The 72089-nt window shown below is 37.8% G+C and overlaps 1 protein-coding gene and 1 long non-coding RNA gene across 4 annotated transcripts; one reads left to right on the top strand and one right to left on the bottom strand.

Annotated features, from left to right (window-relative positions):
- The first annotated feature begins 46673 nt into the window (after positions 1-46673).
- Positions 46674-64378, top strand: LOC100888607. Of its 3 annotated transcripts, XM_030977939.1 has the most exons (14): positions 46674-46798; positions 47208-47260; positions 50066-50233; positions 50824-51105; positions 52036-52209; positions 53338-53643; positions 54005-54172; positions 55444-55749; positions 56110-56277; positions 57600-57905; positions 59765-59932; positions 61221-61502; positions 62325-62498; positions 63042-64378. In XM_030977939.1, the coding sequence occupies exons 2-14, from the start codon at positions 47212-47214 to the stop codon at positions 63422-63424; spliced, it is 2934 nt and encodes a 977-aa protein (XP_030833799.1). In that variant the 5' UTR covers positions 46674-46798; positions 47208-47211; the 3' UTR covers positions 63425-64378. The 3 variants fall into 3 exon arrangements, with proteins under 3 accessions (XP_030833799.1, XP_030833800.1, XP_030833801.1); XM_030977940.1 differs by lacking the exons at positions 50824-51105; positions 52036-52209; XM_030977941.1 differs by lacking the exons at positions 53338-53643; positions 54005-54172.
- A 2056-nt stretch (positions 64379-66434) lies between these two features.
- LOC115921016 lies at positions 66435-68558 on the bottom strand. The gene is made up of 2 exons (XR_004062678.1): positions 68264-68558; positions 66435-67816 (listed from the first exon to the last, which is right to left on the bottom strand). It is a non-coding gene; the product is annotated as an uncharacterized LOC115921016 (long non-coding RNA).
- Between the last annotated feature and the right edge of the window lie 3531 nt (positions 68559-72089).

Here is a 72089-nt window from a genome sequence, read left to right as displayed (position 1 = left end):
GAGAAATAGCTGAAATGTCTGAGCCAATCAGTCATGCTACATGTGTGTGTAGTCCCATATTGTCATTACTGTTTCCACCTGCATGTGATCTTCCGAGAGATTGTCTTAATTTTTTTTTTTGGGGGGGGGGGGGGGGGGGGGGGGGGGATCGATCTCGAAACTATACACCTATCATGCATTATATAATCAACCTCCCCAACCTTTCCAGTTGAGAGATACGTGAGTTAGTCGACAGTTGCCACACAACATAACCGAAGTCAAGAAGACGGAGTATTAGGATAATTATGAATCACTAAAAGTTAGGACCTATCTACAACATTTCTTTAATGTCTCAAAGAGTTGACTATTTTACCTGATTTAATACACAGGTCCTCGAATTGGATATCCCACTTCGGGTTTTCATCTACAGTAACGACTAAGTATTCTAAACTTTTTACCTGTGTGAGGAGGTGATCAATCTTTTTTACATAATTTTAAAGCTGGACATTTTTTAAACATTGAGTTTGTGCCGAGTAACATAGTTTATCTTTTTATACATTCATGCTCATCTAAGCTATTATCATTATGCGGTTATACTTCGTCTAGTAGACACCACATACCGCGAGGATAGCCACAAACAACACGAATACAATGTACATCACATACTTGATAATACCACATGGAATTAATTATTGTCTTACGGATCATACTCATAGACAATAATGAAGATACGGTGTGTCTATTTACTAGACAACAAATTATGTCAACGCTACTTTGTTTTCAGGAGCTTGTAATTCAATTCAACGTTTTTAGGATTTAAAACAGAAAGTCTTGTTTCGTTGTTTTACTTGTGTAAACAATAAGTGAAAATAAAAACTGTATAGATGTATTTAATATACATATGTATATAAACATATTATGGTGTTAATAATTTTACTCGATAAAGAAGAGTGGAAAGATAACAAAAACAAGGTTTAAGCGAAAGTGAGAGTGAAATCTATGTTAAAATCAAAACGAAAAGATTGGTTCAACTTTGTGCGACCTACACTTTCAGTCCTGCGTTCGAGCAATCGTTACTCCACCACGCACACGTCATACATACCCACACGACACAATTCACCCAAACAATTCCCCCAAACACTTCAATACTTCAATAGTGTAACATTAAGGCTCGTTCAAATTTGACGCGGTAAACCGCAGCAAAAAATAACCAAAACATGCCGCGGTTATTACATGTCAATACATTGCAGCTGCGCACAACAATGGTCATGTGCGTAGTTATTGAGCTCCGCGCTATGAGATACAGACATATGACGCGAATTGCAATTGACGTCATCCATACATTTAAAAAAAAAACGTCGGGGTTCTGCTACGTCATATCTTAACAAGGCGGTGCGACACATTTAATAGATTATCCTTTTTATGTTAAGACGAAATAGCACTCTAGCTAAAGTAACCTACATAAAACGTAAAGCAATAAATAATGAATGAGCAATCAAAATGTGGCAAATTTGTACAAAGAATTGAATCAAATGTAATTAACAGTAACAGTAAATTTGCTATAAGCTGGATAAAAAACATGTCAATAAAGAAGTTACGATGGATAAGCTGTGGATTCAACCGTATTATTTTCTGCCCAATGAAGATGATAGTAGGTGTAATCTGTGCTCATTGAACAAATATTTGTTGAATACAATATTAAAACCGATTGGAGGAACGTAAAGGAAAACAAAATGTCCATAGACCTACTGATGGAGTTGCCTCATGTATTTAAACACAAATATTGTGAATATAATGATGTTAATATGTTTTTCTTCATTGTATCATTGTCATATTGCTCCGGTTGTCTCATTTTCGCTCGCTGGACGTATATAGATATAGCAAACGGCAATCGGCGGATTAGACACTTGGTAGTGAATTTGTATGTGAGATTGCTTTGCTAAATATAAAATACAAGAACATTTTCCATCTTTAAACTATCATTATATTTGATAATTAAACAGTTATTAAAATAAACCTACCAAACTACATAATACAATGAAATAATTGACTTAAAGTAGGGGCGTTTAATGTGGTGCACTGTTGCACACCTCTGTAAATAATAGAATAGTCCATGGCGATCATAAATATTCATGTTTTTCCTTACCTCGGCAAAATGCTTGCCAAAACTAAATGGAAAAAATACGGTGGGGGTAGGTTGAAATGGACATAATGAACCGATCAGAACTGATCTATATTAATTCATGCTACTTATCCTTCGTGTGCTTGACCTATAATCTTACAATCGCGTGGTAAATTGCGTCCAAGGTTCGCCTTGTTACACATGTGTTATATAGCCAATGACGAGCTAGCGACCTATTTTGACCAAATTACGGTGGGTGAACTTTCAAAAGTCATGGGACATGAGGGTTCCAATGAAAGAGCTAGTGTCAACGTACGTCGGGGTGAATGTGCTTTTCGTTTAAACAAAAAATGAATTGTTAACGATTTTGGGGGTAAAAGTCCATATGCTAACATGTTAGGGACTGGACTCTGACTATAGGGGGCATTGTCAAATGAGACTAATCGGAGCTATATGTTTTGTTGTTGTTATGCTATTGTTGTTATTATAAAAATGTTTTTATTTTATCGTTATTACTATTGTTATCATAATTATTTTTGATATTATTATTGTTGTTAGATTAATATTGTTATAACTAATCTTCTCATCATTACAACTATCAAGAACAACATGCATTATACATAAAATAAGACAAATTAGGATCTCCCTATGGAGATATTACAAATATAAAAAACGGTAAAGTGTCTTTGTTTGTTGTTACACTCGACAGAATTGTACTCGCTGTGTACCAATCTAACTTTGGAAGCTGTTTTTCACCAGACGATGGATCAAGGCTTATATATTTACTCTGCTCAGAATCAAAGGGGCGTTGACATATATTTTTAAACACAAGGTTTAAGCTCTTCTGGCTCTCAACATACAATATGTTTCCATGACGACTTAAAGAGAAGGTTGAGTTCTGAGAAGAGGTAACAAATAATTTGTGAGCGTTATCATTGTTATTATGCAAGTGTGGAAGAACATCAGATTAAACATGTTCCCTGAAAAGCATGGCTCTTCAAATGCCTTCATATTATAAATATGACATGAAACATCGTACAAATCTGGGTAGGATCTTTTTCTCCATGTGTTCATGTAGTCCCATATACATCATTCTGTGTAGAGTGCTTGTAACTTTGCCAAGATTAGGCCAAATTTGTTATCATTTTGATGATTCCAGAACCTTGCAATACACACGAATACTTATATACTAGATGATCAACCTTTTCTGATAGATTTAACACCGTTTCTTTTACAATGCAATCACATGACCAGAACTCAACTTTATCTTTAAGAATAAACGATGTAACTGAATGCTTACTCAGGAAAAAACTGGAAAAGATTGAACGTCTACAAAAAACTTCAGCTTATTCGCAGAAATACGAAATACTCGATCGTTGTGGATAACATTTTCCTGTTATGCCCATATATGCATATTTAAAAGTTCAATCAACCCGTTTCGCCAACCACAAAACGATCAACATCTTTCCTAGTGGCGTACAAACATGGCAGAGGTGTCATAATAGAGTGGTATAGATACTCGGCTGGACAAGAGTAGGTCGTGGGTTCAATCCCGGGCACTGCACGTACGTCCTTATGAATAAACGAGGAAATATCTTAATTGCTTCTTTCCAACCTGGTGTTTTTTCCTTTTAGATAATGATATTCTTTGCAAACACAAAAATCGTTTGCCCTCATGGTTCCTTTTCAAACGACGCTTTAGACCATTCCTATATTTGTACTTTTCTTCACTTCTTATTTTATGACGAATTATTGCAAAACTGTTTCGTTGTTTTCTTCAAAACGCAACTGCATCTACAGTGGTCAATAACCCTTCAAGGAAGACATCTTGACCCGTATAGATTATGACACGTGACCAAAGTACGCTATATTCGATGCATGGCATTTTGTTTGCATCATGCCCGCAGAGCAATGACCAACATTTTTACGTTGCCAATTTAAACCTTTCTCCGTAACGGATCAGAAGGTTTTTCACGTTGCCAATTTAAACCTTTCTCCGTAACGGATCAGTTAAAGGTATTATAGCTTATATTCTTTAGGTTTCCTTTCTTGGCTATTAGCATTTTCTCGCGTTAGGAAAAGTAATGTCTTATGAGATGCGACACAAACTCGGTAGCAGGTGTATTGGTCATGAATTTCCAACATGAAATTAATTTCATATACAACTAACCATTGAAGTGTCATATAGTTTCAGCGTTTTGCCAATTTGAGTTCAATATGAATCCTTCATTTTTGATTCATTAACAATAATGATTTTTCCCTCTATTTGGTACATTTTCATTTAGAACGTGTATTATAAAAACGATCAAGGATCAAGGAATGTCAAAGACTTTATATACCAGTATGCTTTGAGATCCCGATAAACAGTTTGGAACAGTTTATTATATATATATATTCCTTTAACATGTCTGACATTCTTAGTTTTGCAAATAGGTTTGTAATACAATGCACATTGTATTGAACTGATACGGAAGTTTGGCACATTTTTTAGAATGCTAAACCTCCTTCTCATATTTTCTTTTTAATTCAATTGATGCCAGTTATTCCTCTCCTTCTCTTTGATATCTTTATTTCTTTTGAAGTTTTACGATAACCGGTTGCAAACAGTTATCCCATGAATAAGTGATTTTATCTTAGAATCCCCGAACCAGTGTTCGCAAAGGTTGGCCTTTGCCACGTTTCTTTCGATTGATTTATGCACAGGTGGCAACTAGAGTCAGAGCTCGTTATACTGACCAGGGACCCGTTTCACAAAGCCTTTTATCTATGACAAATGACAAAATGCAATGAAAAATCTGCTGATAACCAATCAGAAGCCAGGATTTCAGTAGCTTATAACAAAAGCTGTCATTTGTCACTGATGGCAAGTTCTGTGAAACGGTCCCCTGGAATCCCCTAAAGGTACTTTCAGTGATATCCTTCGACACGAGGGTGAATCGATCCCTCACTCGAGAGTAAAGGAACGTTTTGCTTTGCGTTTTTTCTTATCCCCATCCCCTAGTTTATCCATTTCGAAATAATTAAAAAAAAAGGGTAACGTAACAAGATTGTGAACAAATTCAATAACATATATACAACAATTTCGTTCCTTCATAACCCCCCCCCCTTTTTTTTTGTAATAAAAGGTGTTTAAAATACATGTAGTAGAAAGCTTTACTGACCGGAGATACCCTAAAGGTATATCTATATATAATTATTTATCAGTACCTCGATACGTGGAGTGCACCGCTACGTCAAACTAGATTGTCTAAGGGAACATCTTTACCCTCTACGCACTGCATTCAAATTGATGTGTACGATTTTTTTTAGCAACCATTCGGAGATTTCTTTAAACAGACGACCTTTTACTTTAAACAACGGAAATACCATAAACGGGCATTTAGAGTTAGTTTTTTTTTTGGATACAAAATGCGCCGATTCCCAGAATGCAGGGAAAATAATCTGTTTTAAGTCTTGTTATGCTTATTGTCCACTTTTCTTGATCATCATCCATTTTTTATTTCTTCAGAAGCTTCAATCATTGATCAGAAGGTGCATCTGGCGTTGTCCCTCGATATGAAGAATCGTGCTGTCAAACTACAGTAAAGATGTAACATGAACGAATATCTCTCTCCCGTCACCAAAGATGCATTGTTGACGAGAGTTTTAAAGATACCATAATTTACATTCTTTCGTTACATCTCATCTACCATATGGTTGCCACTTTATTGTTCATAGCAGAATGAAATTTACCTGCTCGAGAACAAGGAATAAAAAATTCCTCTTTAAAGGGATCCGGTAACTTTGTCTCAGATTCTGAAACAAAATTCTGGATTTAGCTCATGCTGCAATCCTAATTATAAACCTTTAGGTCAGTCAGGAACCCCCATGACTTTTACAAGCCGATCGCCTGTCTGATTATCAAGATATTTATGATTGGAATTACAAATTTTGAAAACCGTTCGCCGAACCCTTTTTATAACACTACATTCTATTGGGAAAACGAGTATAGTAAAACCGGTCACTCAAAGATTTTTACTTTTTTGAGGCACTCCTTGATCATTTTAAAGCGCGATTTTTTTAGGGCTTCAATATTACACCATATCACAGACACTGGTAACATGTACATGTAGGACCGTGTATCTCAGATTTAACATTGTTAACAGATCCCTTTAACAAGGAATAAGGAGAATGAGTGATGCCAAGTGAAGTCAAGATGCAACACGATTGTTCACATGCTTGTAGATGGTGAAAGATTCTGTAAATTGACATTTTTCTTAGAATACCGTCCTCTCTGCCTCCTTCAATGGTTGCAAACATTCGGACATTATCCAAGAGATTCATTTAGTGATTGCACGACCCGATGCTTCGTGGCAGGTTAAATTGATGCTTCAATTTATTTAAAGTTGATGACTTTGTCGCTCTTGAAGATGCAGAACGAGTCCTATCCATGGTATTAGCCCATGTTTTTTTTCCGTAAACCTAAACAAACATTTTGTTTCGAGCTAAATATACTTGCAAAAGGCAAAAGGAGAAAGAGCGAAAAACTCCTATTTTGGTTGCACTTATCGTAATTGGGAGGGGAGTCAACAATCTTGGTTTTAAATTTGTATAGTTCTCCGGTTATTATTTTCTGTTGTTTTAGCATCGAGCTGCACATACAATAACTTACATACATGTTAATTTGTTTTTTCTTATTTTCACACGAAATAGACACCGATTATGTATTTTATTTGTCTTTGTTTGATTTTCAGATTTCCAAATACATTTTGATTACATATTTTAATTATTTGTAATATTTTTGTTTTAGTTTACGGACTGTCAGGTAAAAAAGCCGTTGAGCCTAAAGAGAGATAACCCCACGGTGATAACTAAATGAAATGAAATTAAATCACAGTACCGATTTGCCAAGGATGGTAACCAAATCATTCACGTAGTTAGACAATGTTCCTCATCACGGTGACAATCTCGCTTTCTGATCTTGCCCTTTAATCCGAGGTGAACTTACCCTTTCATTAAAAAGTACACGCTGGCTCATTATTTTATACACTAGCTCCTTGCAACTTGGTTACACCAGCACCATCCCTGAGTCCCTGCAGGCTTGCTGAACTTTCTGAAGGAACCTTGAATTCCGGCGATCGATGCAAATTGGACATTTTAGTCGACACTCTTTCACTCAGACCCATTTGGCTGTCCGTTTCCTTCTGCTTCATAAAACTCGCTCACGCCCTCGATCCCACTTACCCCCAATAACCCGAGGAAGGGTAATTTCATTTCTATTCCGCCACATCGCCACCCTTAACCCCCGCCTTGCATGCATGCCTTGCCACGAAGCTTGATAAAAGTCAGTGAGTGAAACTCATACGGATGTGGTAGGGTAAGGGAAAACCCCAATTTTTCCACATGCCCAAATGACCGGTTTTTTTAACCATACGACCCAAATGCATGACACTTGCGGCTGTATTTGTTTTGGTATAGTATTTATTTTACAAATCGCAATAAAAATAAATAAAAAAAGTACATATAAATAGCCCTCTTAGCTTTCATGTTATGACTAATTTGTTTTTCCTTGGGGTCCAGACAATTGAATACAAAATAAGTTTACAATAACAAAAAAAAAATACTACTCAGGAAGTGTAGCTTCAATTGGGGTGGCTTTCCCCCGAGTTAGATGACCGAGAAGCGACGATTGCAAAATCAAAGGATAGTGGAGAAAATATAAATACGTATTAGTGGACGAAAGGACGACAAAAGTGCCACAGGATCCCCTTTCCAGACACTCCCCTTTGTGGTCACCTAACCCTCCCTCATTTCAACCTCCCCCACACCAATCGACACATATGCCCCTCTCACTTGCTTTATCACTCCTCTGCTTATGTCTTTGAACTACAATCTGTAAAGTGTCCAAATCTCTCCCTCCATGAAGGCTTAATGTGTCGGAAATTTCTGTCCTCGGTCGATTTAATTTCCCTTGTCTAATGTTACCCAACGCCATTACTACTGATCTCTTGGCAGTCTAGTTTTAGTTAAATGGAATATCAGCATGCTTGGGTGTTTCGTACATGACACCTTGACAATTGAATAACTGTAATGGAATCTTCGAAGGCAGAAATATGCTCTCAACCAACTCTAAGGACGCACAATTCTATGTTTTAATAGTCGCACCATCATCACCTAACCTAGATTTTTCTGAAGTGAAACATTTCTTCTTGGGGGGGGGGGGTGCAGCTAAATGCATTGGTATTAACAAGTATTTGACATCTGGACATTATACATTTAAAGGTAACAAAACATCCGTATAAAAACAGACTTCCCCAAACAATCAATCTCAGCACGGAACGTTCCCCTCACAATACATTTTGGCAAATTCTCCGCTCCCTGTGGAACAATTCAGACAGAGGCCATTTTTAGTACAGACCATTTAGCATTCAATTAAATCTCTATGTTCCTATATTATTGCTCTGGTGAAAATAACAAAAACATTCAAACAGAATCGAAGAAAGTATGATGACAGTGGCGTTGCGTAGAACAAGTCATTGAGGCCCCACCATCTCAAGGAGGGCTGGGGGCTGGGGGGGGGGGGGGGGGCTCCCCGATCATTTTTTTTGCATGGAATAATAATCAACAGGGCCATCAATTAGAGGACAGGTGAGGGAAGGGGTCTCCGCATCCTCTTCGTCCCTTAATCCTCCCTTTTAAACCCCTCTCCATTTTCCCCTTTACCCCGTTTAGCTATTCAACGGGGCCCTTTCCCTACCCTTTTCCCACTTAACTACATTACCCAATTATTCAGTTTATCTTTATCGAGGGCGTCTATCTATTTACTCTCTCTCTCTCTCTCTCTCTCTCTCTTCTTCAAGCTTTCTGCAACTTAACATAATCACAAACTGTTTATCGGCTTCTTCCTTTTAAAATGTTTTAAAATAAACTTCTATTTCCCGCTAATGTCGATATTCGAGGGGGGGGGGGAGGCAGCCCGTGGATAGGATGCCCGTACCCCCGTGGCTTCACCAATACAAAATAGACATTTCCGGTGAGACTAGACAATCGTTGAGTGTGTACTTGTTACTCGAGGGCTGCCCCCTATTCACTCCCTCCAGCATAACGTATCACAAACTGTTCATTGGTCTTTTCGATTTTTCTTTCTCTTTCATCCTTTTAAATTCCCTCCAACAGCAAAAAATAACATTCTATTTCCTGCTAATTTCGATATTCGAGAGGGGGGATGCCCCTTTCACCCGTGGCTATACAACTGAAAATATAGACATTTCAAGAGAACGTAGACAATTATTGTTGAGAGTGTACCCCTTACTCGAGGGCTGCTATCTATTCGCGGAATGTGATCTGAGGGGAGACCTATCTCTTACATGCCCTACTAAATTCCACTTGGTTCGGGTGAAGGAATTTTGAACATAGGAGCTGCAAAAGGTTTAATGAAAATGCTGAATTGAGCAGGATGGTTTCGGATGGAAACAGAAGTCATACAGCTCCAAGGCTGAATTTAAATGAAAAGAAGTCAACGAGATAAAGGTACGCATAGAATAAAACTCTTTTTATGTCATGTAACTATAACATACCAGAATGGAAAGTTCTAAGAAATAGTTATACGCAGACCTCTTTTTAATGAAATCGTTTGTGCAAAATAACTGCATCCGGGCTCTTAAAACTTGCCTCAAGCTTATGAAAAAAAGAAAGGAGAGAGAGAGAGAAAATAAAAAAGCAAGTTTAGTTGAACACACTCCTTTATCATTCGAAATTAGGTTTCGAAACCAATATTCGAAATGTCGATGTGGATAGACCCATGTTTTATGACTAAATGAGATAAATGTTTCCGACTTTTAAAAAAGGAATTTTAATGTCTATCAACTCTCTTTACAGGGGATTGCAGATTATTGGCATCTAGTAAAGATCTAGTAAAGTGCGTCTAACTGAAAATTTAACGGTGCCTAACTACTGTCATAAATAGGGAGTAAATAACATAAGTACTATTGAAGACCAGACGTTTAATGGCTTGTTGCACAAACGTAACCTCAAAATGCAATGTTAAAAATGAAGTCGCCGAGAGGGGTCGAATGTTTACCGCACCCGCGCACAGTTACACCAAGATATCCCCGCCTCTGATACATAGTTTGCCATCGTCAATCCCAACTGGATTAAACAATGAAGATGAACTGTCTCAACACAATTAACAAGAGCGCGTTGCTTAGCAACGGGACTGTATCAATTGCTTTCTTTACTACCGACTGAATAGTTTCCTAATACTGGCCAACGGCGCACCAGAAGACCATCATTGTGGATAACAAAAACAATCATAATAAAAAGCTTTCATGAGCTCTCGAGTTCCTCGTCATTTGTTGACGAGGGAAATAGAATGATATGTGGAAATCGGTTTCGCTATCACGAGATGTCTTGTGTTCTATAGTCGATAGTGATCCTGAACTTGAAGGCCGTCAGTGTCGGAGTTGTTTCTTGGGGGTGTTTCACAAAGATCCTCAGTCGAACTTATCTCTATAAAGTTCGACCTACGAATTATGGAGAGCCATTTGAAGCCTTAAAATAAAATATATTTAAAAGCGAAAATCAAGTATTTTGGATTTGTTATAAATACCACATCAAGAACATGAAATCTTCTAGATAATAGAAAATATGAATGATTTGAATCAATATTTTATGCCTTTTAAAACATCTTTTAAGCCGTTAAACATATCTTTTACAAAGTATTTTAATAGTTGCTAACGGCTTTCCATAACTGTTAAGTCCAACTTAGAGATAAGTTCAATTTAGGCTCTTTGTGAAACACCCCCTGGTTTGTTTTTCATGACGCGTCTCATTCAGGTTTGACTGTAATTATAAATAATGAGAATTTTGCGTACACAGGGAAACCTCATCAGCATAAATGCCATTCTTCCCAAGGGCTTTGCAATCATTATGACCTAGGCGATGGCTAGGTACACCTGGGTATAGAGAGAGGCTCATTTGGATTAATATCTTGCCAAAGAACATTAGTGCCGGGCTGAGATTTGAACCCTCAACTCTTGAATTGAAGGTCAAGTGAACGAACCACTATACCATAACATTTTTCGTCGATGATTACATTGCTAACTCAATTCGCACCCATTCTCAATATGACGCTGCCCTTTTCTTCAGAAAGGTGAACATATCCCTTTCTAAAGATGTTAATCTACAGGATTACGTTTCTTCAATAAAGTTCAGTCTTTCGCCATCTTGGAATGGTGACGAAATAGGCAATAAGGTACATGGCCAGACATATCTACCTAATATTGGACTTTTTTAATGCTAAATTACTGTTAACGCGGTTACAGCTATTTTCGGAAAATCAATCTAACGGCAACTTCAATACTCTATTTTATGTCCAATATAATTCTTATGATGGGATTAGGTAAAAATAAGTCATTTTAATGTTCGCATATTTCAATATGTGTGACGCACAAGAGTATTGACATCGCCAGCGCAAGTTGTCATGGTATAGTTGTTCATGCATTGTTTTGACTCTAAACAATGTTACTGGATTGATCGTGTTAAACACATGTATTCTGCATTTACTCTTTATGTAATATGCCAAATAAATAATCTACTTGCCACATTCTATTTACCATTGGATAGATATACTCAAGGCTTATTTTCTAAGTATTTCAAGTGCAAGATAAATCCATGCTGGTGTGATAAGGGTTTACAGGACTGCTAGTTTTGTAAAGATATTGTTTTGCGCTAAGAGATCATTGCGTCAAAAGGGTTTGTTCTTGTCAAAGTGTGGTCAGCGAGAGACGACAACGAAAACATTCAATGGGTTAAATATTGTTAAATAAGATTGTTTTCAGCGAAGTCTTCTATCCAGAGAAGAACGTATCATATTCAGATGATGGGAAAGGAATCAGGAAAGATCTATTAAAATCATCCATCCGGTTTGACCACGGAGATATAAGAAGAGATCTCCATGGTTTGACCATCATTTACCCAAAGGGGCGTAATGATCTCCATAAAGGAAATTCTATAAGGCGACCTGGTAATACAAGAGTTACAGTTTCCCGATATTATAGGGCATGGGCAAGGTCAATACATACTTGTGACCGGTGATGATGCATACTCAAATTAAATGGCTGATTTAACGATTATTATCTCCTTGTATTGACCAATAATTATATCTGCGGATTTTGTTGACATAACAATATGTTGATCCATGTCCACCAATTAATGCATATCAAATGTCATTCAGAAAAGACAATGTATGAATGAAATATGGCCTATATTAGAAATTAAGAAAATGGCGCCCAGATGACGTCACGCATCAGTAATACAACAAAATCTCTTCGTTGGGCACAATGATCATTCATGAGATTTTATCGTAACAAAGTCCATACAGAAAGATAGAATGAAGAAAAAGAAAGGATACTGACATAATCAATAATGTTCTGCCATGCTTCGCGGCAGGTCACCTAATAAATGTAATCATTGACAAAGTTGTAGATTACAGGGATTGCAAAAGTGAATGCATGCCCGCTTTAAAAACTCCGATCTTACCCGAGTTGCCGTTTTCTATGCAAGTAGAGGCAATTTAAATTTATTTTATCATTGCTTTAAAAGTCTTACTGTACATGTCATAAGTCCTATACAGCAGGTGATTGGTTTTAATATACGCCTGTTTCAAATCGCAGATCTCACGATCAATATCTTCCGGTATCCATCACTAATACCTCCTTCTTTTTCTGATATACGTCAAATTTCTCTTTCTATTTTTCATGCTGTCTATTCAACTTTCTCCCAATTCCTTCTTTAGTAAAAAATAAATCAATTATAAATGTCCTCTACAAGGGTGCAGATTACAATAATATTAATGTAGGACCGTTTTAAAATACTTGTGTTTCTGTTTACCTATAATGGTAGAGAGTATTGAAATTCATTGTACATGCCACTGGTTAGAACTGTTTTTACGCTTAGCCAGCTGGTCTTACGAGATTACTCTTCGTGAATCGATAACTAATCCCTTTTCTATCCCTGCTATTGTATGATTTCTTGGCCACTTGTTTTTTGCGAAAAAAATAGTGCTCCTGTTTTATTTGACCTACTCCTGATTTATTTGTAAGTTCAAATAGATAAAGTTTTTTTTCCAAGGTTACATTTGAACAACTGTAAATAAGATTTTCTTTTTTAAACGCCATGTCCTCTAGCACCAATTACTAATCCCCTTCAATTTTAATCCATGCTTTTGTATGGATAGTCCATTTCCCTACCAAGAATTAAGGGGTCATACCAGTATTATATTTCACTTTCTCCTGATTTATTTTGAAGTTAAAATTAATATGAGAACATGATCACCAATAATGTTTTTTTTATTCAGACTCATGTTGATGTTAAACATCCCTATTTGTTAAGTCCTTGGTTAACCAAAAGACGGGGTCATCTCAAGAATTTCGTTTGTTCTATATTTAGTTATGAAACACGTAATAATTCTTTACTTCATTTGAGGGGACTATAGAAATCCTTCTAACAAAATGTGTAGGGCAAAGGAACGATTTTATCTAAGATATTTACAAGGAAACGCATTTGCCTCAGGTCATATTGACTAATGTATAATTTATTTGAAATCATATATAGTGTAAGTATTTATTAGAATTCATGAGTTACATCATTTTCATCTGAAATGTATCGATATTAATCACATATTTGTTAGCATCGTTATTTGAACATTGTAAATAAACAAATCTGAATCTATCCTATCCTATTTAAGACACCATGGAAGATCAGTGGCATTGTTTAATATTTATTTTGACCTCCTTATAATGTTGTTATGGAAACATAAACCAAACGAGAAATAAACAAAGTAAAGAATTCACAATACAAATAATGGAAATTTAGACAAAATATCCCTTGTGGCAACCACATACCCTTGTGTTTTCCTTGCCTGACTTTCACTGACATAACCCTTTCAAAGAATACCGTGGTCGAGCCGTAACTAAAGAAATATAGGACTACCGCAAAGTATGCAATGCCTCCTCGTATTCCCTCATCAAAATTCTTCGAATATCATAACGTTGTACTTTCTAGTCCAACTGTTGTTTGTCATTTCAAGGAAAAAGAGAAATAAGAAAGGAAAAGAAATTCCCCATGGGTGGCTGAGTGCACCCTCTTGTGAGGGCTGAGTCGCCTTACGGAGTCGCCCGCCAGTTAATGACCACTGCACACTAACGTGGGCACGTACCACGTACGGCGCGCCCTGGGAGTCCGGTAATGGTCAAGAAGGAAAACAAGCGTATCGACAATGAACGTCCCACCGTAAATACCTGTCCGGCCCCAAACGCGCACGTGTAAAACATGGATTGATTGATTGATTGATTGATTCGAATTAATTCCATTTCATATATCAATTGTTTGCACAATAAAGAACATAGTTGACAAAGTAAATTCAAAATCATGAAATGAACAGGAACCTACTGGAAAGCATATCTCTCAACAGTCAGGTATAAGGTAAGTAAATGCATCAGGAATAAAGTTCCTATGGCAATAGTACATCTGGCCTGATAGACGAAGTTTGTTCATGGTGAACGAAGAAGAGCTAGAAGGCGTTCTATCTACAAGGAGGGAAAAGGCATTGATTCGAAAATAACATCCGGTCAGAAATAGCTGTCCCACCCGACACAGACACATCCAGAGCAATATGGAAAAAAGGCTAAACGCATTTCTAGGAACGGTCCAAAAGAAAAGCATATGTATGTAAAGTAAATTTCGGACATCAAATTCAGTCCGGCCTGATATATTCGTGCACATTTGCACTTTTAAAAACAAAATACATAAATGCATTTTGCAGCACAGTTAGGAAAGAAAATATATCAGAGATAAATTTCCAGTCTAAAATATCTGTCCTCCGTAATAAGCGCATGCATTTTCTTATTAGAGGCTTTATAATTTCGTAGCAGTGTGGAGAAAAACATTGTAGAGTATGTCCGATCATATCGTTTATTATGTGTACAAGGTTTTAACATTCGTTTGTCGAGTATTTACTTATTTATTTATTTATCAGCACTCATGTTGCAATACGCGTCCGAATATAAATATTTGTCCACCCTGACCCTGCCATGTTTTGGAGCGTAGTTGGCGTAAACAAGCTCATAGGTATTGCCTTTATTAGCCAAGTGAACATACCATGGATCAACAAAAGGCTTATGTGGGATCGGTTTAAGAGAGAGAGAAGAAAATCAACGTTATGTCACGTATCCAACAGCGCAGGCCTGTCGCCATTTTGATAGCTGTTGGCTCAAAGAATCATGGCGATGGAAAAAAAGATATCCGTTGTCCCACCCACCCTCCCCATTTCTCTCCCATTTCTCTCTCTCCCCTTCCACCCCTCCCTCTCTCTAGCTCTCTCTCTCACTCCCCCTTTCTCCCTCTCTCTCTCTCTTTCTACACACACACACACACACACACGCACGCTCCACCGACAGATAAATACGAATGGCCTTTGTCCAACCAACTCTCTTCCTGACTCTCCCCCTCTCTCTCTCTCTCTCTCTTTCTCTCACCCTCTCTTGCTCTCTCTTCCCCAAGCCCCATCTACCTCTCTCTACCTACACACACACACATATATAAATACGAACGGCCTATTAATAACAGAACAGACTTAAAACAAAAGTGCAGGCCTATATAATAATGATGTTAATGGCTTTATTAAGATAAATTTCAGATTTCGAAAGAAAACTATTTGTAACAGATTAACAGCTCTTTCTTTTGTTGTTTTCTTCTAGTTAACTCTTATTATGGGCAACCGCGTAACAAATTAGTTCTTATTTAGCCTAATATTAAATACCCGTATCTTCAACATTAACCATTCGTGATGCAAATAAGAGATGGCGAGGTCTGTTATTACTTGATTTACTCAATTTTAAATGAGTCCTTATTATTAAGAACGCTGTACCTTAAATTAGCCTGTACTCGTGTGAATTTCCATGATTACTCCATTGACCAATGACGGTGTGGAAAAAATATAAATCTACCACAAGGTGTTTGGACATTATAGTGGTTTGAATGATTAATCTTTGCTTTTCGGGAATTAAGCATAATGAAGATTTTAGAAGTTCTTTCTTTGCTTACTTTCCTTTTACTTTACGAAGCAAAGGAAACCGTGAAAACAAGATAAATGGTGCATCGTTTGAAAAACTTTGTTGATCCAATTAAAGAAGACGAAGATGTTGGTATAATATAAGCCCATAAATGGGTTCATATTATAACATTATTACTTTTTTAATATTTCCATAGAGTCAGATGAAACATACATGATTATTCTATAGGATAGGAGTTGCACAAAATACTGTTGTAAACGCTTACAAATTAACATTTTGAGGATTAAAGTTGCCATGGTTTCTTATAGTTGCGATAAAGCCGGAAAGATGTTAAAATGTAACGACGGGATTCAAAACCATTAAAACCGTCTTTAAACATATGACTCAGTGCATACCAGGTTTTTCTACTCGTGTGTGCAAGAGAGAAAGAGACTGAATCCATGCCAATCTACCGTCAAGGACCATGCCATATAGAAATACCCTATAGGGTGTATAACTCCTTAAACAACACTTGAATCCAACTCTCTAAATGTCTCGTCTCATCTCACATTTTTAGAATTAAGCCAGTCCAAGATAACATATTCGATGTTTGCCCGCTTGAACATGTTGATAGAGAAAGAAAGAAAGAGACGGAAAAGGGGTGTAAAACAGAACAACTGACTCTCTAAATGCATTTTAGACCTGTGCACCGGCAAGAAGTTTCTAAAATAGGACTCTTCGTAATAATTCCTTAAAGGTAAAGACCAGTTTCAGAAACGCCCCACCCCCTCTCAAAAAGAAAAGAAATGGAAGCTCTTATTACCAATCATGTGAACGAATATGTTTTGAGTAATACATGATGATATAGATTTTGCCGAGAAACCGCCTACTAATTGATATTTTTGGTAAATTATTATATCTATTTGGACCTGATAGATATCGCGCACTTGTCGCGTAGCCCCATATACAGCTTTATGTGTACAGTGCTTGCAACTTTACCAAGACTGGGCCAAATTTCTTATCAATTTGATGATTCCAAAACCTTGCAGTACACACCAACACTTAAATGCTAGATGATCAACCTTTCCTGATCGATTCCAAACCATTTCTTTCACAATGACCAGAACTCAACTTTCTCTTTAAACACTCGGCCTTGACTCCATATCATTCCGGACGTCCCATCGCTCCTCACAGTTTTTGAATTGACACCGTACCGTGTTCGTATCAAGCAATCAATACCCACTGAGAAATCATTTACCTAAGGCTGGGCAGCCACACGGGTGATGTCCTAATTACACAATTGCCTAGCATAATATAATATCACCCATCCATCCAACGCCTTAAGAGTTTAAAAACCAAAGCCAGCCAATCAATACAGGCTACTTAGTTTCAGCGTCGCCATTTGTATAATGCTTCTTCGTTCTTACCTCCCTGTCTCTCCTATGGCGCTATCAAAAGCTGCCTTCAACGTCATGCTTGTTAATGAGTGATGAAATAGTTGATATATCCTCCCTAGATCAGCTCATACTCTTTCAGAGACCGAGCTTGATGAAATGTGACTCGAGTAATTGATGTCGTATAATTGGCCCACGAGGGACGATGACACATTTTATCTTGGAGACTTGGACATTGACTTCCATAGATCAGTCTTGTGTAGATGTTGAAAGACGAGACGCATAATGATCAACTGCAAATATATGACATGGTATGCTGGGTTGTTGAACTGGGAATGTGGTGTGGCGGAGGCTGGCTACATTTTGAGTGACATTCAACATTCTTCCCAGGGGATATGAATGTTGAACAATTTATGTATTGCCACGAACTTTCCACAAACAATTTTTCGCAATGGACGTACTTTTACCTGACTCTTGATATCAGTCGCGACGATTGAATTCTAGTTACATTAATTTGTCATTCATATTATCGACTATAAGTCCTATCTTGTATCTGGTAAACAATCTGTGATTATAACGCTAATGTTATTGAACAAATATAGCCAAGGGGGAAATCATTAATAACACAACAATTACCATTGTTTTTCATACACATTGATTTATAAAAGAAATGAAAAGCAGACAAAGAAGAAGAAGAAGAAGAAGAAGAAGAAGAAGAAGAAGAAGAAGAAGAAGAAGAAAGAAAAAGAAGAGTAAAGTTTGTATTTCACCGATTAGGAGAGGGGGCGTCAGAGAGAAAGATAAATAGGTGCTGAATGATTGTGACTATATAGTTACCACATAAACCAAACAAATAATAATGTGACCACTTTTCCTGTCGGAAAAAGGTTTTGGGACCTTACAAAACCATACCCCTTGCTTTAATATACATCAATTCCATCGTGGCGTTGCGGTGTTGTTTTTTGGCGTTACGATAATGGAGGAAGACGCCATTTGTTCAATAGCACGTTTATAGTTCCACGCCCACTGCGATCGTTATCCCGACGCTGCATGTTGCACCCTTATGTTTATTTTTGGGGAGAAGATCGAAGTGCGGAGTTTTTAACTTGTCATATTCAATTTTGTCGGTTGGAAGTTGATACCTCTTTTGTTTTTATACACAAGTGTCTGTACAACTCCGTTTGGAGGCAGAGACCGCTGTCAGTGGTAATGCATAAAGCAATGTGTCGCAGTCCATATGCCCTGCACTGTTCAGTTCTATTTGATATAGCCGGCGACTTTTAGAATTAGGCTGGGCTCAAGACTTATATAATTATGGTTAAGTGTCAGATTAGAGTATGTGCATGCAGATTATTCCCCATTGACGTTGTGGCATAGAGGGTGGAGGAACAAGAATTTATATAACTATGGTTAAGTGTCAAATTAGAGTCTGAGTCTAAATACTATGCATCTCCCTTCGCGTGGCATAGAGGGTTGAGAATTGCGTGGGAGGCTGTGTGTGCGCGAGTAGGTGGGTGCGCGGTCGAGTGCGGTTGCGTTTGATATAGGCTAATACATTTACTAGATGATGTATTGTCTCCCATCGAACGAAGCCTGTGCCGACACTGCCAATGCCCTGGTCTCAACAAATCGGAAATAACATGATTTAAATGCAAACGAGATCCTAAAGTCTATAGGCAGGATTATAAAGTCATTTCTAAATCATAAAAATATAGAATAATTTATCTTCATCAGTGTTTTGTTGTACTCCATGGAAATGGACAAGGGGAGTACTATCATCCAATAATTGAAAACAAAATCATTTGAAACAAGTTCAGCAATCAGCCGACAAACTTTTGAGAAGAAGTAACATAATAATATTGATATTATTTTTTGGGAAACTACTTCTTTAGTTAAAGGCATCGTTTAACAATGTTAAAACTGAGATGCATGGCCCTGCGTGTTATCAGTGTCTGTGATATGGTGTAATATTGAAGATGCTTCCAAATGATCATAAATTGCCTCAAAAAAGTAAAATTCTTTGAGTGGCTGGTTTTACCGTACTCATTTTCCCTAAAAGAGTGTAGTGTCTTAACAAAAACCGTTAGAAAAACGAATTTTTAAATTTCGATTTATAATTATGATTGCAGCACGAGCTAAATCCAGGATTTAGTTTCAGAATCTGAGGCAATGTTACCGAGTCACTTTAAGATGATATCTTTTATTTTACAGCTATCCCCGATATTCTAAGTAAACTCGACAACCATTTTGTTTTGTTCCTTAACATAGATCGAGCAAAAGAGATTGATAAGTGATTAAAAGATGCTGCGTTTGGAGCAAAGGAGGTTGGGTTAGGGAGGCAATGATCAGCGGGGAATAATGAAATCGCTCAGACGTTACGAATCTTCAAGTGTCAATAACGCCCGAGCTCCGGTCATGCGTTTCAGTCACGTTTCGTTGCCTAACGTTGACATTCATGGAGAAATAGATAGTCTGCGATAACAAGAAATGCAGTACTGCGGGGACATGTGGGTTTTGTTTGTTAGAAAGGCAAGGATGGGGAGATTGATTAGACCTTATAAATCTACAAGTGTCACGACAGACCAAACTCCCTTTCAACAACGGTTCAATGATCTGGTCGTTGTCCTCTTCCGTGGTTAGGATAAACATGGCTTCGACGAGCCGTATCTCCCGCTGGCTATTTCGGGATATTCTCCTCTCGCTCATTAGTCATCCTCATACAAACATGGGAAGATAAACAATCAAGAGACGTTTCAATTAGCTCTCATTTACCCCGACGTCGCTTGATTGTGATGAATGAAAACAGGTATACAAGAAGAAAAACATAACATGTGTATATTAAGCATAAACATGATACGCACTTCGGTTGCTTTTTTTCGCCTCTCTGCGCGAATGCTGGTTTGCTACAAGTGTAAATTCGCACACAACAATATGAACCAATTGACGGAATTATTGCATATACAATCAAGAGACGATTCAATTTGCTCTCATTTACCCGACGTCGCTTGATTGTGATGAATGAAAACATGTTTTAACAAGAGAAAACGTACTATGTGTATACTAAGCATAAACATGATCGATACGCACTTCGGTTGCTTTATTCGCCTCTCTGCATTGTCGCTCATTTGCCACAAGTGTAAATTCACACACAACAATATGAACCAATTTCTGGTGTTGATTAGCTCCATGACGATGACAACCCGTTTAAGGCTGGTATACAAACAATACACAGCTGTGAGGGCATTGGTAAGAATTACCCATACAAGGTACCTTTGGAACAATCTGACACGCCCGAGGCGATACCCGATGATGTTTGTACTGTTTCGAAGGTATACCGAGTGTGGCTGATTTTACTAATGCCCGAAAAAAATGATGTGTATTATTTTTATTTTAAGATGATGTTTTATTTGTTTCATAAAATGATGTTTTATAACATGATTTTATTAATGTCCGGTCATTAGTATTTGCTAATGACCGGTCATTATTAAAAGTATGTGTTAGGCAAAATAAATGCCTGGTCACATGTACGTTATAAACCAATCATTTGATTAGGATCCGCTTGATCATCTAATAATATAGAATAATCTTGCACTGGAAACAGTAAAATAACCTGTTGCCCTTAGTTTGTCTATCGCGTGTGGCACACGGCGATTATTTGTATATGGCATATAAAGCTGAAAGTTTAAAATTTTCTTATTTATATCAAATTTACCAGAAGGTTATATAGGCTCGATACATTCAATATAGAAACAAAAGACAAACACATGGCGATTTCTCTTGTCATCTCATCTTGTTACTAGACAACCGTCCAACAAAGGTTTAGCAATTCGTTTTATTGTCACTAAAAATACTTGTCAAAATAATTTAAGCTGGTATAATGTCCGTAGCAGAATCGCTTCTTCGTCTTCTTGACTCAAATTAGATTTGTATATGATGACAGATCCCTTTTCAGTGACATACGTTTAAACGTCATCACCTGACAGATTTTAAATGACACGATTTGTCCCCGAACTGGAATCGACAGTGTTTTTACATCTTTCTCATGCCTCTCGGGAAATCTAAATAATGATATTCACGTATACCTCTTTAAAAAGGTTTCTTTGACCTTGAATTCACCATCATCGAGGGATAAGAAAAAATGCCCCTGAGCATTTTACATGATAATATAATCATTATCCCGATCACAGATCTTGGATGACCTTTCATGTTCACATGTTTCCAGCTGTTATTTTCAGAGGTTTGATGAAGTTCACCAACGCTCCTAAGCGAAATAAAGATAAATTCGGACTGGATAATAGGAATATTTAAGTTAAATGTCTGCCCGTGTTCTTAAAAAAGTGTCAGGACTTGCCAGATATGGAAACATGGACATTACAAATGACGTCACCCCACCTTTTTCTAATTAAAATAAGGATTTGTCGGATATTATAATTAAATCACCATGTATTGCTAGGTGCTTCTGAATAATTAAACATTACCCGAATAATGAATAAAAAGAGATACAAATAACTTTAAAATGTGTTGCTGGGTAAAAAATATCCTTCGTTTTGTATGCTGAACTTGATATTCCCACAAATAAACCGTGGGTTAAATGAGTGATGCTAAATTCACAAAGACGAAAGACCAGATGCATTAAACTATTTAAGGTGTGTAGTCTATTTTCCAGACTCGAGTCTTACATAATTGCAATGGGAAGCACCGAGCTGGATTATGGACACATCTCAATATTTATACCGAGCAAGTATTCAGTCAGCGTAACTTCAACGAAGGAAATCTATTGATAGGGCTCCTAGTATATCAAGGTTGACCAAAGAACTACAGCCAGACATGTTAGAAACTTTACAATTATCCAACAAATATGATGCATTCTAATGATACCAATAGAAACTGATCTGAATTTGTATGTCAGCTTAACCTTTCATTTGCCACCAGTGTCAACCGGCACATTCGTTCGTTTGCATCACATGCAGATACGCACAAAAAAAACTGTAGGCGCCAATTGATGGATGGCTTTGCGAAACTGCCCATTTCTGGTCTCGATTAACTCCATGACAACCTTATTAACACCAGTATTAGAATTGCACTCGAAATATATAATAATCCCGAGGCATTTGGTATATTTTTACCACGATACATTCAATTAAAGTTATGGCATATTAACAATTAATCTACGACTAGGCGTTTTATTTCTCCTTGTTCATTTTCCAAATTACCAACAAGAAATTATTTGACAACACCTTTTGTTAAATGCGGAAGGTTTCAGGTTGATTAAATTGAGTTTCGTATCCTGGGTAGGCAATCTAACTTAGGGGCACTTGCAATAGAGCAACATTTCCATATACAATGGACTTTATCTAAGTGAAACCAAGATATTTTTCAAGTCTCTTGAAAAAAATAAAGAAAAAAGGCTCGATGATGAAATACCATTCTTCCTTCTTTTTTCCGAAGGACAATAGTCCTTTGCTTTAAATTAAATTTATTCTTGAATTGGATGAACGTTTTGCCACTAATGGAAAGCAATTCGAACAATATTTCAACTTGTCGATTCTTAGAGCAAAATGCTTGGTTGAAATATCTAAAGGAAGAAGCACAAGTATTGAAACATAAATAGTTACTCCCCTGGAGTCTGTTGGAGTAAGACGTACGTAAACTATGTGGAAAATGGCACGGGTCACGCCATCTTCGCTTTAAACTGACGATATGGATGTGGCCCAACGTTTCATTATATGAAATATGCTATTCTAAAACGTAATAACTTCATTATCATTCAGCAATATCGTGATTATCTTATTTTATTACCGAGTCTTCAATCTCTCTCGTAAGTAAATTAATGTGGAAGTGATTTCAAGCCACAAACCCGTTAAAGCTCATCTCGGCGGAGGCATTACATGCATGTACACATCCAACGTACGTTTTACTACCGACATAGTGATAACTAAGGTTATTGATGACCTACTAGAATAATATATCGGTATTATCTTAAACAACTCATCCACACCGCAGCTATAAGTCCATACCGACTCCAAAAGGACGTTTTCTTGGTAATTCGGAATGTTTCTTCGGACCGGCGTCTGTCTCATTGGCGAGACTAGGGAATGTCGAGATATTGGTAAATGCTAAAAGCAGTGGGTCATATCATGACACATTGGTCGATCAAGAACAATATTGCATAATACAAATATCCCCACACTTGCCCTATAAGAATAGTAGATGAGTATTTTCATTAGAGGCTTCCTCTGAATCATCGGATCATCGCGTCGGGTCGGATGGTATGATATTTTGTGAAAAAATGCCCCTCATTCACGAAATTAAGAGGTGATGTTTTGTGACGTAAACCCCTCTAATCTACACATTGAATGGTCCAATTTCCCCTCAACACAAGGTCGCGTCATTAGCGTGGACCTTTACATTATCTTTCGTTTTAGTTTCACGAAATGCCGTGTAACGCGACTATCGGACCGGACGCGATGACTCGATGGTTCGAAGTAAGCCTTTTAGGTTACACCGTTGAGGAAAAAAATATTGCAAATGCAATAAGTATGGATTGTACTGCAAACATGACTCAATAGTTATTTCTTCACAAGGGCATTCCCCACTCTTTCCGATTGGTATCTGAGTAAATTGCAATATAAAAGTTTTAGCAAATATAACTACTTTGTTTAAGCTGACAAGTACTATCGTAATGCAAGAAATGCGATATGTGTAAGCCACCTGGTCTACGTTTATAGGATTTTATTAACAAAACACATGCACCTCTCCCTCTGAAAAAAAAAAGGTTTTCAGATAAATTAAAACTAAATCGCCTAAAGTTGAGGATAAGATACAAATCTTACCGACTCTTACCGCGATATATTGCTTTGAACGACTACGATGAAATAAATACCAAATGTTTCGAAAACAATATGTTATTCGTGTACTGGGAAGGACAGATAGGCCCGAGGGAAAGGACGTTGATATATTACATTTCTTGGTATTTTGAAAATAACATTGTAAGATTACGACGAAATACGCAGTCCGAAATTCATGGAGGGAGGGAGAGAGACAGAGACAGAGAGAGAGTGGAATACAGAAAGAGAGAGAGAGAGAGAGAGAGAGATACAGAGAGAGAGAGAGAGACAGAGAGAGAGAGAGAGAGAGAGAGAGGTGTCTTTTCATTAGTAAGTGTTCGTGGTTCATAAAATGTGTTCACGTTTTCATGGTTTCAGTCGTTGCAGTTTAATCGGACTGCAATATCAGAAACAAACAATAATCTTTTCTTCTTGTCTTTCTGTGATACTTAATATAAAAACTACTATTTGATTCTACATTAACTAGTATAATAATTAATTTTGTGTGACGTGAGTCAGAGAGTGTTTTTAAATATGAAAGTGGATATTTTTAAACTTTGCTACACTCATGTAAATATAAAGGACCCCTTTTTATCCTGTAGCTATGGCTGCTGCCTTTTAAATATTATACGTGATTTTTTTGTTTACTTTGCTGGCACTGATGTAAAAATAAACTAGCCCCCTTTTTTCTCTATATTGGCTACTGCCTCAATCAGCACAATATTCATCTGTTTACAAATTGACTTCATTCATTTTGTAGTTATCTTGTCAATTTCAATTCCTGTACTTCTTATGCTGCTATTTCTGTTACAGCCGAATGAATATCATAGTGAAATCAAGCGTTTTCATTCTAGTATTCACTTAATCTGTTTAGAGTCTCATAATTCTTTGTCATTCCTTCATGTTTCCGCTCAATACCAATTTGCATTTTCGTTTGATGTATTTGATATTAGAATATCATCTCAATGATCACGGGTAATAACCTTTTCCGGAATCAGATTATATTGGTTTTGACGGAACTAGAATACGTGTATACACAATCATATCCAATGCGACATTTACATGTGTATCATGGTTAAGAGTAATGTATATGTTTTTTTAATGATAAAGTATTCATATATTTTCTGCAATTGATGACTAAGCACCAATGTCTTTAACACACTGTCAATATTTCCTTGTGCCTACTTTGGACTGATGGAACAAATGTGTCTGTCTTTGTCTTTTCGTTTCGAAAGTTGAATTCTGCTTCATGCGTCAGTGCCATATTGCTTAAACTAATCAGACTTGTCTGAGCCTTCACAGAACATTTTTTTCAATATATAGGAATAAAAATTAAAAAAAACAACCAAAAGACGTAAACCAAACATAAATCTGCTAACTTCTTTTCTTATGATATCTACGATCTCTATATACTCTTTAGTCCTTTGCGCCATTAAACAAGCATTGATCGCCCCAGAGCATTATGGATGATTTTCCATTAAAAAAATGCGGCCTACTCTATCCAAAAAACAATCATGTTTTACAGTATTCCCTTGAGCCGTCCAAACTTAATATTTGCCTTTTAAAATAATCGGCTTTGAGCTGCTGGTTCTGACGTAATTTGGGCAATGTTGCGTGAACCCAATTAATGTTACAGGACGGAATTACTTACGAATAAATGCCTACTTTGGAGGGGTAAAGCAGTTTCTGTGCATCAAAAAATCTATTAAAAAAATATATTAAACAAATATAATTTCTCACTCTCCTCATGGGCAATACAAACTTAATATACACATTGATATAACAAAAAACATGAACATGAACGGGAACATACGATGGATCAGTGGTATCGTGACAGTGAGTACCCTAGGTGCTCACTTACATGCATAATCATGTTTTTTTTTAAATATTAACAATAAGGTGAAATAAACCATCGAACCAAACAACAGGTTTAGAAATACTGCATGTATGATAGAAATAATATTAGAATTATCGTAAAAGCATAAAAGGAATTATCTCGTTTGAGCAGCTCTTCGTCAGAAAGCTATCACAACAATCATGCAATCGTGTAAATGATACAATTTATTGGGATTCAGCGCCTTTCACGGGGCATTAAGTTAAGGGGCGGTAGTCTCACTGATGTACCGCCTACTTTGGCATAAATCTACCCCATTATTTTTCACCAGCTAAATAGTTTTCTCACTGTCTTTACAAACGTAATAATTTTAACCAAATACAGTACAGAATTTTAAAAACATTTTTTTTTTGTTCATACCTTTATCCTCATGAGCTTTGCCAAATTAATATTGAATTTTCATCAACAAAAATATCACATTAAATTCGTATATGGACAGCCTGGTCAATACAGCATGTACACAGTTTTGAAAATGTTTCAGAAGCTGACGATTTTCTACTTTCCTTAATGCAGTATGCAGGTTAAGGGTATTCGCCCAGCGAATGCACAATCCACTACCTCATAACATTATCATCATTTCCAGAATCCTCATGGGCTTAGCAAACTTAATATAGACGTTTTAAAGATAATAGCCATGTATTTCGACATGAGCAGCTTGTGCAATGTAGCAAGTGTCGCGAACATGCTACAACTAAAATGCTATCGGTTTAACGCCCTCATCAGACAATAAGTGTGCGATTTTACCATTTGGGACGCACTTTTTTCCCTAGGGTTCGTAATTCCAAAACATACACAAAATTACATACCGCGGGCTTTTCGAAGAATAAATTCCGACATTAAAATACGGTTCGTCATTCCGAAGGTAAGATTTTAACCTCCTCAAAACGTTACGATTTATCTCTTTGGCTTATGAATGACCCATGTCTGATATAGAAATATATCACCTACATTTGACTACAGTCATTCATATCCCATATTTGTTGGTGTTTGTTTTCGTAACTTAAGAATGAAAGGCGGAGAGCTAGAATTAGGGCCTCTGTTGAATACTTTTAGATATAAGGTTTTGTATGTCACATTCTTAAGAAAAGCCAAATTAATTATTCACATAGACTTAGTGAACAATTACACAAATTGGTAAGAGTATTCAAATGCAACATGACTGTTATCTTCGATGAAATACCACCCTTCGTGAATCCTATGTGCATTCGACACGAATGTTTAAAACGCCTTACCTAAAATAGCACGAAAAGCATAAAGATTCACCACCTATTTTATCGTGCGGCTTTCATTGCCAGAAAGATATCACTTATTGCAATATTCTCCTGAGATTTAAAACCTTGATTTTCGTTATCAAAGCAATTATTTTTGATCCTGACATGATTTGGGAAATCTTGCGTGTCCTAGCCGCGTCCGAGAGGAGGATGTAAAACCCTCCTGGAAGCTTTAGGATACAGTGACATCTCCCTTCTTCACGCTTGCCCTAACTTATACGAGAGAGATATCATTATTCTCCAGAGATATACAAACTTGATTTTCCTCTTCAAAACAATCGCTTTTCAAGCTATGTTTACACAGGATGGTTGGGACCTTTGTAGCAGAACGTGTATTAGAAGTTTTCAAGTACAAGCCCGGCAAGCAGTATAAACTGGCGTCAACTCGAAAAAATTACGTCCGTACTGCACACAACAGTTCCCCCTTGCGCTAGTTATCGCGCTAACCTTCAGCTCGCCTGTGGTAATAAGACTGCGAAGTTCAAAATCGACATCCTCCATATAAAGCCAAGGGACTGTAGTGTCAACCTCGCTTTTAAGTTCCCTCGTGGTTCGAATACATTTGTGTTTACGTAAGGTTTCATAAACAAGAGTGTGAACGCATGGTCCCTACCTACAAGATAACCTCGGAGTTTGAAACCAAGACCTAAATTTATATTCAACGGACTGCCATGTGAACCTCAGTGATATTACCTCCGGCTTTTTACCTAACTGTATGGAATGCGAATGCAACTCGATTACTACCACTTCCAATTGGGGATAACAACATTGGCAGGAAATCGGTTTCAACTTACATTGGGCCTTATCAAATTGTGTCTTCCCGCAATGAGCGTTTCTTTCTATTCTCTGCCAATACAAATGTTGTTGTACTTCGTATCAGAGAGTTTATTATTGACATGCAACACGATCATCTCCTTGCGCCATATCGTATTCATCATGGGGAAGATATACACAAAGGCTTCAAAAATACTTTCAAGTGCAAGATTAATCTATACCGGTATCTAAACGGCTGTCATGAAAAAGGGTAGCTTTGATCACCATTGTGCTACAAAAAGCAACCCTTACGTCGATTGGTGCCATTCTGTGTGTGCACAGTTGCACGTGTGGCAGACAAGGGATTGTGCAAAGAGGCAAATAAAGCAACTGAAGTGTTTAGGGAATTTATATTAACTAGCTCGATTTCGTCCCCCCGTGCATATTGCTTTTTTAAATTAAATCAAGCTAAATAGATTATATTCAAATTGAAATTCTATACATTCTTCCGTTTTCTCTCTTACTGTATTTAGAAGATCTTTCTATTCCCTAGTCTCTGGCTATATCTCGCTTGCTCTCTCTCTCTCTATCTCTTTTCTAAGTTTTGTCCTGATCATTTCTAAATCAAATTGTGTGTGCAACTGCAAGTAGTGTAGTGTACCTTTCAGAAAATATGAATATGGAGTTGTTAATTTTAAAATGGCCCATTTTTTCAGACTAGCCGTAACTCTAAAGAATCTGAAAATCATTTTTGTTTATTTTTATTGCAACACGGGTTCTTGATTATGATCCATTTTATGAATGAAACGGGAACGTAATTTTTCCTCAGCTGTTTTAGTATATTCTTTTACACTTTTCTCAAGTTTTGTAATAAATAAAGTTTAGAAAACGAATGTTACACACCCCTTCCGCGCAATAAATGCGAAAATGATTAAAACAAATATATGAAACTTACCATGTGGGCAACAGGTTATTTATGATGATGCAAATCCATTCATTATTTCCAAAGCCTAAATGTTAACCCTTAACAATGCACATTTTTAGATCGTGATTAGAGGTGCATGAAACACACGATCTGTATGTATCTCCGGGCTATGCCCAAAGCCCAGAATAGTAGTGGAGACAAAAGAAAAGGAAATGTTGGAGGAATGGAGAAATGGATAGGAAAGTGGGAGAGGGAGAGAGAGAAAAAAAGAGGGGGTGGGGAAGGGAAGAGAGACAGACTAAAGGAGATGGATAGACCAACAGGAGAATCAAAAGGGGAGTAGTGAAAATGACGATGATGATGTTGTTGATGATAGTAATAATAATAATAATAACAAAACTAATAATGACAAGCGCACAGCACATGCTAATCTCTAGAGATTCTCAAGGCGCTTTTTATTTTTGTAATCTAAATTGAAGTAAACATTCTAACAAGAATGCGAGAGATAAATACATTTTTTTTATTGATCTCAAATGAGAAGAGAGAAAAGAGAGAGAGAGAAAGGAAAATACGGAGCGGTCAACCAAACTCACACCCGCAGATGTTCGCATTTACACACGCGTACTCACACGAAAGTTATTAAAGAGAAGAACAGAATAACAAGAAGCCACTCTACTTTGAACAGGGGAACATGAAGAAGATAAAAACAGGGAGAGAGAGAGAGAGAGAAAGTCATTGAAATACTACCTTATTTTTACATCCAGTTTATCAAGAAGCGTAATAATCATATTTAAAAGAATTAAATATAAAGGGCGAGAGAGACATGGAGAGAGAGAGAGAGAGAGAGATACCTTTGACCTGTCTATACCAACACGAAAAGGTGATAAATATATTGAAAAAACACATGTGAACCCTTTACATTTGGGAGCACATTTAACAATATTGATTTGTTCGCAGTTGCTCTTTTATAAACTTACAATCAATAGGTGCCAACGGCAACGTTCATGCCATGCAAAAGAAATAATCAGCTATTTTCGCGCCACGCAAAAATGTTGAGGGAAGGGACAATGTTGATAGAAAATATATCCAATCGAGCTCAGACAAGCGTAAAATGTGCAGATTCAGGTAACATAAAACTATATGTTATATATATATATAAAGCGAATATTCACTTGGGTGGAAGATAAGGGTTGTACAATGCTATTATTGAAATAAAAACAATGGTCAAACAATATTTGTATAAAACATTTGAAAAATATTAGCATGTACTGATGCGCAGTGTCTGACAGGAACCATCCCAGGTCTGTATGGCCTGACATATGCCTCAAAATGAAACTTTCCTTAAGGCAGTTTTGGCCAAGCACATTACGCAATTAAATGAATGACCGAATAAGTAAATGAATATAATTATGAATTAATGAAAACAAAATTAACAAATAAATTAACTGGTAGATACATAAATTAAGGAACAAATAATGAAATCAATAACTTAATGCATTCATGAACAAATATAATAAATAAGTATTTGCATAATCTGGATGAATATTAGATTAATCTATTTGTACAACGTTAAGTCATCTTTCCCACATTTTCAATGGAGGATGTAAACGTATATAATTTCATATAAGTAATATATGTAGGCTATATAAGGATACTAGTAAGAAAACACACCGTCTTCTTTTTTAAAATTACCTAATGCAAGTAACAGGAATTTCAGACTGGATCTATGAATTCATGTCCAAGGAATACGTTCAGATATAATCCCATACATTAGAATTGATCTCCAATTACCTAATCCCATGAATATGACGTAAAGACGCAAATATCTGCGTCTTTGCTGAATAATCGTTAGCCAGGAAGGTTTAACATCACTATCGAGAATTTACATCAAAGACAAAAAAGGATGCTCATCTTCATACCATTGAAATAAACAATCTAATAGGGAAAATCCCGTATCGTGAAGTGGGGTGAAAAGAAACAGAGATATGAAGTGACAGAATATTTCCTCCGGAAATACGTAGACTATTTCTGTTATTTCATATATTATACAGATATTACAAATAAATTGCTCGGGCCTTTAACACTTCCATTAAAAGAGGGAAAGAGAGAGAGAGAGAGAGAGAGATGGAGAGAAAAAATAGAACAAAAGAGAGAGAGAGAGAGAGAGAGAGAGAGAGAGGTAAATACAACAAAAATGGAGAGAGAGAGAGAGAGAGAGAGAGAGAGAGAGAGATACAGAGAAAAGGAGAGGGAGAGATGTTATTTCCATATTAATTAAGTTCAATATATTTTGAACAGCCCGTTAAAATATATATGCAATGTTTAAAAAAACTATACAGGCATCACGATTAAGGTAATTGCTCCGTCTGTAACACTTCCATAGACGGAAGGGGACAGAGAAAGAGAGATGGAGAGAAAAAAGAGAACGAAAGAGAGAGAGGTAAATACAACAACAACAAAAAAGGAGAGAGAGAATTACAGAGAAAAAGACAGGGAGAGATTTTATTTCCATATTCCTTAGTTCAATTTCTGTTGAACAGCCCGTTAAAATATGCATGCAATGTTTCGAAACACTATTCTGCATTTGAAACTAACGTACATTTCCCCGCCAAATGTAGCGCACGTTTATGGAGTGATGAGCTTAACAAATTCAATAAAATAAAATATCAGAGAAGTCGTGACCTCATATGAAATGAAATACAACCAAATTTGAAGAAATTAAGAAGGAGGAAGAGGATAAAATAAAGGGAAATTGCTTGGTAAGCCTGGAGCTTGTGTCATCCTTTACATTATATTTTATACATTCTAGATTTTAAAGATGTTTGTCTTTGGAAATAATCCATACGCCCTTAAGCCATAGTATACGTTCTAACCTGGAATGTTTTGAGCGTACTTCCATTTCCTCTATCTATGTATCTTTTTAAGATAAAGTTGAATACTGGTCACTTGATCACAATGTGAAAGAGACTGTCTGTGGGCACTTCAAGAGAGCTTGATTACGTACATTGGTGAATTGGTGCATGCTCGATTGTTTTCATGGACTGACAGAAAATATAAGAAAAATAATCTCTCTAAAAATCACTTCAACTGCACACACAAATGGGTATATGTAACTACCCACCCACTTAATAGTATAACGGTTTGATCTAGAACTCCAAGCTATTTATCGAACGTAAGGTCGTTCAGTTTGGGAGTAATTGTTTTTTTAGCGGATATTATTATGATACTCTTCGGAAGTGAATACAAAGAATGGGAAAGCACAAATATTAAGCAAGGTGCATCATATAATCGGGCAAGGAGAGGGGGGGGGGTGATAAGTTTTAGTACAGAAGCAAACAATATGTGTGATACGTTGTGTTATGTTTATACATGTATACTTATGTTTATATGATATTTTGTGTTATGCTCATGCTGGATTAATTCTTTCTTCTATCTTTCCTCGTTCCTTTCTTCCAGATCTCTAGGAAGAATAGCCCGGCGTTAAATTAATGGCTCTAAAAAGAGCGAATGAGCCGTATTATTTCAAATTAACTTGCATTTGTTCTTATGTTTATACAAATTATGTATGTATATATGCTTTATTCATTCGGAAATGAAAGAGAACACAGAACGAAGAGTAGAGAGTGAGGATTAATATCGGAGATGAAGAAGAGAGAGGGAGAATAAAGGAAGAGTGGTAAAGGAGAAATATAGAGAGTGAAAGAGAGAGAGAGAGAGAGAGAGAGATAGAGAGAGAGAGACAGACAGACAGAGAAAGAGAAAGAAAGGAAAAGTAATAGAGAACTAGAACATAACAAAACAATAATAGGCATACAACGAATCATACAAGTTGATGTTGATGGTGATGATGAACTGCATTTGTATGGCGCCATATATCTGTACCAAAAAAACATTCAAAGGCGCGAAGTTGACATTGACTTTGCAACCTATCAAGGTATCTTCATCACCTTGAAGCAGCAATTACACTGGAATAATTAGGTCTCTGTCTACACCGATCTGTGCTACCTCTGATCATATCATAGGGAGTTACTCTTCCGAGTGGCCTTGAACGTATATTCTCTACGGGGGTAGGCTCGTCCTTCTCTTTAAATGCGACACGATCCGATGACCAGGGGGTGTTTCACAAAGATCCTAAGTAGAACTTAACTCTAAGTTGGACTTAAAAATTATGGACAGCCATTGGAGTCTTAAAATGAAATATATTCAAAAGCAGAAATTCAAGTATTTTAGACTTTTTTTTATAAATTCCAAATCCAGAACATGAAATCTCCTTGATGATAGAAAATATGAATGATTTGAATCAACATTTTATGCCTTTCAAAATAACTTTACAAAATATTTTCAAAGATGCTAACGGCTTTACATAATTTTTAAGTCCAACTTAGAGATAAGTTCAACTTAGAATCTTTGTGAAACACCCCCCCCCCCCTGGAGAGGAAACAGGGGGAAAGGGGAAAATACTAGGAAATGTGTCAGCAATACCGCAGTTCAAAACAAATGGAGCAATTTTCCAATATTTATTCATTCATTTGTTTATTTATTTATTTATTTATCTATATATTCATTTAATTATTTATTTATTTATATCTGAAATTTAGATAACTGTCTTCATATGATCCAATCAAACCCAATACAATCCCGAAGGCATTTAACAAAGTGCCTTTCTTTCCCCTTGCGGGATTTACCTATTCATTCTTGCGGTGTTTTCTTTTTAAAAATTAAGATGTCAAAATATCTATTTTTCTATAATTGAGATGGAATATTATAAGCATTCGAAGGACCGAAGTTCTTCTTCAGAGATGAGCATTTAAAATAAGCGCTTTCTCTTTTCAGAAACATTGTTCAATTGTATATATCACTAAAAAAAAGTATATATCACTATTATTTAAAACGACGAAGACAACACAAGCAGAAAAATATCAACAGCTAATCAAATTTTCTTAAATAATACTCTTAACTGTTTCTTCAACCCGTTCTCTCTCTCTCTCTCTCTCTCTCCCTCTTTATCCTCCTTATTTTTAGTTCCCACTCATTTCCTCTCCCATCACATGAAATCCTATACACTCTTCGTATTTTGAAAGTAAAGCCCTTTCACGTTGCATTCTTTTCAATAATCTGTTCCTTAATCGTCTAGATCATTTCACTCCTTTAAACCTTGACTGAACGTTGAAAAAGAAACCTGAAGCCGATGACACAACTTTAAAAGATATTACTTAAACTAGGCAAAGAACCTGCAATTAATATCAGCGTTTTAAATAGGGCAAAGGGTGACAGTCTTTTTAAAATGTTGTATTTTACCAGCTATATTGCATGCTGAAACACGATAAAGACTTTGAAGACTGCACCCATGGAATCTACCTTTATGACAACGCAGTCACTCCGCTCTATAGTCTTTTATAGTGTAGAAGGTGATACATCAATTGCCCAAGACTTCATTTCGTCAACAAGTACAGGTTGAGCGCTACGATTGTAGAGACTAAACCTGTGTTTGAGGTTATTTAATTATTTATTTATTTATTTATTTATTCAGTTCTGCACGCATGGTTTGTCACATTACATGGTATTACAAGAGATTAAACCAACCATAGCAGTAGTCTTTTAAAAGGCATTTACAATCATAATGCATTTACAGTAATTCTGCTTGGAAAAACACAATAAGGCTTTAGACGTTGCCACACCTATATCATTCATTTGATCATATTCTATAAATGATACAAAGCAATCATACTAAACAATCTAAGTACAAAATACAATGACACTAAATTCAAATTAAAGTAGCAACACAATGACAAATTAAGTAGCTAAAAAGGTTTTACGATCAACAGATATGAAACAAATTTCGAAAATAAGAAAACAATTAAGGAATAAAGTAGAGTAGCCCTTAGCATGGCATACAATGCTATAAACATACATGTACCCTTATTTCCCTTAGTTTATGACTTGTGTAAAATTGAAACAATTTAAGCTGAATAAGAAGAATATTACGGTGGTTGTAACAAAATGAGATAATTGTGCATTACAAAACTTGAGGTAAGTATTCACTTGTACGCACGTTTGAAGAAATGCATGGTCAACAAATTACGTTAGGGTTAGGGTAAGAGTTAGGGTGAAGGTATTAGACTTATGGTAAAGGTTAGGGTAAGCGTAATATGGTGGGGATACGGTTCTGTAAAGTGTCAGTTTAAAGTCAAAGCCAGGAATTCAGTTGATGTAGGAACGTGTTCGAAGCTATTGTCGCAGGAACATATGTCGAACATCCTTCAAAAACAACTAAAAACATGATCATGCATAATCAAAATCGGACTTACCCATTTTGTTCTGAATCCTCCAACTTCAACGAGTGCAATAAAGAATCTGTCAACAGTTTTCAAGTTGGAACTTTCTAGCTATATCCTCTCCTGGCATGTTACTTCTCAGGTACACATGTGCTGCTACAGGACGCTTCCCAGTCAATACGCTACTCAGGAATGAACCAGTCAAACTGCTCGACGGCGACGGAGATTATGAGACCCGTTATATACATATATATATTTATTTTTGTCTCCGGCGTGCGTATACGAGCACCATGGAAACGCCCGCGCTTTTTAATGGAGCCTTGAATGTAGGTCGTCGCCAGTAACTATATGATCATGGAATACCTGTAACTTAAACATGGATCTTGTTCAGGGAATAAATCATGTCATATGTCTTTAAATTCATAATTATGCACGAATTCGACGGCAAAGGATAAACTATTGTAAAGACATTGGGTGACAAAAGAGAGAAAATATATTAAAGTGGAACTGGGTAATCCATGAAGGTAGGTGGGGAAAAGTGCTCAACGAAAAGAAGAATTGAGTGAGAGAGACAGTGAAAGAGGGAGAGAGAGAGAGAGAGAGAGAGAAACAAAAGAAATATAGATACAGAGAAAGGGAAGGAGCAGAAATAGAATGATGAGACAGGAGGACAAAAGGCAGAGCTTGGATTTCATTCGGAGAGTCTTCTTAGATTACGCAGAGGGCGCCCCCAAGGAATGTTACTTTTCATTCAATTTTATCTCGTACATTCACTACTTTTTATGACTTTTTATCCAAGAGTCGGTCGTACAAAGTCATGTACTTTATGTTACGTCCAGAGCAAAGTGAAACCTAAAATGCGACGATCATCATCCCTTTTAATTTTTTTTGGTATCGATGAGAAGAAGTTTGGAATGACAAGTCGTCTTGTAAAGAACAGTTAATGTTTAATATTAATGTAGGTTTATATGTACATGACATTTACATTCTCCCAAACATACGAGTGTTCCCTCGCAACGCCGAAATGACTGATTCAAACGTCTTTCATTATTGACGTGTCTATCACCATTTGCTGTAATTCCTAATTTTACCTATCTAAGGGTTTGAAGGAGAGAGAAGAGGGAGAGGGGGGGGGGGGGTGTCGCTGCCAGATATCACAGGTATATTGAACACCCCCCCCCCCCCCACCGCCACACACACACACACACACCCCTGGACCGTATGGGAAAATTCTGCTCCATGTTTATCGATCGATGGATACTTTACCGTTTCACTATGAAACTTAAAAAGGACAAATTATTACAAATTATATCTTGTCTCCTCAATCTTCTTGCTATATTAAAAAAAAAAACTAGACCGGGAGAGAGAAAGAAAGAGAGAGAGAGAGAGAGAATTGGATGGAGGATGGGAAGAGCGTGAGATGAGGCAGGAGTCTTGTTGTAGATGTCAACTTTAATAATGCATATTGTATAATTAATGTCTTTAAATTGCCCAATGTACGCACCTTTGATGTTTTAATTTGAGATATATACCATTTATTCCCATAGTTTTCACCTTTCCATGTAGCCTTTCACCTTTTCTCTCTCCCTCCCTCTTTCTATCTCTGTCACACACACAAACACACACTCTGTTATAACCCATTGTGTCCGTGTGTCGGTCAGTCTCCTTCTCTCTCTCTATCTCTCTCTCTATATTTCTCTGCACGTCTGGGGCAATTATAGTCCCTGGTTGCATTATCATCCATCCAGTCACACGAAGTCAGCCTCTCTCTCTCTCGCTCTGTCTCTCTCTCCCCACTCTCTCTCTCTCTCTCTCTCTCTCCTCTCTCTCTCCCTCTCTCTTACTCTCTCTCTCTCTCTCTCTTTCTCACTGTCTCTCTGTGCCTGCATGTCTGGAGTATGTTAGTCCCTATTGGTATTATCCTTCAATCATACATAGCCCACCCTCGCTCTTAAGTGCTCCCCCGACGTACACTCGCCTGGGAATAGTCAAGACGCTTCCCATTCACATTCATATGTCAATCATCTCCCGCAGTGGCGTACGCACAGTGGGCGTAGGGCAGTGGGGCACCCCAACGAAAAAATGAAAATGACTAACAAAAAAGAACATAGACATAGAGGGAGAAAGTAAGAAAATGAAGTTAAGAGAATAATCCAACGGATTAAAGGCATCGTTTAATAATGTTAAATCTGATAGACTTGCCCCTATGTGTTATCAGTGTCTGTTATATGGTATTATATTGAAGCCCTACACAAATTGCGCTTCAAAATGATCATGAACAGCCTCAAAAAAGTAAAAAATCTTTGAGTGACTTGTTTTACAATACTTATTTTCCTCAATGGACTTGTGTTTAAAAAACCGTTGGGAAAGCGAAAAATGAAATTTCGATTTCCATGCAATCATAAATATCTTAGTAATCAGCCAAAACGATAGGCTTGTAAAAGTTATGGGATTTCTGACTGACCAAAAGGCTTATAATTATGATTACAGCTTTCTCGAGCTAAATCCAGGATTTTGTTACAGAATCTGAGGCAATGTTACCGAGTAATTTTAAGAAGGTGAGACAACTCCGTCGCACAAGCCCTCTCACACTGCCCCTTTGCATTTTACCCACATCTCTTCCCTCGCACCCCTCGACGCCACTCCCCCTCCAACGCTTGAACCATGCTACACCACTGAGCATCGTCACCGACAGCGCCATTAATAGCGCATTTCGGCTTTCGTTCTGCATCCTCCAATTGTCAAATCAAATGGACAAATGGAGTAGAGCATGAGCGCGTTCCATTAAGACCATCAGAAAATCGTTATTTTCCATGGTCTTGATTTGAGAAATACCCACAAAAAGCTACTTTGGCATGAAAAGCTACATTGAGATAAATGAGTCCATGTACTATGTTAAGAATAAAGACACTTTATGCTCACTTCCTCTAGAGAGCTCTTAAGCATGTTGAATGGCTCATGCATTGTGTCTATGGAGATAATGCTTCCTTCGAATAAATGAATAAAAGAAAACCATTCCAACCAAACGTTGTGGTATCTTGATATATTAAATAGGTGCAGAATGCTTACATATCTTTCGAGCGCACTTACCATAACTTGACATGTTACACGTGTTTAGTCTGCATGAAAGAAATGTCATGGTATTAGTCGAGGCAGCACTTTTCCCTCTTTTTTTTTATTTATTTATTTTTTTAACTCGAAGCTCTATATAGTTGTGTATGAAAATAGATGTGCTAGGCTAATAGAATAGTAATCTCAGATATGGCGTCCAGCAAGGCTGAATATTGTGCCCTCTATTGTTTTATGTTTTATTCGATTTAATGTGATCGACTTATTTTCCGTGAAGGAGTAACATCCTCATTATTACCAGCAGACAGCAGCCTACCTAAACTGTTCCATTTTGTATTTCCTTTTTGTATCAAATGTAAATAAAAACAAGTTTTAAGCAAAATAGATAGAGAAGGTCGGAGAGATTCCCTATTTCAATTAGGTTGTGACGGAATTGCCGTAACCAGGAGGGTGGTACAGAGAGAGTGAAAAAAAAAACAAAAAAAAACATGCATAATATATTAAGCGGGCAAGTTCAAGGTATGCCCTACATGTTACCAAGTATAATCTGTGCACATAAATTGGCACACGAATGTCATCTTGTCTGATATTTCTAGTTCTTTTTTTACTGAATGATTCGAACTCTACAAGTGATATCAGCTCGATTCAGTCTTGACAGCCATAGGATATTAATACTAACAACTCAGGTGTGGTCTGTAAGGTAAAGTTTTGACTTGCCCGATATACAATGAATACAGTGCAGACAAACACACACACACACACACACACCCACACACACGCAACCACATACGCGCGCACACACTCGCACACACCACACACACCCGCACATACACAAGTATATATACATATACACGTAAATATGTATAAAAGTGAAGAAGAAAAAAAGCATTTCAAAAATTTGACTCGGAATATTTTGAATATATGTCATGGTAACAGAAGGAGAAAAAAATTATTGAGAGAAAAATGCTGGCACACCCGTGATAATCTCTTTGCATGAAAGACTGATGAGTAACATCTTCAATAATGGAACGTAAGCATCCATTATTTTTAACCCAACATATACAATGGGGACTGTAGGTCATCCATGCTTGAGTCGGAAGTTTTTATACCACAGAGGTGAAGCTCACAGATGGGGAGTGGGGCACATCCCTACCCAAATCACAGAAATTGAGACGACACGAAAAGGGGAAAAGAACGTAAAAAAGAAGAGGATCAGACCACCTTCCACAACATAATCGTAACTCTTTTAACCTTTCAGTTCCACCACTTAGACAGGTCCCCTAAGATGCCAGTGCCCCCTCCCCTCTCCTCCCCAACGACTGAAGCTATGCCACTGTCATAACCCACAGGGCAAACCAGTACTGTTCTTTCATACTAAAATAGAACACTTTTAGATTTTGGAGGAAAGTGAATTACCGTAGGCCATGAGGTTAAGGTAGCTCATTTATGAGAAACAAAACAGCTTTAACAATAATTCCATCACAAATCCATCGAAAATCTAGAGGCATTTGCAATATCATTGATTTATAAACAAATGTGCCATATTCATAGTGCGTATACACATATACCCAATCTGATTGGGTACGAGCCAAATTTCAACTTTCAGTCACTTTTTTTGCCATTTTCATGACAAAAAATATTTTTAATCGGTCAATATGTCCTGCAATAGAGAAATTCAGCCCCTATAATCATACGAGGTATAAAGATTTTTTTAAAAATCATAATGATTGATTCGATGAAATCAGTGACGGATGTTATTTTTAATTCCTGTCTGCCCCGCTCCCCCCCCCCCGCCCTGTTGTTGGTGCAAAGAAAAATAGTATGGAAAATGAACCATCCCCTTGATACAACATTGCCGAACATCAGAGATTGATAACAAGAACATGAAACGAAATATACACACTTATGGTTTTCAAGGAAGGTTGAATTTAGTGCTTAAAATAGTTTTGAAGGGTGTAATGTTATGGATTTTGTCCACTCCTAAAATATTTCGAAGCTGTTCTGCGGAAAAATATTTAATGTGCATACGCATTACAAATTCGTTGATCTTTAAAAACACAAACAAAATTCTAAAAAGGAGAAAATATGAACACCTACTGTACACAAAGAGCGCCATTTTGCTGACCTAGTACTGCGTCAATAATTGATGCCGTGTTGATACGCCAAAAGAGGGCATGGTGGCTCAGTGGTTAGAGCGCCCGCCTCATGAACGCATGAACGCAAGACATATTACAATGGGACCTTCTGCCTTCTAGCTAGGCGCTCAGCATATTAGATTGGAGAAGGGTAGTAATACAATATTATGTTATGCAGGGCCCGCTGGAAGAGCAGTTTCATAGCTGAAGTGGCTACCCTGTGTAAATAAAACGTTATTATAATATTATTATTTCTTTAAGAGGGCTGCCGTACCAAAGCGAATATACACGGAGATTGCTGGCGTATATAGGTTTTTTTTTTTTTTTTTTTTTTTTTTTTTTTTTAATCAAACGGGGTTTCTTTATTAGCACTCGTAAAAATGCATCATGGGTATCGGTCTGTATGACCATTAAAGCAATTTAGTTAACCCCCTAGTTAACCAATGCTCTCAAAGAACGCAGATGTCCCGATGATTATCCTGGAGATGACCTAAAAGGCATTACCCCCGGTCTAGTGGACTAACACCGTGCTAAGTGAACGGAAACATAACCAAACAGTACTTAACTAAATGTAGTGGTCTAATGGTCTCATCTTAAAGCGACTTACCCTGTGAAGCGAACTGAAATGTAATCGTACATTATTTCACTAATGGTGAGACTACCCTTTCGTTTGCTTTTTCGAATGACACTTTAACCCTGAAAATGCACACATGGAAATTCAGGAACTCCTAAAGTGCTTAAAATGCAATATGTCACAGGTTTATACAGCATAGCATACATGAATCCGGTGTGCAATACCCCATATCGAAGGCATATAATGGAATAAGTAACAAAGTGTAAACGTCATATAGGGCCGCCCATGTTCCATTTCCTTTTATCTCTCTCTCTCTCTGTCTCTCTCTATCTCTCTTTCCCTTTCTCGATACGTCACTGTGGATAAATGGTCAATTGCGTAATTCGCATTACAAAAGCACTGGACATCAGCAACATGATCCCATTTCTTAAAAAATCTTCCTCTAAAACTATGACATTCTTCATTCAACCTTTGATTCTTCAAGCCTGGCATGCCTGGAAGTCTTAGTTCGATTTACACTTTGTTTAAAATACCTTTTAAAGGATATAGAGAGAAGTGTGCTTGCAATAACACTTTTGGGACAATTTAATTAGAGAGGATTATTCCTACAAATATTGGATCATATATCTCTTCGTAATACAGATCATCGATAAATTGGCCTAATGAGGTCTACAGAATCACCGGTATCCTTCGAGTAAAACATATCGCATTTTATGTGCTAGGAAACTCTAACCTCGTTCATAATCCACACTGGCGTGTATCAAGCTATCAAATTCGATTGATCAGCAAGATGTTGTGATCACCTGTGGTTTAAACCAAAGAAGAACCTGTGGATCAATACATCTTCTTTTAATCCAACGAAATCCATACCATCAGAATCCCACCGGATGCGAGTTTAGTGCTTCCCTTTCTTCTCTTCGGTTGCACTACGTCACGTAATTCCAATAACTTTTTTCTTAATGGAGAATTATTGTTCCTCTAGGCCACGTTACGCCATGATACTGATTTTATGTGAGTATGATACTTGAAGATTTATATGTGGTTAAATAAATCAGGATTATTTACGTTATTCCTCTTGAAAAGCTAGGTGTGGAATTCAAAAGTTTTAGGCAATAATCGTTGTTTTACTTTCAAGTTGAAATGGGCGTTAGAGCTTAATTGTGAAAATTTCCAGTTGCTGACGCTCCACTTATCTTCCCATGGAAACTGGAAACTAAACAATCTTCAAACTTTTTCAGTATTATAGATGGTCTAAGATGTTGGCTACTTATTATTTAGGTAAATGGTAACCTGAAGAATAAGTAGCCAACATCTGTGACATTCCTTTTTTCAACAAACAGTATTTGAATATTCAATTTACATAATCCCTACCTGGGTATTAAGTAAACCAATGAGATGTTCAACTAATCTTACAATAATTGAAATATGGGGTGAAAGGTTTTATTCAAAGTCACAGATGTAAACAAAAACTAACAGTGTGTAACAGTTTGTAACATGGAAATTACGGTACACCATGTACCATCACCCCATCCTGACTCCCATGAGCACACCACTGAGTCCACCAGGGAAAGTTACAATGCTACAATAACAAATGCAATTCCTGTTCACTCACGCATAAACGTTTGGTTTAATAAACCATGAAATTCACTCAGGAAATCATGAATGTATCATATCACCGTCAATTTTGTAAGCTCCAAAGGATTTACCTCTCACAAATTGGAAGGCTAATTTCTGCGCAACCTAATGTTCATACCCTTTACAAAAGTGAGCGGTGCTCACCCAAGCATGAACTTTTTTCGGACTTTCTGGTGTCATATGAAAGTTGAGTTTAGGAGCTTTCCACACATATACAAATTTTTCCCTAGAATCATATATTTTTTTTAATTCAGCAATCATTTCAAAAGTGTATATTTTTGTTTTGGGACGCACGGTATTTTGGGCAGCCGCTACTTCTTCTTCGAATTACAGGACGTTCCTATACATGTTATATTATACCATCTATTATACTGAGGTTTTTTAATTACGAAATTATATTATACAAGTGTATAGGTTCTTTATTTACTTGATTCGATAACTTGGGACTTTTTATATTAAACCGAATCGGACACGGGACTTAAGCCCCCTGGCCATATTGTTCATGTATGGGATTGGCACTGGTTGTGGTAGTGGTGGTAACAGTAGTAGTAGTAGTAGTAGTAGTAGTAGTAGTAGTAGTAGTAGTAGTAGTAGTAGTAGTAATATTAGTAGTAAACGAAGGAGTAGAAGTAGTAATAGTAGTAGTAGTATTAAAAGTAGTAGTAGTAATAGTAGTAGTAGTAGTAGTAGTAGTAGTAGTAGTTGCTGTTTTTGTTATTGTAGAAGTAATCGTCTTCTCCGTTGTTTTCATGTTGTTAGGCGTCCATATGAGTAAACAGAATATATTTCTTGTTATTTCCCCCATTTCATTCATTAAACAGGTTTCATAATCAGCCACGTCACTGTGATAACAGGATTTCCCAACGACCTTTCAGATGATGAAGATTTTGAGGGCAGTGGAGACTGGAAAATTGCAGCCCATAAAAGTGAAAGTGATGAGGAATCCTCTGGGTACGGCTACATGGAAGCGGACGCATCCCTGAGGATTTGGGGAAACCTTGATCTACTTCCGGGTGAAGTAAAGACTGAAGAAGATTTCAATAGCATTGACATCACGTTTTCTGAGCGAAGATGAGGACAAAGACTAATGTTTAATAATATAAAAACAAAATTATTCGTTCGTTTTCATTATGCTTTTACGGGGATTCTAACAAGAGATAATTGTAAGTGTTTAAATGTTTAATGGTGATTATATTATTGTAACCACAAAATCCAACCCTTAACACAACACCATCTTGCGTATTTTCTGTTGCAGTATCAGAAAGGGGGTTAGGGGTTCAGAAAGAAGCGGCTTTACGAATTTGATAAATTAAAAAAAAAATACAGAGTTGAAAAATTGCATCAATTAGTTTTAATGATTAAGTCCGAAAAGGAAATATCGTAAATACAAATATTATTTCGATGCTTGACGGAAGAAGAAAGAAAACTGAAACAACAGAGGGTACTGAAACATTTCTATCAAACAGAGAGGGTGCGTATCATCAGTTCTTGCACTTCTAGTTCTAAGTGGGACTGGGAAATATAAATAACCAACGTGTCAAAAACCGGGAAAAGGGTATACAACTGACCAGGGTCAAAGATTAAAAAAATGATATCAATAGTTGATTATTGACTTTAAATTTCGAAATCATTTTGGCAAACTAAAATTGCTCTACCTGAAAATATAACAACGGTTGAAAAGGATAATATTTAATAAATGCTCGCACGCAGTGCTTGGCGAGAGCATTATGTAGCTGGCGCTATTCGAAATTACAAGAAAGAGGAAAGTTGGGTTTGTCTAAATTTAAGGGAAAACAAAATTGAAAAGACTTGCATAGGCCAATTGATTGGATAAACACTAAAGATTTGAAGTGGCCCTTCTAATGAAAGTGATTGCTCATGTTTTTGGTTTATTTGTTATCAAATAAAACAATAAGATACAAAAGATGATATGTCCTTTCATGTTTAACTCGGTACTACTCACATTAATATATGCTCTTGTTAACAGTGTCTGCCCTGTTGTGTGTGTTCTTGTGCGTGTATGGGTGGGTGTGTGTGGGTGTATGCGCGCGCGTGTAGTGTATTCGTTTGTGTGTGTGTGTGTGTGTGGGTTCGTGGGTGTTCGTGTTGTGGACAGGGTAAACGATTGCGATTGAGTGCATAAACCGTTTTGCTCATCAAATATATTTGGGTTGTCCTCCCTTAATTATGAGTTCCTTTTGATACAAGAAATCAAATCAAAGATGTATTTCTTCATACAATGACTGTGTTATCGTATAACTTTCTGCTATATCATCCTGTAAACACATTTTCTCTGAATACTGTGAGTTTTTAATGATTCTATATTTTGTAAAAAAAAAAAAAATATATCTATCTAATGACACTTCCTTGAAGATAAATTGCAGGATGATTTTGACATCAATTTTAAAAACAAGATAATTATGTGGATATACAGGTCACCATCCATATGTACATGACGCTCGATCAGACCAAGGAGTTTTAAGAGATGGAGTCCTATCTAGCTCATTCCCTTTGTATCATCTTCGATGCCGCCAGGAGAAAATATGCCAGGCATGAGCTTACTGGATCTTCCTTGCAGATACGTAGACAAAAAATTCCTGCCTAGCTGCAAACTAACGGGCCACTTTCAAAGGGAAATATGCTTTTGTAATGATAATTACTTTTCGCTACCACTCCTCTGATAATACGAACAGAACACGGTGTTTACCTTTACGGGAGGCAAGCGAAACAAAATGGAGCAACACTTCCTGAAATGTTAATCATAATAAGCCAGTTCACGGTCGCAGTCTGAGCATGAGCAGATAAAGGTCATTGCAGAACAAATTTTGAAATACACGGAGACGAAATACTGGATACGTGCTCATGAAAGTTATGTAATCATTATTCATTCATGCACATTCAGTGCACTCCTCCACGATACACAAATGGAAGTATTCTTTGAAAAGGGGAAACAAAGGCTATTAATATAGCAACTCCTTTGCCACATAGGAGTGATTATTTCAAAATGTACAAAGTGGGACCTTCATGTTTTGAAGATCTGTGGATATTCGGGGTCATTCAGTAATGTGCTACCCGTGAACTGGTCTATCACTCGACAAGGCATGTGTGGGCACTAATCTGACACAAAACACCATAAAGAACTGTACATGATCAAATTTATTTGTTATTTTCGTGAGCCGGAAGTAATCGGAAAAGTGTCAAATTGCAGGTTTTAGGACTACAATTTTACTATTTTTTACAAATTAAAGCTTCCAGCATACAATGTAAGCACATTTTTTTGACACAATTAGGCTTTTGTATTCCTATTTTATCATCTGTTTTATTTTCCCCTTGTTACTTCAAATAAAAAGTGATATATTAAGGATATTTCTTTGTGAAAGAAAATCACAGCTCAAGCTTTCCGATGATATTGGCGGCTTCGAACCTCGGACATCAAAGGTAACAGCACATCAGTAGATTCTATAGAGCAACCATAGAAAACGGCAGCTGATTGGAATAATTTGTTCCCAGTTGGATCTTCATCTCTTAGAATTCCTTGATCAGACACGGCCCCTACCCCCCTCTCTCTCTCTCTCTCCCTCTCTCACACACTTTCTCCCTCTCTTTCTCCCTCTCTCTCTTTTTCTCCCATGCTCATTAACCTATGGTATGCCCGGTAACAGGTGTGCCTCGAAGTTGGTTGTGGTGGAAGTGGTGTCAATGGTCATGATAATGATTAGTATTTATTGTATGTACACAAGTTATTCTTTAAAGATGACACCCCCCTCAACGTACACATGTCCGGGTAATCGGCTTTAATACGCGTGATAGTGATTTAACCAGATGAGATTAGGCTCGAGACCCAACCAGATGCATTAGCGCTGTTCACGCAGAAAGAGGAGAGTTCAAATTTAAATCTGTAATTCCAGAGAAACTGTAAGTAATATTTCAATTTGTATTCTTAGCTGGTGGATCATTTTCTTACCGAAGTAATCTTGGTGATAGAGACGATGCGTTCTGTGTAAGGTTGAAAAGGACATTCATTTGTGTATGATTCTATCGTGGACATGGTGGATTTACGTTAGAGAAAAGTATTTCTCCGAAAAGGATGGCTTTTCAAACGCCTTTCATGTTTAATGTTGATGAGAAACAGCTTTGTTCGGACCTAACTGTAATGTAATACATTTTGCAGTCCGTTAAAAGAAAGAAAAAATGGCGAGATTTTCAAGACGTTCCTTAAAACTGCAATGTATAAACCTCAGACAAGCTTTGTGCGTGCATGTAGCGAATGAAAGGGAAGGATGGAATAATTTGTGAAAGTTTTACTCCCGTTACATGCATATAGCAAGATGAATCTCCTCGTCGTCATTGGGCTACTGTTCGGCATTTTTACTACTGGTAAGTGAATTTCAATACTTTTTTTTGTATACAAAACACCCGACAAAGAAAGATCATAACAAGAATGTGTTTTAATTTTAACCCCCTCGGGTCTTTCTTCCATTTTCTCCCCTGTTAAAGGTAAAGACCAGTTATGGTCATGCGATTGCATTGTGAAAGAAACGTTGTGGAATCGATCAGAAAAGGTTGATCATCTAGCATGTAGCATCTGCAAGGTTCTGGAATCATCAAAATGATAAGGCCCATTCTTCGTAATTTGGCCCATTCTCCGTAAAGTTACAAGCACTATACACAGAAAGATGTATATGGGACTACCCTATATCTCTCACAGACCATGAGAGAAACAAATTTACCAAATATATGAATTAGTAGGCGGTTTCCCGGCAATTTTTTTTATCATCATGTAATAGTCAAAACATATTCTTTCACATGATTGGTAATGAGAGCTTCCATTTCATTTTTTGAAATTGGGGCGTTTCCAATGCTGGTCTTTACCTCTAACAACAAATACGAAAACAATGGTAATTTCAATGTAATTGCGAATAAATAAAGGGACAAATAAATAGAAAAATAAAAGGATGAATGAACGCATGAGTAATAAATGAATATGTATTGTTAACGTACTGGTAACAATGATAATGAAAATGACAATAGTAATGAAAATGATGTTGATTATGACGATGTTGATTAAAAAAGAATGACAATAATAATCATGATAACGATGATGATAATAACAGTATTAACACTACTTCTATAAATCCCTTGTGTAAATCATACACATACGAGATAATGACCTTACATTATCCGGCTAAAGCCATTGTCCCCCGTCAAGGGGCTGTGGCATGCAAGGAATCTTGCATACATGTGTCAAAGTACTTCGGTTACTCCATCGTAGGCCTATTGCTACTGGACCACATGTCGTCCACTGTCCGCACGAAGACCGTTACTGCAAGAAGACCGTTACTGCAATTGAAAATACATGGTGCTAACGGCTTTCTTGCAGACAGCCGATGATGTGTCATGCGATGGTAGATACGATATCATGCATGTGTATTTATCAGTGTCATGTTTTGTAAATCAATGCACACTGTCTTACCCTTTCCCACGACCCATTCTACATATCTCCCAATCTCTTCCTCCCGCGGAGTCATCCAGGTCATGATGCGTGCGCTGGCTCTCCCTCTCTCTCTCTCTCTCTCTCTCTCTCTCTCTCTCTCTATCAGTGTCATGTTTTGTAAATCAATGCCCACTGTCTTCGTATTACCCTTTCCCATGACCTATTCTACATATCTCCCACTCTCTTCCTCCCGCGCAGTCATCCAGGTCATGTTGCGCTCTTTCTCTCTTCATCTTCCCATCTCTCTCTTTCTTTCTCTCTCTCTCTCTCTGTCTCTCTCTCTCCTCTCTCTGTCTCTGTCTCTCTTTCTTATTCTCTCTCTCTTTCTTATTCTCTCTCTCTCTATCTATCTCTCTCTCTCTCTATCTGTCTCTTGCTATCTGGTTCTTTCATTGTCTTTCGGTAAGAATATGGTTCTTTGAATGTATCATGTCATGAGTCAATGCACTTTCTTCAACTCCCCTTCTATGCCCCATTCACCTTCATTTCTCGATTACTCTCTCTCCCTCTCTTCATCTATCATATATCTCTAGCTTAAATAAAGATATATTTATCATTGTCTGTCGGTATGAATATTTTTTCCCTTCCAAAGGGCTCCTTTATTAAATATATCGTTCACATATGTATACAAGAATACATATATATATGCAGAATTACAAAATGATATGCTTGGCCATTGAAACAATGATATATTTATAGATATCAGTTACAAATTTTAGTTCACCTTTTTGAATATCACATATTTACTTCTTATGACCAGAGCAAAATAGCCATTTTTACCAACCTCCTGCCCCCTTGTAAATCGCATCTCTGTTATTATATCTCTCTCCCTTTTCTTTTTTCCTCCTCTCCGCCCCTCCTATTACCCCACTCCCCGTCTCTTTCACCCTCCTCATACGTGTCTGTCTTTCTCTCTCTCTCTCTCTCTTTCTATGTCCACCCTTCTCTCTGCCAACACTGTTTATCAGTTGTTTGGACTTGCATCCTTGTTCCAATTTGCCCAATCTCTTCATTTTACCTACACATACATGTAGATAATATAAAATCATCGTGGTTTGAACACTATAATACACTAACATTGTAATTGTAATTGTAAAATAACCTGGTTTTGTTGATTTAAAGAAACACACATTCAAAAAGCAGACAAAGGCTGACACAAACATAATACAAAATATTTTTAAAAAATACATTAAAAAACACATTGAAAATTGGTTAAAAAAATGAAAAGGACGGACGAGAAAAAGTTGAAAAAGACATGTTTGGATACAAAATTAAATTTAGATTAACGACATAATTTACGACCAAGGTTGAGATATTTTTATTGTAACACCAAAAGTGTGACTGAGAGTAATTACAATTATGTAAAGCGTTTTTTAAAGAGTTATATATTAATCCAGCGTTTGATATAAATAAAAAAGAAAAAACATCCGACCCCTGGCTGCATATGCATGAATAATAAAAACATAGGACCAGAAATCGGATGTGTGTATCATAGTGCATCAATAGTATTGGGTATAATTATGTCAATAGGATCCCAAAATAATACAAGTTGTCCATACTATTGTAAGTTTGGAAAAATATATAGCTTAGATACCTCTAGATAAATACCAACAAAACCTTCTGTAATAACCGCCCCCCCCCCCCTCAATCCTACAATTTTGTCTTTCTACTTTTTCAACACTTAATAGGAAAGTGCAAAACTTGTCTCACGTGCAAGGAGGTAACTTCAAACGACTTCGATCTTGAGGGCATCGAACAAGAATCTTGCTCTGACAACCCTAGTGAGATGACATGCCCTGAAGGTATCTCAACGTGTATGACAGGAGTCATAGACATTGCCTATAGACTTCAATCTGGTTAGTATCTACACCTCAGAAAGTAATTAACTAACTGCAGTTATGGTGGTTGAAGTTTTAAAAACACTTTTCATTTGTTCGCCTTTCTTGAAACAGAACATTAAATTGTAACTAATTTTGTTGTCTTCATATGTTTCTTTTTTTTTGCCTTTACTTGTTCAATTCAAGTTCAAATTCAATTAATTTAGAATCTTTGTTCATCCTTTACAAAACAATTTACAGAGACGATATAATGGTTACCCTCCTAGGAAGCAAAATTCTGCTTGTAATCGGAGCCCTGTCACAAACAAGAACCATGATGAACAGAATATATATATATATATATATATATATATATATATATATATGAAAATATGACAGCGCCCCCTTGCAGCTTGATTGACGATCCACCATAATAGCAATATATATATTGGTATTATATTTATAGTCATATGTATAAATACATATATTTTTTTGAAATCATAGAGCTTAGGGCTACTGTAATTATAATTTTTCATTATTTTTAGATTTGTAATTAGAAGTATTGTTATTATCATTATCATCACCTTTATCAGTTCTCTAATTGCTCTTTCATTAACAAATAAAAATAGGACAAAACGTGACCATCAGAGATGAGAAACGTGCTTGTGCCCCAGAGGAGATCGTCTCCTCGATTCCGTCGGGAGACTACTGCGTAGAGCAGTCCGTGGTGGACGCCTACTTTTCTGACAATGACCCAGCTGAAATGTACCCCGATGTAGATGGTATGCTATTCCTCGGAATCACAAATGCAACCTTCTGCGTCTGTGACAGTGCCGACAAGTGCAGCCCACCTTCACCCTCAGTTGACTTCCCGTCAACAGGCGCAGAAGGCGGAACAGGAAGTGGAAAAGGTGAGGGCTCTCATGAAGCATTACATTGTAGTTGGAACGATTTTCAAGGTAGTCTATGGGCATAACCTCTATTCAGTATGAGTCCACAGTTAATATTAACTATAGATGTGGCACATAACATCTTAACCCTGAAAAGGCCGGGCTATTTGAGGTCTTATTACGGCCGGGGGGGGCATTATGCACCCTTAAGATCTTAAATGCAACCTTTTGTGTCTGCGACAGCGCCGACAAGTGCACCCCACCTTCCACCACCGATGATTCCCCTGCACCGAGTGCAGAGAGCGAGCCAGACTCTGCAGAAGCTGAGAGTTCCCTCGTATCACCAGGTAATACATCTTAATACAGAGTAGTCGTTGAAATGTTAAAACCACTGCAAACCCGACTAATGCATCAGCAACACTGACGAAACCGACCGACCCAAAGAAATTAATACTCTGAGCAAGATGTTTGATAGCCCGGAAAAATGGCAAATAATTGGTCAGTTTGAAATGTGACGGCGATATCATTTACTTTTTGGGAGTAAAGGAATATTACATATTAATATTTGTAAAGGTATAAATGTTCAATACACATGATTATATAAATATTGCTTAAGAAAGCGTTTACTTTAAAGCTTATATGTACTAGATTATAGAAGAGATTTGACCACCCTGCAACGTCACTGGACAGGCGGTTATCTCATCAACTCAGCTCTCAATTAACTTTAAAAAAAGAGGATCATGGGGGACCAATGTTCCCCGATTAGGCATTGTTTTTTATATAGAGGGAGCAAGTAGCTAGAAGTGGGACAGTGTGGCTTTAATATGCAATGGCGAAATTGTTCTTTTTTAAAACAATCGTGTTTTTTAATGGTGATAGATGTTTTTAATTGGTACCAAGCACTCACAATCGGTTTACTTCTAAAAACTTTTTTTTCCCCCCGCTGAACAGGACATTTTAGAACTTGCATCGCATGCAAGGAAATAACTTCAGATGATGTCGTCATGGATTTTGGTGGCAGCGAAGTTGAATCTTGCTCTGACAACCCTGATGAGATGATATGCTCCGATGGTACCTCAACTTGTATGACAGGGATCATAGACGTTGCATATAGACTTCAATCTGGTAAGTTTTTACACGTATTGGAATTACGGTGGTTAATATTGTTAAAGTCGTTTACCCCATACAAAACAAAATCAGAATCACCACCACTTTTAAATGGTACGCAGGCCGTGGGAACGTTTTTCAATTTGTGCGTGTGTGTGTGTGTGGGGGGGGGGGGGGGGGGAGGGGGGGGGGGGGCTAAAGTATTTACGATCAGGTAGAGAAAAGCAAAGTGGAGCGTAAATTGGCGTGGGGTCAAGGGGCGAAGCCCCGGCGGTGTCACTGGGCGGAGCCTCATGAAGGTAAGGGGTTTTAGGCATTTAATTAAGGTCAGATGAGCATATTTGTATACCTTTTTTGTGACACTGACATGCAGGTCACTTATTGGAGGGGGTGGGGGAGGGGTCCAAGGGCGGAGCCCCCAGAAGCTCAGGGGTTTTATGCTTTAAATTAAGATAAGATGAGCATCCAGGGTCCCACCTTAAGGCCCTTGGTGGGGTCTAGGGGCAGAGCCCTCGGAAACCCCTGGAAAAATCATGCAATTTTTAACAACATTGGTAAATAACTTGTATCGAATTAGAAATAAACCACGTTTGAATTTCATTTAGGGGAACTGCTCCCAAAGCCCTCCCCCATCAGTACGCAGGTGTGAGGGAGCATAGTGAATGCGAGGGGTGAAGGTGACGGACGTGACTCCTCCCTCACAAGTTTTGTTGTATTAACAAATCGCATTCTTACGATATTATAACAACAAGCAATATACTTTTTTCACACTTCATTTTTCTCGGTACTTACTCCAGAGTCTAAACGTAAGGTGCAGTCTTTTATCAGTATTTGCTATACATTTTTTTGCACGTTTTGAAATTTTGAGGGGGGGGGGGCGTGTCCCCCCCCCCCCCCCCCCCCCCCCCCCCTCCCCGCGATCACCGCCCCTGGACGCTACACTATAATACCAATATATATATGTGTTTTATATATATATATAATTATAGATATATATTTTTTAATCATAGAGCTTGGGGCTACTGTTATGATAATTTTTTTCTTCATTATTTTTAGTTTTGTAATTCGAAATATTGTTATCATCATCATCATCATCATCATCACCTTCATCAGTTTTCCTATTGCTATTTCATTAAAAAAAAATAGGACAAAATGTGACCATCAGAGATGAGAAACGTGCTTGTGCCCCTGAGGAGATCATCTCCTCGATTCCGTCGGGAGACCATTGCGTAGAGCAGTCCGTGGTGGATGCCTACTTTTCCGACAATGACCCAACTGAGCTGTACCCAGATTTAGATGGCATGCTATTCCTCGGCATCACGAACGCAACCTTCTGCGTCTGTGACAGTTCCGACAAGTGCACTCCACCTTCACCTACCGGTGATTCCCCTGCACCGGCTGCAGAGAGCGAGCCGTCTCCAGAAGCTGAGAGCTCCCTTGTGTCATCAGCAGGTAATACATCTTACAGACTGAATAGTCGATGACATTTTGAACCCCACTGCAAACCCGACTAATGTATCACCAACACTGATATTCATACTTCGAGCAAGATGTTATGTTCTGACAAAAGGCAAATAATTGGTCGGTTTGAAATTACCTTGGGGATGTGACGGCATATCAATTACTTTTTGTTAGTAAATGAATATAAAATATTAACATGTCTAAAGGTATAAATGTTCAATACATAATAATTATAAAAATATAGCTTAAGAAAGCGTTTACTTTAATATGCAATGGCAAAATCGTTCTGTTTTAAAACAATCGTGCTTTTTAATGATGATATATGTTTTTAACTTGTTTTCCCGCTAAACAGGAAATTTTAGAACTTGTCTCTTGTGCAAGGAGGTAACTTCAAAAGACCTCGATCTTGATGGCATCGAACAAGAATCTTGCTCTGACAACCCTGATGAGATGATATGCCCTGATGGTATCTCGACTTGTATGACAGGAGTCATAGACGTTGCCTATAGACTTCAGTCTGGTAAGTACCTACACCTCAGAAAGTAATGAACTGATTTGAATTATGGTGGTTAATATTTTTAAAGTCGTTTACCCCTCCCATCGGGGCCCTGTCTCCAACAAGATACAGAATGAACAGAATGTATTATAAAATATAGAAGATATCTTTATTTGTAAATTGAAATATGTCAGCGCCCCCTCGCAGCTTGATTGACGCTACCAGGGGCTGCGATTTCTTTTGAGAGTGGTATAATGAGTAAAACCTTTTTTTTGGGGGGGGGGCATAACAAAAATCCGCATCACCACAACTCTTAAATGTTACACAGGCAGTGGGAACGTTTTTCAAATTGCGGGGGGGGGGGGGGGGGGGCTAAAGTAACAGGCAAACGATCAGGTAGAGCAAAGTAAATTGGAGCGTAAATTGGCGTGGGGTCCAGGGGCGAAGCCCTGGCGGTGTCAAGGGGCGGAACCTCATGAAGGTCAGGGATTCTAGGCATTTAATTACGGTCAGATGAGCAATATTTGTATACATTATTTGTGACACTGGCATGCAGGTCATTTATTGGAATGGGGTCCCAGGGCAGAGCCCCCAGAAGCACAGAAAGTGTACGAATTAAATTCGTACACTTTAGGGCCCTTGGTGGGGTTTAGGGGCAGAGCCTATGGAAGCTCAGGGAAAAATTATGCAATTTCAACAACATTTGTAAATCACTGGTATCGAATTAGAAATAAACCACGTTTGAATTTCATGTGGGAAACTTCCCCCAAAGCCCCCCCCCTCCCCCATCTGTACGCAAGTGTGAGGAAGCATAGTGAATGAGAGGGGTGAAGGTGACGGAAGTGACTCCCCCTCACAAGTCGTGTTGTATCTAAAAATCGCATTATGTAGCAATACTATATTATAACAACAAGCAATATACTTTTTTCACACTTCAATTTTCTCGGTACTTACTCCAAAGCCTAAACGTATGTTGCAGTCTTTAGTTAGTATTTGATATACATTTTTTTTTTGCACTTTTTTAAAATTTGGAGGGGGCGTATCCCGTCTTCCCCCCGCGATCGCTGCCCCTGGACGCTACACCATTATACCAATATATTGTTTTATATATTATTATAGATATATTAATAATAAATATATATATTTTAAATCATAGAGCTTGGGGCTACTGTTATGATCATTTTTTTCATTTTGTTTTCAGTTTTGTAATTTGAAATATTTTTATCATCATCATCATCATCATCATCACCTTAATCAGTTTTCCTATTGATATTTCATTAACAACACAAACATAGGACAAAATGTGACCATCAGAGATGAGAAACGTGCTTGTGCTCCTGAGGGGATCGTCTCCTCGATTCCGTCGGGAGACCACTGCGTAGAGCAGTCCGTGGTGGATGCCTACTTTTCCGACATTGACCCAACTGAGCTGTACCCAGATTTAGATGGCATGCTATTCCTCGGCATCACGAACGCAACCTTCTGCGTCTGTGACAGTGCTGACAAGTGCAGCCCACCTTCACCTACCGGAGATTCCCCTGCACCGGCTGCAGAGAGCGAGCCGTCTCCAGAAGCTGAGAGCTCCCTTGTGTCATCAGCAGGTAATACATTTTACAGACTGAATAGTCGATGACATTTTGAACCCCACTGCAAACCCGACTAATGTATCACCAACACTGATATTCATACTTCGAGCAAGATGTTATGTTCTGACAAAAGGCAAATAATTGGTCGGTTTGAAAATACCTTGGGGATGTGACGGCATACCAATTACTTTTGTTAGTAAATGAATATCACATATTAACATGTCTAAAGGTATAAATGTTCAATACATAATAATTATAAAAATATAGCTTAAGAAAGCGTTTACTTTAATATGCAATGGCAAAATCGTTCTGTTTTAAAACAATCGTGCTTTTTAATGGTGATATATGTTTTTAACTTGTTTTCCCGCTAAACAGGAAATTTTAGAACTTGTCTCTTGTGCAAGGAGGTAACTTCAAACGACCTCGATCTTGATGGCATCGAACAAGAATCTTGCTCTGACAACCCTGATGAGATGATATGCCCTGATGGTATCTCGACTTGTATGACAGGAGTCATAGACGTTGCCTATAGACTTCAGTCTGGTAAGTACCTACACCTCAGAAAGTAATGAACTGATTTGAATTATGGTGGTTAATATTTTTAAAGTCGTTTACCCCTCCCATCGGGGCCCTGTTTACTACAAGATCCAGAATGAACAGAATGTATTATAAAATATAGAAGATATATTTATTTGTAAATTGAAATATGTCAGCGCCCCCTCGCAGCTTGATTGACGCTACCAGGGGCGGCGATTTCTTTTGAGAGTGGTATAATGAGTAAATCCTTTTTTGTTTTGTTTGGGGGCATAACAAAAATCCGCATCACCACAACTCTTAAATGTTACACAGGCAGTGGGAACGTTTTTCAAATTGCGGGGGGGGGGGGGGGGGGCTAAAGTAACAGGCAAACGATCAGGTAGAGCAAAGTAAATTGGAGCGTAAATTGGCGTGGGGTCCAGGGGCGAAGCCCTGGCGGTGACAAGGGGCGGAACCTCATGAAGGTCAGGGATTTTAGGCATTTAATTACGGTCAGATGAGCAATATTTGTATACATTATTTGTGACACTGGCATGCAGGTCATTTATTGGAATGGGGTCCCAGGGCAGAGCCCCACAGAAGCACAGAAAGTGTACGAATTAAATTACGATAAGATGAGCATCCAGGGTCCCACCTTAAGGCCCTTGGTGGGGTCTAGGGGCAGAGCCCTCGAAAACCCCTGGAAAAATCATGCAATTTTTAACAACATTGGTAAATAACTGGTATCGAATTAGAAATAAACCACGTTTGAATTTCATTTAGGGGAACTGCTCCCAAAGCCCTCCCCCCCATCAGTACGCAGGTGTGAGGGAGCATAGTGAATGCGAGGGGTGAAGGTGACGGACGTGACTCCTCCCTCACAAGTTTTGTTGTATTAACAAATCGCATTCTTTAGCAAAACGATATTATAACAACAAGCAATATACTTTTTTTCACACTTCATTTTTCTCGGTACTTACTCCAGTGCCTAAACGTATGGTGCAGTCTTTTATCAGTATTTGCTATACATTTTTTTTTGCACTTTTTGAAATTTTGAGGGGGGCGTGTCCCCCCTTCCCCCTCCCCCCCCCCCCCCCCACCCTCCCCCCGCGATCGCCGCCCCTGGACGCTACACCATAATACCAATATATATATATATATATATATGTGTTGTATAAATACAATTATAGATATTTTTTTTTAATCATAGAGCTTGGGGCTACTGTTATGATCATTTTTTTTTCTTCATTATTTTTAGTTTTGTAATTCGAAATATTGTTATCATCATCATCATCATCATCATCACCTTCATCAGTTTTCCTATTGCTATTTCATTACAAAAAAAATAGGACAAAATGTGACCATCAGAGATGAGAAACGTGCTTGTGCCCCTGAGGAGATCATCTCCTCGATTCCGTCGGGAGACCACTGCGTAGAGCAGTCCGTGGTGGATGCCTACTTTTCCGACATTGACCCAACTGAGCTGTACCCAGATTTAGATGGCATGCTATTCCTCGGCATCACGAACGCAACCTTCTGCGTCTGTGACAGTGCTGACAAGTGCAGCCCACCTTCACCTACCGGAGATTCCCCTGCACCGGCTGCAGAGAGCGAGCCGTCTCCAGAAGCTGAGAGCTCCCTTGTGTCATCAGCAGGTAATACATCCTACAGACTGAATAGTCGATGACATTTTGAACCCCACTGCAAACCCGACTAATGTATCACCAACACTGATATTCATACTTCGAGCAAGATGTTATGTTCTGACAAAAGGCAAATAATTGGTCGGTTTGAAAATACCTTGGGGATGTGACGGCATATCAATTACTTTTTGTTAGTAAATGAATATCACATATTAACATGTCTAAAGGTATAAATGTTTTTAGAGATATGAGTGTTAGGTATTGTGAATGGATATTTGAAAGCGTGTTCACTCGTCACACAACATAACTCTTATTTTTATTTTAGCTACGAGGAAGCAAGGTTGCACTGGCAATAAAATACATGAAAGAAAGTATTCCCTTTTCGTTATGTTTATTGGGTACTGAAACAAAGCTGACAATACACTTGCAAAGTGCAGTCAAGCAAAAGTAGCAGACTTGAAAATGTGAATATTGCACGAAGATTACATAATGATTAAGGATGAGAATGAACATGAATAAATGCGATGTACATAATGAATGAAAGCTTACGACAGAATAGAAATGGCGTCGAAAGTCCAATGAAGATGAAGAGAGATGAAAACGAAGGAAGGGGCTCACGCGATGATGTGCGGAGGCTTGAAGGCGGAGATGCAGCTTCGTATTCGTGGCTGAAGAGCGGTGAAGGATCTCGACGCTGACGCTCGTGATAAAGATGTGGTTGAAGCTCTCAGGCGAGAAGAGAAGAGAAGAGAAGAGATGTGGCGCTCGACGACGAAGCAGTGAATCGCTTGATGTCGGAGGCAAGTAGAAATGTAGACATGCAAAGCCGGCACTGGTGCTGAGTAGTAATAGTTGCTCGTTTGATGCGCCGGACTCTGATGAAGAAATGTTTAGATGAGCTGCGGTGAAATGATGAGCTCGTGAGTGGAAAGAGCTACCGGAACGAAGAAACTGGCAGCTCCCAGCGGAGAGTCAGGCGCCATGTCGGTCCTGACTATAACGTTCCACTGGGAGACTGCAGCCCGATGAACACGGCAGAAGAAGAGTTGACGTGCCGTAGAAGACGAAATAGGCACAGTAGAATAAAGCCTGGAGAGGAAATTGCGGAGACGTCTTGACTCGACCAAGGTGAAAGCGGGAGTGGAGAAAAACCTCGTGGAGTTGAAAATACGCGGGGGAACGATGCGCGGAACCACGATGCTCGATTGGAGGAATGAACACACGTGGTCCGAATAATGAATATAAATAAGTACCGTGATGGAAAAATACTGGAGACATGAATGTACGATGAAAGTAGGGCGAATGTAAGTAGGGCGAATGTAAGAGCCGCTACATTACTCCCCTGCCAACTGGCAGCTCCCAGCGGAGAGTCAGGCGCCATGTCGGTCCTGACTATAACGTTCCACTGGGAGACTGCAGCCCGATGAACACGGCAGAAGAAGAGTTGACGTGCCGTAGAAGACGAAATAGGCACAGTAGAATAAAGCCTGGAGAGGAAATTGCGGAGACGTCTTGACTCGACCAAGGTGAAAGCGGGAGTGGAGAAAAACCTCGTGGAGTTGAAAATACGCGGGGGAACGATGCGCGGAACCACGATGCTCGATTGGAGGAATGAACACACGTGGTCCGAATAATGAATATAAATAAGTACCGTGATGGAAAAATACTGGAGACATGAATGTACGATGAAAGTAGGGCGAATGTAAGTAGGGCGAATGTAAGAGCCGCTACATGTTCAATACATAATAATTATAAAAATATAGCTTAAGAAAGCGTTTACTTTAATATGCAATGGCAAAATCGTTCTGTTTTAAAACAATCGTGCTTTTTAATGGTGATATATGTTTTTAACTTGTTTTCCCGCTAAACAGGAAATTTTAGAACTTGTCTCTTGTGCAAGGAGGTAACTTCAAACGACCTCGATCTTGATGGCATCGAACAAGAATCTTGCTCTGACAGCCCTGATGAGATGATATGCCCTGATGGTATCTCGACTTGTATGACAGGAGTCATAGACGTTGCCTATAGACTTCAGTCTGGTAAGTACCTACACCTCAGAAAGTAATGAACTGATTTGAATTATGGTGGTTAATATTTTTAAAGTCGTTTACCCCTCCCATCGGGGCCCTGTCTCCAACAAGATCCAGAATGAACAGAATGTATTATAAAATATAGAAGATATATTTATTTGTAAATTGAAATATGTCAGCGCCCCCTCGCAGCTTGATTGACGCTACCAGGGGCGGTGATTTCTTTTGAGAGTGGTATAATGAGTAAAACCTTTTTTTTGTTTGGGGGCATAACAAAAATCCGCATCACCACAACTCTTAAATGTTACACAGGCAGTGGGAACGTTTTTCAAATTGCGGGGGGGGGGGGGCTAAAGTAACAGGCAAACGATCAGGTAGAGCAAAGTAAATTGGAGCGTAAATTGGCGTGGGGTCCAGGGGCGAAGCCCTGGCGGTGTCAAGGGGTGGAACCTCATGAAGGTCAGGGATTTTAGGCATTTAATTACGGTCAGATGAGCAATATTTGTATACATTATTTGTGACACTGGCATGCAGGTCATTTATTGGAATGGGGTCCCAGGGCAGAGTCCCCAGAAGCACAGAAAGTGTACGAATTAAATTACGATAAGATGAGCATCCAGGGGCCGACCTTAGGGCCCTTGGTGGGGTTTAGGGGCAGAGCCTATGGAAGCTCAGGGAAAAATCATGCAATTTCAACAACATTTGTAAATCACTGGTATCGAATTAGAAATAAACCACGTTTGAATTTCATGTGGGAAACTTCCCCCAAAGACCCCCCCCTCCCCCATCTGTACGCAAGTGTGAGGAAGCATAGTTAATGAGAGGGGTGAAGGTGACGGAAGTGACTCCCCCTCACAAGTTGTGTTGTATCTAAAAATCGCATTATGTAGCAATACTATATTATAACAACAAGCAATATACTTTTTTCACACATCAATTTTCTCGGTACTTACTCCAAAGCCTAAACGTATGTTGCAGTCTTTAGTTAGTATTTGATATACATTTTTTTTTTGCACTTTTTTAAAATTTGGAGGGGGCGTATCCCGCCTTCCCCCCGCGATCGCTGCCCCTGGACGCTACACCATTATACCAATATATTGTTTTATATATTATTATAGATATATGAATAATACATATATATATTTTAAATCATAGAGCTTGGGGCTACTGTTATGATCATTTTTTTCATTTTGTTTTCAGTTTTGTAATTTCAAATATTTTTATCATCATCATCATCATCATCATCATCACCTTAATCAGTTTTCCTATTGATATTTCATTAACAACACAAACATAGGACAAAATGTGACCATCAGAGATGAGAAACGTGCTTGTGCTCCTGAGGGGATCGTCTCCTCGATTCCGTCGGGAGACCACTGCGTGGAGCAGTCCGTGGTGGACGCCTACTTTTCCGACAATGACCCAGCTGAACTGTACCCAGATTTAGATGGTATGCTATTCCTCGGTATCACGAATGCAACCTTCTGCGTCTGTGACAGTGCCGACAAGTGCACCCCACCTTCACCCACATTTGGTTCCCCGTCAACAGACGCAGAAGGCGGGACAGGAACTGGAAAAGGTGAGGGCTCTCATAAAGCATTACGTTATAGTTTGAACTATAGAGGTTGGCACACGCGCGTACGCAGAATTTTTTCAAGGGGTGGGGGGGGGGGGGGGGGGGGGGGGGGGTTAACATTTATAAATCGGGCCGAAAATTTCGCAACGACTCAGCCAGCCGCTGAATAAGCGGTGGGGGAGGGGGGGGGGGGGGGGTAAGAGGACATTTTTTTGAAAATTTGCCATTTGGCTCCGTTGGGGGGAGGGGGGTAAGGTCACCTTCTTCGGTCAGCCATGGGAATAATTTTTTTTTTTCATAATTAAAAAAAAAGAAAAAAAAGAAGAAGCGGGGTTTAGGGGGGTTTAGGGGGGGGGGGTGATTGGGGGGGGGGGGGTTTACACACATACAAATACCAAAGGGGGGGGGGGGATTAAGCCCCCAACCCCCCTGTGTACGCGCCTGGGTTGGCACATAACATGTTAAGGGTTATTCATATATGATGCGGTAATCCGCTCAGGATTTTTGTTTAAGTGTACACGAATGGCAACTGCGCACAACAAAGGACTTCACCGAGATCTGTAATTAAGACGGTCTTCGCATGGCGGCCATCATAGATATCGGATGCTGGAAGAACTTAATTTAACTGAACTGAATATATAAACGCTTAAGGAGGGGGGGGGGTAGTTTTTGTAGAAAACAAATTTCACCATTTTGTCCGTCATTATTGTTGTAAAATTTAATAAAATATCAAGCCGTTAACGAATTAAAAATTTGATAGCTTTTACAACAATAGATTTCATGTCACTAATCATTTCTTCTTCTACCATTCAAAATATTCAACAGGAGATTTGAGAACCTGCATCACGTGCAAGGAGATAACTTCAGATGGTAACATTATAGATCCTGGTGACACCGAACTTGTCTCGTGTTCGGACAACCCTGGTGAGATGATATGCCCCGAAGGTATATCAACGTGTATGACGGGCGTGGTCAACATCGCCTACATGCTTGGGTCGGGTGAGTGCCAAAGCTCCCATTACTTTGCGTTATTTATCGTTGTAAGACTCCGCCAGCGAATTGTGAGATCTCCGTCTAGGCAACCAACGCACAAATTTTAGTTTCATTCAGTGGTTTATCATTTGATTATATTCACAAGAATAATTAGCGCAGGTTGAAATGCATTAAAGTTGTGCAACAAGCATTTAGTAGAAATATTTTAACCTTGAGTGATCACGTGCAGACTCTTCCAAATTGCATGAATATTTGAGTCCGTCCGTAATTCATTTTATTCCTTTCTTCTTTAAGATTTAAGTTTCCTGAATAATCGATTATTCTCAACGTTTATTTTCCTTAAATTAAACAAATAAACCTTTTTATGAAGGAAATATCAAAAGATTTTTTATTAATTCGGGCATTCATAAAAACAAGCTCCTCTTCGGCAGTTTTGGTTTCGCTTCCATGTTTACCATACACCTGTCATGAAATCTCTCTTTTCCCCTTCTGTCAATCATGTCAATTCTTTTGTTTTCTCATTATCCTTTTTCCGTATTACCCGTATAGGGCAAACCGTTACGCTGACGGACGAGCTACGTGCTTGTGCCCCCAAAGACGTTGTCGCCTCCACTTCTCCAGGAGACCACTGCGTAGATCAATCCGTGGTTGGCGCCTACTTTTCGGACAACGATCCGGCTGAGTTGTACCCAGATACAGAGGAAATGATGTTCGATCGCCTCTTAAACGCAACCTTCTGCGTCTGTGACAGCGCAGACAAGTGTACCCCTCCTTCTCAAGCGAGTGGTGCAAAGGCTTGGGCTAATACTGGAGGAGCTGATGGCCACACAAAGCCCACGAATAGCGTAGTGAACCTCGAATCTACTCTCGGTCTTTTTATTTGCTCGCTTATCTATGCTTTGTTTTTATTTGGCTTTAGGGATAGACGATAGAGGGCGTCTCTTTTTTGTCCCAAAAGCTAGTGAAAAGGGATAGTTACGACACCGGAAGTAAATTTTGTGTGGATGCATCATTTAATGGAGCTCCAAATAGTTCCCTCCCACCAACATATATTGTCCGTGTTGGGAATCGTTCAGGGCTCAATCCTTTAACCTATGAAATGAAGGATGACCGCACGTATGCGAGTGTCACAACCTTTTCTCTCATCCGCTATGCTTATTCTAATGAGAGTTCCTTCAAAGATTTCCCATGATGGAGAATGAAAAAATAAAAATACGTTTTTTTTTTATGTTGGGCTTTCATGTTGGAACGCTATCCAATTAAATTCTATTCAATTCAACAGTTATTAAACAGTCTTTGATTGGTCTGACGCCGGTCACTCCGGTGTGATAGGATTATCTTAAATCATGTATGATTATAAAAAATAGAGAGGGGAGAGGATGAATAGGTAAATATACCCTCAAGCGAGGGTTTATATTAGTATTTCATACGTGCAGGCCTATGTACTTATGTATTTCAATATTCATTACGCATCTTATTCTGAGTTGACTCTTCAGTTATTAGGCCTAAAATAAAAACTTGTTGTATTGGTTTCAAGACATGGGTCGATCGGTCGGAAAGTTTTTTTTTTTTTTTTTAAACTTTTTCTTGTCCCCCTTTTTGGGCCGTTTTTTTTCAGATTTGAATATTTTGTTCTTTCTTCTTTTTTTCCCCGTCCTCTTTTGGCTGATATGTCTCAGTTTTTAATGCTTTTATACATGTGTATCAACGTCATCATTCCATTGATATCTTTTGCACCTCATAATCACCCATGGTTTGCACGAGTGATAATTTTGGAATAATTTGATGTTATGCATTTATATCCCATTTAAACAAACAAAATATATATTTGTTATTCATTTATTTAAACAAATCTAAAAAACAGTTAAACAAAAAAACTTGTTTTAAATGCCGACCGTATATTTTCAGATTTTTGGGTCGGTCGCAAAGGGCAATACAACACGTTTTTATTTTAGACCTTAAGGAATTTCGGCAGTAGTGACTCATGTTCGTGCGCACATCAGCTGCGCGGGGCCAGCTGATTATGTATTACCATGTACAATATCAGGAAATCCAGGCATTGTGCATTATGACAAAATTTAACCAACTGGCCCTGCGAAAAAAGCTGGTCCACTGCAAACCTAATATTGTAAAACCAAATGACAAATGTATATAAGATCGAAAGTCCTTTATTTTGTATATTGATCATTTACAAAATTTCATTTAAAACAGTTGTACAAACATTCAAAAGGCTAGTGTATGCTTTGTTTAAAAACAAATACAATGAGAATACAATCTATCTAATAGCTCCATGATATTACTATGTACGTGTTTTGCTTTGGTGTGTGGGAGTGTGTGTTCGTTTGTGTGTGTGCGGAAGGAGTGCGGGCTAAAAAACGATCTCAAGAATAATAGATTTTTAATTATGTATAATTTTAAATCAATTCCAGGAACATAAAGGAGGATAACAATAAAACAGAATTCAAGACAACGAATGACCATAGTTGTAATAAAAACACGAACATAAGAAAAGGAACAACCAACGAATGCCTGTCGATAACCAAACGAATTAAAGTTTGGGTAGAAAGCTCTCCTCATTAGCTGATGTTATAATACAAAAATATACAATGATTACATAAAATATACATAATGCAATACTCGATTTCACGAGATCGTAAATGCGTATTAAGTATAAATGGCGCAGATTGCATGAGTGTGCAACTACAACCACATTAACATTGATTTGCAAGAAACTTGCTTTGTTAACAGACTTTCACACAAATTAAAAAATTGAAACAGTATATCATTAGCAACGGGTAGTTAAACGATGTATTAACATTTTCATAAACGAGAAAAGCAAGCTAAGCAATCATTGTCCTAAAAAAGATGCTTTTACTTCTTATAAAGAAGAACAATGTAAAGCAAATCGAAAAGGTAAGCTCTCATTTCACCGTAGAAAATAAGAAAAGAATGCATCCACCTTTTACTTTGTACTATTTTTATATTTTACTGTATTTATTGTTGACCTGGTGACCTCTTTATGATAATTCATAAACAGGTGATCAAGGTATTAAATAAACGATTTATTGCCTCCTTCCGTAGAATATGTTTTGCGAACTGAAAAGTAACAATATTACATCATTGACAGTTCTTGTTGTTTAAATGTATTACAAAGTTTTGGTATGCGGTCATGAATTTGGTTCAAAAAAACATTTTGGAAACGTTTGTAATTCTACAATATAGTTGCTGCGGTTGAAATTGAGTCTAAAGTAATGAAATTGTAAATAATAAAGTCTCTCGTTGTTTAGCTCCCTTTCAAGGTCAAGATATTATTTTAGCTATCAAACAATGTTTTTTTGACTAAAATCGACCGATTGGCTATTTCCGTTCGGAAGTTATATATCAATACTACATATTCTGAGATTTTGATGGTCGCAGCTACCAGTGTATGGCCGTATGCACTATTTGAAAATTATCGAAATTTACCGGGAGCACTCGAAGGCAGAAGTGTTTTAGGGGCTACATTTTCTATTGTTTTTAATACATTCATAGGGGCATCCAAATATTTCAAAATTGTAAAGAATCACTATCCAGCCAATTTTCTAAATTTACCAAAACTTTGTTTTTACCTTTAATGCCAGGCGCATTAGATTGTATACAAATATACAAATGATGCACAGGTTTGATTGCGTCGGTAGGAATTGTGTGCACAAGGTACCTTTAAATGGTTTTAGACCAAATTCAAAGGTACCGTGTGCATACAATTCCACCGACCCACAGAATAAACCTGTGCATCATTTTTTTTTAAATGGGGCCCCATATTTGGCACAAACACACAAATCTGTTATTTTACAGATTTACCAGGTGCATGGCAAATCATGCTTTCCGGTAATTACCGGACACATGATTTTGCCATAGCCATGCTTTCTGTAATATGATTTGCTATGAATATCATGAAAACTATTTTTTTTTTCAAAATTGTCAGTGCACATAAACTGTAAACTCTTAACAAAATAAAAAAAATAACATAATTATAAAAAGAAAAAAAAAGGAAACAAAATAAGAATTATCAAAAAAGAAGGAAAACAAATATTTTATATTACCGGTATTATAAATGCCACGCCCATGTAATAGTTCAAGGGTAACATTCAAGTTACCGGAAATAGTTTAGTCTTACTTAAAAACTGGTTTGAGCGATCGCGGATACCATACATTGTGTGTGTGTGCGAATAATTGGTCGCTAGACAGCAAGAACACCAAAAGGGTAGGCCCTACGTTTTATTATTAGCCGTAGATCTAGGTCTAGATATAGATTGTGATTTTATTGCTTGCTATAAGGGTGATACAGGTTTTGAAGATTGTATAATGCAAGTGTCTGAATTCATTTTTGTGGATGAAAAGTTGAATTCTACGCCGTTTTGTGCGTCATTGCAGCGCTGAATTTGGTGTGTTTGTCGCTAATTTCTGACAAATTTAGATAGCTTTCCTGATGGTATTTCATGCAAAATTTCTGTTATATTTATAAGCTCTGAATCTTGTCCTTACCTTTGACTTGTTTCTTGTCTGTTAAAGTCATTTAATAGATGAATTACTTGAATTCTGAGCACATTTCAGTAACACCAAAAATCCAATTCTATAGCGAAAGACTGCCGCTTGTAACATTATACATGACACTTAACACTTTCAGCACACAGCAATATTATGAGTAAAGTGGTTAATCTATTTCTATAGCGAAAGACTGCCGCTCATATTCAAATTACATAGTACATTTTACAAACTGTCCTTCCAGCGGAGATGCGAGATTCGTCGATGATGTCGTACTCGGATTTAGTTTGAAGAAACAATTGGTAGCTATGCCTACTTGCTATGGTAGATCATAGATGACGTCGGTAATCATAATACAGTTAAAAAATGAATGATGAATGAAAGCCAGAGTCCGCAATGTCGATCGGATGCGAAGTCCATGTATGGCGATGGTGAAACTTGGTATAGACTTCCACGTCGACGGTGATCGAAGACAGATCGAAAGTCGATAACTTCATCATTAGCCGGAGTCAGGATCAGACTTGCAAACGACGAAACGCAAATCGAAGACGAAGACGGTAAAAAGGAGGTTCTTACCTTCAATCAAAGTTCGACGTCGACGGTGTTTAAAGACAGAACAAAGTTAGATAATGCCAATGTCCAATTCATTATTAGAGTTCGCCAAAAACTTCAAAGTTCAAACGCCAAAAGGGAGGTCAACGGCGAAGACATGGTGATGGTGGCGTTGATGTTTTGGTCAAGATGATGATACAGAACGACGTCGATATGGAAACTACTCGTTTGTCATGTTGCGTATATATCTGTAATTTAAAAAAGACAATTTTGAATAAGAGTTTATAACAAAAACAAATATGAATATCGACAACTGTCAACATTAAATCACACATGCAGTCACAGAGCAGAGGCAGACATGAAATCGATTCGCTTAATTCGTTATTTGCTGGATTTTTATGCAGTATTCTATTTTATTTTCTAAAAAGAATAACACATTCAATCCTGTGTAACACTATATACTACAGTAGAGTTAATGACAATGTGTATGTAAATGGACAAACTTAGCTTTGAATGATATGCCCCATAAACTCATCAAGATACTACAACAAATTACGTACATGGGGTCATACATGTTCAGTCTTAACTGTTATCCTGTCGAGGGTGTTTAAGTCCCAGTTGCCATAAATAACTATCTAGACATTGACTAGATCTATGTACATATTGTAAATGAAGTAGATAATTAATAAACTTACCCATACTGTTGTAGATTAGCCGGGGAAAACAGAATTCAGTATGATTTTGCAGATTTAAAACACCACGAAAACACGAGACATGTAGCTGGATTGTGAATATAGTGCACGTAGTTAGCTAGCTGCATGTACACACATGTCCAGTATAGGCTACACTGCACTGCACTGCGATACAGCGATCCTTGATCGGCACATTGCCAAAACCATTCATACATGCGGGGATTCACACAGCAGCTTTTGTTTTTTATGAGGGATAGATGAAATGCATGCAGTGCGACACTGGGATGTTCTGATGGTTGTGATGTGAGATGCTTAATGTTAGCGTGCTAGCGTGTGGTATGCCAGTTGAGATCGCCATATGCCATGACACGTCATGGCGATCTCAACTGGCATTGGTAATAATCAAGCACTGCTAGATCGCCATTATGCTGGTATTTCTTTTTATTTCATTACAGAACATTTTGAATTTTACAAAGTCCGATTGTTTCTTTAATAATTCTGTCGAAATGTTTCTCTTTTTTAAGTCTTCTCTCTCTATCTCTCCCTCTCCCTCTAATTTTCCTTAATTTGTACCAGTGTTTTTCTTTAGTATGTGATAAGCACGTCATGGCATATGGCGATCTCAACTGGCATACCGCACGCTAGCACGCTATCATTAAGCATCCCACATCACAACCATCAGAACATCCCAGTGTCGCACTGCATGCATTTCATCTATTATACAGCACATTCAACGGAAACAGCTCTGACACAAGTTAGAGGTCAGCGCCATTGTAATTCTGATATGCAATTCTCACGCTCCATGTGACTTCTTCCCCAGCTCCACCGTTCTGGTAAGAAATTTGCCCTTATTTCTTTAATTTTTACCTCCGATTTTTAAAGATAAAGACCAGTTATGGTCATGCGATTGCATTGTGAAAGAAACGTTGTGGAATCGATCAGAAAAGGTTGATCATCTAGCATATAAGTATTGGTGTGTACTGCAAGGTTCTGGAATCATCAAAATGATAAGAAATTTGGCCCAGTCTTCGTAAAGTTACAAGCACTGTACACAGGAAGATGTATATGGGACTACGCACATGTGCGCGACACGTGTGTTTATCTCTCACACACCAATAGATAAACTAATTAACCAAATATATCAATTAGTAGGCGGTTTCCCGGCAAAATTTATATCATCATGTATTAGTCAAACATACTCTTTCACATGATTGGTAATAAGAGCTTCCATTTCATTTTTTGAAATTGGGGCGTTTCCAATACTGGTCTTTACCTTTAAATTCAGGAGGTAATTAGGACCAAAAGTCCAACAAAATTCATCAAGGCCACTGTCCAATATTGGTCGGGTGCGGGAAAGTGTGATGGTGGACACATTTTAGGTGTTGTTTACATGTTTCTCCGTGGGACCCTATGGGAGCAAATTAAGGCTCCGTGGAATATAATATCATTAAAAAACATTTCCACGGAGCCCTTAAGGCTAGTATGAGTTACATCGGAAGTCTTATTCCTTTTAGAAATGACAATGCATAACATACAGACGGGATGTTATATATCGCTTCATCTATATATGTAGATATGTTTAATACAATGTATTCAGGTGGTTTAATACATTATTTAAGCTGGGGCTCATTGTCGGCCATTTAGAGTGATAGTTTAAGTGAGAAAGTTGAGTTAGTAAATACATGACTAATAAAACAAAACAGAGTAAGCTTATAAACTGGAAATGTTTGCTCTATAAATGGAAGTTTGTGAGTTATGATGTAAACAAAGGACTATAGGGGTTTAATCTTACATTTGATTAACAAGATGTTGTTTTGGTGACGTTTAGATTAGTCTTCGTATTTGAGCGGGAAAGTTTCCTTAGTCTTATTGAGTTTGCTATAATGAGGTTACATTTCAAGGAGTTAAAATAGTATTTTGATTGATTTCAGTTTCAGAACAGGGCATAGAAACCGCACTGTCAGAAACTTCTAGATTTGTTTATCTGTTGATTCAATGATAGTATATGTCGAGCTTGAAGGGGATACAGTTAATTTGATGTAGGCATTTAGCTTGATTAACTTAATTGATGTTTGGATATATCGGTCTTCATTTTTATGTGCAAAGATTGTACAAGTATTAATGATCCTTTTGTGTCTCATTTGTATTCACAGATTGAATAGAATTGCAGCTTGATTTTCAAGCTCTACCTATGCAATTCAAAGCGGCATTGCTGGTTTTAATTCCTTATCTTCAGTAATCCAGAAGGCAAGTACCTTTAAATATTGATTCACCCCCCCCCCCCTTCCTCGGGTAATCGGTTTACAATTACGCGTGGTATTTGAGATTCAGCTCGAGCCAACCAGGAGCATTGTTGCGGTTCACGGAGGTAGAGGACAGTTCAAATTTAAAACCATATTCCCAGAGAAACTGTAAGTATTATTTCAGTTTGTATTCTTAGCTGGTTGATCATTTCTAACCGATGTAATCATGATGATGAAGAATGCCGATTTCTGGTGAGGGTTACAAAGGTTGTTCATTTTTTTTAAATGATTAGTGAGGACATTGTAGAATTACATCAGAGAAAAGAATGGCTCTAGATCTTAAAATGTCCTTCATTTGTTAATGTCTTTCATTTGTTAACGTCTAAGTTTGACGCGAAATATAGTTATGTTTGGACCAAAATTAAAAAAAATATGTTAGAAGAAAAGAAAAGAAGGGGGGGGGGGCGTTGGGGGATGTCCAACATTGCCTCAGACAAGCTGTGTTCATGCATATACTGAATGAAAGGAAAGTATGTAATAATGTTCTTACTCCCGTGACAGGTATACCGACATGAATGTCCTCATCGTTATTGGGCTACTTTTTGGCCTTTTTACTACAGGTAAGTGATTTTCGATACTTTACTTATACAAAATACCCGACAAAGAAAGACCGTACCAAGAGCAGGCTTCATTTGTAAACACTTCATGTTTTTCTTCCATTTTCTTCCCTGTTACCAATATATACGAAAACAATGGTACTAATGCATGAATACAAAAATGAAAAATATATAAATCAAAGGATGAATGAACGCATGGATAATTGATACATTTATTTTTGTTTGTATGATATTCGTACTGATAACAATTATAGTTCGAATGTCAATGATGATGTTGATAATGATGTTGGTCATGACGATGTTGATACTAATACTAATGACAATACTAGTATTGATGATAACAATAATAATAATAATACTACTAACACTACTATTACAAATCCCATGTGCTTATCATGTGCAAACTGAATGATCACCTTTGAAGAAGAAAACAAAAACGTTATTCGGCTAGAGCCCTTCTGCTCCGTCAAGGGCCTGTGGCATTCAAGGAATCTCGTATGGGTCACAGTACTTCAGTTACTCCAGCGTAGGCATATTGCCACTGGACCACATGACTCGTCAGCTGTCTGCAATAAAGGCCGCTACTGCAAATAAAGTTTAAAAAGCTATTAAGCCCCACTGTCCTACTTCTAGCTTCTTGCTCCCTTTATATAGCAAACTTACCCAATCGGTGCATGTTGGTCCCCCATGATCCTCTATTTCTTATGTTATTTGAGAGTTGAGTTGATGAGATAGCCACCTGTCAGTGACCTCGCTGTGTGGTCTATTCCCTCCTTGCCAAACTAGTACTGACGGTCTTTAAGGGGCTTTCTCACTGAGCGGCGAATGATTATGAACGTTACGAATTTGGATTCGCTATTTTTTCTGACGAAGGTTGGCGAAAATCAGCGACTTTTAGTGATGTTTAGCGACATTTAGCAACATTTGAGCAAATGCTTCCGAAAGTCTTTGCAAAAGGCAATAGGTGAC

The sequence above is a fragment of the Strongylocentrotus purpuratus genome, unplaced genomic scaffold (genome assembly GCF_000002235.5).
Source record: "Strongylocentrotus purpuratus isolate Spur 01 unplaced genomic scaffold, Spur_5.0 spur5_scaffold_1, whole genome shotgun sequence".
NCBI lineage: Eukaryota > Metazoa > Echinodermata > Echinoidea > Camarodonta > Strongylocentrotidae > Strongylocentrotus > Strongylocentrotus purpuratus.
The sequence above is the reverse complement of the archived record's forward strand: the minus strand, read 5'-3'. Positions and strand labels throughout refer to the sequence as shown.

What these genes read in the sequence shown, in the direction of transcription:
- LOC100888607 (XM_030977939.1), top strand. Translation starts at nt 47,212, where the DNA reads ATGAATCTCCTCGTCGTCATTGGGCTACTGTTCGGCATTTTTACTACT. An exon ending in TGCCTATAGACTTCAATCTG is followed by an intron (nt 50,234 to 50,823) that starts GTTAGTATCTAC and finishes AAATAAAAATAG; the next exon opens with GACAAAACGTGACCATCAGA. An exon ending in TGCCTATAGACTTCAGTCTG is followed by an intron (nt 56,278 to 57,599) that starts GTAAGTACCTAC and finishes CAAAAAAAATAG; the next exon opens with GACAAAATGTGACCATCAGA.